At 36.8% G+C, this 71695-nt stretch overlaps 5 protein-coding genes and 1 long non-coding RNA gene across 6 annotated transcripts; 2 read left to right on the forward strand and 4 right to left on the reverse strand.

Moving 5' to 3' along the window:
• Positions 1-7980: 7980 nt before the first annotated feature.
• Positions 7981-12484, forward strand: LOC117932813. Its single transcript, XM_034854146.1, has 4 exons — positions 7981-8434; positions 11293-11451; positions 11591-11699; positions 12076-12484. The coding sequence occupies exons 1-4, from the start codon at positions 7991-7993 to the stop codon at positions 12279-12281; spliced, it is 918 nt and encodes a 305-aa protein (XP_034710037.1). The 5' UTR covers positions 7981-7990; the 3' UTR covers positions 12282-12484.
• Positions 12485-12630: 146 nt separating this feature from the next.
• On the reverse strand, positions 12631-14103 carry LOC117932812 (transcription factor DUO1). The gene is made up of 3 exons (XM_034854145.1): positions 13916-14103; positions 13348-13597; positions 12631-13258 (listed from the first exon to the last, which is right to left on the reverse strand). The coding sequence occupies exons 1-3, from the start codon at positions 14101-14103 to the stop codon at positions 12764-12766; spliced, it is 933 nt and encodes a 310-aa protein (XP_034710036.1). The 3' UTR covers positions 12631-12763.
• Positions 14104-14861: 758 nt separating this feature from the next.
• On the forward strand, positions 14862-16025 carry LOC117931928. The gene is made up of 2 exons (XM_034852999.1): positions 14862-15606; positions 15806-16025. Exons 1-2 carry the CDS (start codon positions 14912-14914, stop codon positions 16023-16025), a joined length of 915 nt encoding a protein of 304 aa, XP_034708890.1. The 5' UTR covers positions 14862-14911.
• A 781-nt stretch (positions 16026-16806) lies between these two features.
• Positions 16807-19006, reverse strand: LOC117931795. The gene is made up of 2 exons (XM_034852865.1): positions 18791-19006; positions 16807-17096 (listed from the first exon to the last, which is right to left on the reverse strand). The coding sequence occupies exons 1-2, from the start codon at positions 19004-19006 to the stop codon at positions 17025-17027; spliced, it is 288 nt and encodes a 95-aa protein (XP_034708756.1). The 3' UTR covers positions 16807-17024.
• A 12175-nt stretch (positions 19007-31181) lies between these two features.
• LOC117931677 lies at positions 31182-33982 on the reverse strand. Its single transcript, XR_004654081.1, has 3 exons — positions 33930-33982; positions 33649-33773; positions 31182-31297 (listed from the first exon to the last, which is right to left on the reverse strand). It is a non-coding gene; the product is annotated as an uncharacterized LOC117931677 (long non-coding RNA).
• A 33185-nt stretch (positions 33983-67167) lies between these two features.
• On the reverse strand, positions 67168-67886 carry LOC117932626 (protein TIC 20-I, chloroplastic-like). Its single transcript, XM_034853904.1, has one exon. It carries the CDS (start codon positions 67870-67872, stop codon positions 67240-67242), a length of 633 nt encoding a protein of 210 aa, XP_034709795.1. The 5' UTR covers positions 67873-67886; the 3' UTR covers positions 67168-67239.
• Positions 67887-71695: the final 3809 nt, after the last annotated feature.

Consider the following 71695-nt stretch of genomic DNA (forward strand, 5'->3'; position numbering starts at 1 on the left):
AGACATCACAAACACACCCCCCATGCAGACACAACGTCCTCGTTGTGTCCCACGGGATTGCGGGGTCAAACATACCAACACCCCTTACGGAGTCAAACAAACCCCCACATCGGGGTCGGGGATCGGCTCTGATACCATTTGTAACGACCCGCACCTAACCAGGTAGATATTGTCCGCTTTGGACCCAAGGGGGCCCTCACGGCTTTAAAACGCGTCTACTTGGTTAAGAGGAGTCTCTACATATATAACGCCAGGAACTTGCTCCCCTATCCGATGTGAGACATCACATTCTGGGTGTCATTCCTCACTCCATGAGGCATTTAAAAACAAAGATTCCCTCTCTAAGTACATTTCTGGGCTCTTTGATGGAGTATAGGGTGTGATTTTCAAGGATATTTTGGAAGAGAGAGGACTCAAGGCTGATAATAACACTTATGATGAAGCCCATGATATTGAAACTGCTGCAAAGGTTGAGAGAAAATGGATCCGACCATTAAAAGAGGGGACAAACCAGCAGGGTGGCGCTGCAGTCCCGCCAGGGCTTTCCCCAGTAAATGGGATGCCAGATGTGGCAATTAGGGCTGGATCCAAACTCAACCCTTTTGCGAAAGAATGGAATCCGTGGCAAGAGAGAGCACCCGAGGAAGATCGAAGCTTGTTCATCACCTTCTCCAATGGATATTCTCTGAGCAATTTCCAGATATGGCAGTTTTTTACTACGTAAGTATTGAAACCCCAGGCGAATTTTGCTTTTCCCCTCAGGAAGTACGTACGTATATAAGGAATATTCAACACATGCATGCACTAAAATTAGAAGGAATTTAACATACATACTATACATTTTCAAACTCAATCCAAAAGAAATGTATGTGATGAAGATGATAGAAATCTGAATGCGACTGATATATTAGACTGTTAACTAATAATGTTGCAAATGTTACAGGAAGTATGGAGAATGTGTAGAAAGGGTTGATGTGAACCGGCGGGAGATGGATTACGGACTACCGTTGTCCGGGATGGTGGTCTTCAGTACATCCACTGTGCGAGCCTTGATCCTCAACTGCAAAGACCAAGCCAAATTTTCGGTCCATGGAAGGCCACTCCTGCCCTTGAATTGTAAAACCAACCAAATAATATTCTACTATTATTGTTTTTTTTTTTCATAGTCAAATAAGGTTACATATTCTAGGGTTATTTGATTAAAAGGGATGGAATGATAATTTGTAAATCTAATTCTCCACTTTTTGGGTTTAAAAATACCTTTTTTTTTTTTTTTGTTTTGATAAAAATGCTCTAACTTTTTTCTTGTAAAAATATCTTTTTCTTTTAGAGTTTTATGTAAATAATTGAAATATTGAAAGGCATTTATGTTAAAAATGAGTTACTTAGACCTTAACTTCCTATTGTGCCTTTAAGAAAGCAAGATAATGATCAAATCAACTCATAATTACCTCATATAAGTGACAAGTGAAAACCTTTGCATCCTGCTCAAATGAAAATCATCCAGCATTGCTTCCGTCAAATCTTATGAAAATATAAAATTTCCTATTTTTGCTTCAATCTTAGTGGTTGGAGGTGAAGATCTCTCTAAAATTTCCTTTCTCTCATCTAAATGAAAAATTTTAAAATCTTTGTTGAAACTTTGAAGTGAAGGCCAGTAGTACATATATGTATTAAAGGATACCCGTAGATCATAGGTGCATGCATCTAACAATCTAGGAATACTAAATCTAATTGCAGTAGAATACAAAAGAAAAAAAAAAAGAAAAAAAGAACTTCAGATCTAGGGCTTAAAAAACTTTAGCTTTTGATCTAAATGTTCCTAGATCAAAACTCTGCTTGAAGAACATAATCTCAACTACCTGACAGTCTTCCACTTGGTCACTCCTTCTTTAGCCCTAAGCACTTATGTCTCAACTACCTGACAGTCTTCCACTCAGTTACTCTTTTTTTTGCCCTTAACACTTATGTAAAGTGGTTACACAATCTCCTTAAAGAGAAAATGATGGAAGCTCTCTAGAAGACAATAATTTGGAATTGTTAAACCTAAACCCTTAAAGGGTATTCTTTATGGGTTTAAGTGACCTGACCCTATCTTGTGTTTAGGTTACTTAATCTAGTTCATTATGTCCTAATTAATTAATTAGTCATATTGTACTCCAATTAATTAATTTGATATGCCAATTTTGAAGTGGACTCAAGTATATGCCACTAAAAAGAGTTAACTGTATTTCAATATTTTATGTAATTACATTGAGCTGAAATTTGATTAAATTTAATTAACTATCATCCTTGAGTCTTAGATTCTTATGTGATCTACTAATATACTCTAACTCTCAAAGAGCATATTTCAAATTTCCTTCAAGAATTACTATGATCACAAATTTCATAATCACATGTCCTTAGGATCGCCTAAAGGTCAGGGACATATTGTCTCAATCTTATGAGATATCTTGATGCCTATCTTTAGAATATTTATCTACTTTAATCAATACTAACTCCATCCATGATGAATACATGATCACCTTAAGGTTTCACCCATAGGTCACAACCATTGAAGACTTCAAAATTAGTTCAATATTCTCTCAAGGTTGAGACCTCATGCAACGTAACTTATTAAATCATGATTATTTGATAGTCAATATCATAATTCACTGTAGGTCTTGTCCAATGTGTAACCATACACACTAGTGTATTCATCATAAGAAAGTCATCTCGATGACCAAGATAAATCATCTCTCTAATTAAGTGGCACTATACTATAGTTTCTAATGAATTGCTTAATTCCATGAATTGATTGTGGATCATTTATTATATTGGAAGGAATTCATGACTTAGATATTTTGTGTAACTCCTAATGCATCCAAGTTATGTACAATACAAGTGATATAGGCATAAATCTAAGATACTAAATAATGCAATCAAGGATAAAAGGGGGAAAAAAATCATAACATATAAATCTATTAATGAAATCTTATTCTACTACATCATGTCATACTTTCAAAGACTTTATCCTAACAAACTCCTAGTAGCCCTCAAATCATATCAAGCATACATTTGACACCTATGTTATCCCTATGACCATAAAAAACTCTACTAGGTAAAGTATTAGTTAAGAGATCTATCAAGTTCTCCATAGTATCTTCTCCATTATAACATCACATCTCTAAACTATCTCATGTATAAAGTGATATTTCCTCTCTATGTATTTACCCTTTCTAATAGTTTCTTTGTTTTTTTAGGCTATGTCACTACCCTACTATTATCACAAAACAAGATCATGGGTGATACAACTAAGGGAACTACCTAAAGTCCCATAAGGAACTTCCTAAGCCAAATGACTTCCTTTACTATTTCAAAAACAACATATTAAATTTATATAGTAGAGCCAAAAATACAAGATTGTTTCATACTTCTCCAACTAATAGCCTTACCACTTAGAGTAAACACAAAACTAGAGGTAGACTTGTAAGATACCCTATTAGATTGAGAGTATGAATTCTTATACCTAAGGGGTACCAAATCATCACAATGATACATAAACATATAATCTCTCATTCTCCTAAGATACTTGAGTGTATGCTTAATTATTGTTCAATTCCCTAGTCTTGATTAGACTAATTTTGCTTACCATTTGTACAACAAAGAAAATATTTGGTTTAGTATATAGTAATGCTTATATAATTTTACCCACTATAAATGCATAGGGTACTACCATCATGTGATTTTTCTCCTCAGGTGTATTAGGACATTGATCCTAAGAAAAAAAGGCTCCATAATTTAAGGATAGCAAACCCTTCTTAAAGTCCAACATCACATACTTAACCAAAACCTTTTGTCAAAGTAGGTGGCTTAAGATAGTGTGATTTTCCTATTCTTGTGGTCCCTAAGGACATTAATCCTAATGATATATTGTGTTTTTCTCAAATCTTTCATCTAGAACTAATTAGATAACCAAATCTTGACTAATGACATTTACCTTACATCATTCTTAATGAGTAGAATGTCATCAACACACAAGATAAAAAACACCACCATTCTTCTTTGTGCCTTCTTGTACACCCAAGGCTCATTTTCACTTTGGTCAAAATTAAGAGTCTTGATTACTTGATCAAAACACTTGTCCCATGAGTAAGATGATTGTTTTTACTTTAATTCATAAATAGATTTATACAACTTGCATTTTCGATCTTTTCTATGAATCTGATTGATTACATCATATAGATGTTCTCATCAAGATAGTTGTTCAAGAACGTTGTCTTGATATTCATTTTTCATATCTCATAATTGATATTGTCTACAATAGATAGAAGTACTCTGATGAAGTTGAGCTTGTCTAATGATGAAAAAGATTCTTCATAGTTGAAACCAATTTTTTGACTATAACCTTTAGCTACAAGCCCAACCTTTCATCTACTTCTCTCTTCCTCTTATAGACCTACTTGTACCTTATGTGTTTTGTCTCCTTTATGTGCTTTTAAAAGTGCCTAAACATTGTTAGAATACATTGATTCTATCTCTACCTCCATAGTTCCTTGCCATAGATGAGCATCAACATGGCTTGTCATTTCATCATAATCTATGAGATCAATCTCATGTTCTTCTTGAATTGCCTCAAAAGACTAGCCCAAATACATAAACTTATTTGATTGTATAACAACCTTCCCGCTATGACAAGGCTCTCGTGTAATAGAGGTATCGAGAAGGATTAGTGATTGAACTTCTAGGTCCAAAGTTTTCTATGCTATTGTGGGAGTGTCTTCTAGTATTCTCCAATCTATATTACATTTTGCCTTATTACTTATCATATAGCCTTTTTTCCATAAATCTAGCATTTGTTGTTATAAATACCTTATGGTCAACTTGATTATAAAAGTAATGATTCCCTAGTTCCTTTTGGATATCCTACAGACTGACACACCTCTGACCTTGCTTCTTACTTTCCTACCTTTGATTTTAACACACGATTGTACACCTCATATGTGAATATGTTACAAATTGGGTCTACAGCTTATCCAAATTTTCAAATGAGTTAAAGATACTAACTTGGAAAACACTAGGTTAGGGAGGTAAGCCATAGTTTTCAAGGCATATCCCCAAAAGGATGTATAAAATGATAAGAAACTCATCATAGCTCTCATCCTGTCCATCAAAGTTTGATTTCTTCTTTTCACTATTCCATTTTGTTGTGGAGTTCTAGGTGTACTCAATTAAGATATAATCTCATGCTCCTTGAGGAAAGAGTGAATTGATTGGACTTATGTTAACTGACCACCTCAATCTTAACATGTTTATCTAATTGGTTTTTTTCGATTCCGCCTTAAATCCAATGAACTTATCTAAGACATCGAATCTCCTATGCATTAAGTAAATATATCTAAACATAGAGTAATTATTGATACAGGTGATAAAGTACTTATACCCTCCCATGCATGGGCATTAAAAGATCCATGTATTTCATTATGCTCCAACTCCAAACATTCTTTGGGTTTATATGATTTACCAATAAAGGTTCTCTTAGTCATTTTACCTCATATACAAGATTTGCAAATCAGAGAATCCTCATAAATCAAAGTGTCTAATGATCCAAACTTAATCAGTCTTTAAATCTTATTTAGATTAATATAATTTAGGCATAGGTGTCAAAAATAAGTTTGATTAGTGTTAGTTTCATTTCTTTTTAGTGAGATATGATTGTTTTCATTCCTTAACAATAATAATAACAAAGTAACATGATATAGATTTTCAACTAATGATCTTAAGCATATGAATGAATAATTCATTTTACGTAAACTAGAAATCAAAATCAAATTCTTTCCAAACTCAAAGGCATAAAGATGATCTTTGAGTTCTAGAAAACTTTTGTTCTCTAAGATAAGGATAATATCTCATACTATTTGCACAACTATCCTCACATCAAAAGCTAAAGTTAGATACATCTCCATATCTACCATTCAGTCTTTTCCTTAGCTAAAACATCTATAAAGAATCACAAATATAGTCAGTGGCCCTACACTATTCGCCAAGAATCAATAAAAATCAACCACTAAACATGATTCATCTACAAAAGAGAATGATGCATACCTTTTTATCTTCAAGAATTCAAGGCATTCTTTTTTTTTCCGATGACCCTCTTTTCACTAAGGAAACACTTGCCCTTAATTTCCTTTGCTCTTCTTTTCCCCGCCCTTGAACTCACCATTCTACTTCTTGTTTCCATTCTTGTTCTTCTTCTTCTTGATAGAAGAGCTTGAAGGACCCTTGACTATTATATGAACATCCTTTTCATATTTGAGATTCCCTTCAGCCATCTAAAATTCTCTCATATACTCCAACAAGTTCATTAACAATTTATTCATGTAATACTGGAGCTTGAACTACTTGAAGGGTTGATGTGTAAAAAGGGTAGATGTGAACTGGGTGGAGTTGAGAAAAGGATTGTCATTGATCAAGAAGGTGGTGTTCAAATCTTCAACTAACCACTTCAGAAATGATCAAATTAAGCATACAATCTAATGTAATAATATAGAATTTATATTAGATTGGATACTTAATTTGGTCATTTTTGTAAACTTGGAGGCTAGTATTATATATATGTATTGGAGGTAGTATATTCTTTCTTATTGTCTCATAAATGCTTCTACTGCAACCAATGCATTAATACATTTCATTACAGAATAGGACTTTCAGTACATATTCTATAATTAAATTGTACATTCTTTCTTATTAAAAGAATAGTATATTTAACCAAGAAGTATATAAAATCTTAATTATTTTTTAGATAAATATATTAAATTTGAAATTTCAAAACTTGCATGCTAATTTTATGTTTTTTTTTCCCAATAATATATATAAGAAAACACACTTTTCTTATAAATTTATATTTATCATATTTTTATAATAAATAAATAATATTATTAAATAATATTAATAATTGTTTTAAGATCCTTTTAGGTATAAAATGTTTATAAAGTATGTGTAGTATAATATAAATATGTATAGATAATTGTGCCAAAATGATAACATAATATTCAGAAAATAACCTTTATTTATTAATTTTTTTAAAATATAGTAAGGTTATATATATATATACATATATAAAAGATTCCATTTTCAAGCTACTTAAGGAGGCATGATTCTCATTTGTAAGCACGATTCATTTTTCGCTCTTCTTCTCATCTTAAGCTCCCCCTTCTTTCTTCTTTCTCTCTCATCATGTAAGCCTTTAAGCGCAAAACTTTCCTATCCTTATCCCTACCATTGTAAAGTATTTCGTTCCCTATTTCTCCTAATATGTATGTTTTTTAAGTTACATAATATAAAATTTTATGTTTCTTTTTTTTAAATTTCTTTGTTAAATATCTATATATTTTTCAATTTCTTTTAATTTATTTTGAATTTTGACATAATTTATATTTTCATTACATATATATATATATTTTTTAAAATATGAGGGTTATTTGTATATAAAAATAAAAATAAAAATAAAAATAAAACACACATTTATCTTTATACAGATTGTGGTGTGGTTGTGCATGGTAAAGGCCTACACCATCACACAGGGAATATTAGTTCCACGTGATTAACGCAATCAAGTGATTCACGTGTACAACATCAACTAGTTGTATCCAAAGGCCTCTCCTTTCCTCTTTCTCCTGATTCTATGAAATTTTAGTTAAATGATTTATATATTATTTAAAATTAGTTTAATGGTTTTTAAATTTATTAAATAATTAAATTATTTATAAATCATTTTATCTAATTTATCAAAATAAAGAAAATATTTATATTACATTCTCATTTTTTTAAAAAAAAAAAAATTCGTACGTGTTGTCCGGGTTTGAGAGTCAACAAATGAAAGAACAAGACTGAAAAAGGCACGTCATCACGTAACTTTCTCAGAAAATGAGAGGAAAATTAATAAAAATAAATAAATACATAAAATAAAGAATGACCAATAAGTCTTTGATTTTCCACGTCATCTCCCTCGATGTCGCATCTTCTAACCATATCCCTCTCTTCTGCAATTCTCGTTCCTTGCGTTCTCTCTCTAAGGCAACTCCCTCTTTCTCTCACTAAAGCCTTCCTCTCCTCCTCGCGAAATCTCAGCATGGACTCTTCAGATTCTCAACACTTCCAAAACGTCGTCGTAATGAGGCACGGAGACCGCCTCGACAACAGCGAGCCGCTCTGGGTGTCCACGGCGGCGAGGCCGTGGGACCCGCCGCTCGCCGACCCCGGCAAGGTCCGGGCTTTCTGCACAGGCCGGAAGCTCCGATCCCAGCTGGGTTTTCCGATCCACAGGGTTTTAGTGTCTCCGTTTCTCCGCTGTGTTCAGACTGCCTCCGAAGTGATCTCTGCTCTCTGCGCCATCGATGACGATCCCGTCAATATGACAGGCGAAGGTGTCGCCATCGATCCTTCCAAGCTCAAGGTCTGGTCTCTCTATCAATAGCTTTGTTTTATATCATTTGTTGACCTGGTTCTTATCAAATCTCGCGTATGTGTGCATGTGTGAAATTGGAGTTGATTGAATTATGTCTGCACTCTGTTTGGTCTCTGAGAAATAAGGGACTAGAAAATAATTTTTATTTAATAGGAAGGAGATGTATTAAGCTCAGTTTTGTGGAGGTTTTGTCTCACAGGATCGTGAATGGTAGACATGTGTATATTGTGAATTTGATTTGATTTTGATCGAATGATGTCAACACTCTGTTTGGTTGCTGAGAAACTAGAGGACAAGATAGCTTTGGATAGGAAAGAGAAGCGTTAGTTACAGTTAGTCGGAGATTTTTGTCTCAAAGGCTTGTGTAGAAAAATTTCCTGATATAGATTCATTCTTTAATAAACCTAGTCTTTTCAAACTTTGTGTATACATATATGTATGAAATTCAATTTGATTGAATGGATTTTACTCTGTTCCCTGCATAGAAGATTTCTTATAGGAAAGAGATGTTCTATGTTCAGCTGTGCGAAGGTTTTTGTCTCATGGGGTTGCCAAAAATTAGAAGATTTTAAGCATTTTTCGTTTTGTTGAAACATAAGAAAGAGGTGTTTCAGGCTCAGGCTGGTGGAGGTTTTTGTCTCATGGTCGAAATTTTTTTGTTCCAAATTTGTGCTTTCCTTTTGCTGTTTACTTTGTCTCAGGAGCCAAACATGGAAATTAGGTTGGTGGTGTCAGTGGTCTTTTCTTGACTTGGCGGAAACATCTGGGAAAATGGTTCACAACTTTGGTGGAAACATCTGGGAAAATGGTTCACAACTTTGGTGGAAACTTTGTTGAGTAAATAAAAATATCATGATTCTGGTTTGTTGAAATTAGATTGGTGGAAGCATCTGGGAAAAGGATGCACAAGTTAGGTCAAAGTTTTATTTAGAAAGTAAGAATATTATAATTTGGCTTGTTGGAAACGATATGTTGGAATTTGTGGCAGTCAAATACAGGCTGAGGAAATTTTTGACACCCAATTTGGAAATCAAAAGCTATGGGTGATTCAGATTGATTATAAAATCTAGTTCAAATCCTTTCATGCTGCAGTGATAAAACATTTTTGTTATCAGAACTAATTGATGAATGATTAAAACATTCTAGCTATTTTTGCAATTGCAGTTTTTCAGTGATATGACACTGAAGAGAGGTTGATAAGAATTTAAGTATTAATCTATGAAAGAAAACTAAAAAGTTACCGTCTTAAGGAGACAGTCTACAATTCCACACCCTTTGCGTTGCTTTGCTTATACGCTAGCTGTAAACTTGGTGAAGACAGTGTGAAAACAGCATGTAAGATTCACTAACAGCATATGCAATTCAGTGTTCAACCTTGGAAGTTTGAGTCTTAGAATAAAACCAAACAATAAACCCCAATCCACATGCACCAAAATTGAAAAAACTAGCAGTAACAAAAGACATAGCATTTGCCTATTATCATGGATGACATGCACTCTATCTTCCACTCTGCAAAGCTTATGGAAATTTTGATGTGGAAGAGCTTAGATGGTGAACCACATGGATTTCTTAGAAGTATCTGTACTTGGTTTTACTCATTAGGAGAACATATAGACTCTTAGCTTGTTGGCGTTATTTTGCACTTGAAAAGGCGGATCCTGGAAGGTCTACTGAAAATTCCTCTTAGAATTGTTCGTACTGGACTACATTTTTAGGTACCATGACAGTAACAACTCTGCACTTCTTCAAATAATGAAAATCGTTCATTGATATATCTTACTATTCTTACAATCTCAGAGATACAAAAAACTCATCCATGGGCTTGGAACACATTTTATTTCCTGATTATGTTGTGTCCTAAAACCAATTGAGCCCTCAGGTATATACCCATGTTCTAACAGGGAATTAAAATTTCCCTAAGAGATGGGAAAGATATGTGCAGATTGTCACACGGCTTTTTAACACATATTTCCCCACCAATGATGAAAACCTTGTTGATATGGGAAAGAGTATTACCTGGTTCTGTCAACAATGAGAAGCTTATTGGAAAAGGAACACGGTTAGTCTTCTGGAGATTCTCAAGTTTTGTGGGACATAAACGGAACAAACAAGACATTGATGCCCTCCTCCCTATAAATTTTTTCCTCTCTTTTTCACATCACACGCAGCTACAGCTAATTGGTGACTTTTATTTCCAACTAATGCCTCTACAGATATTGTATGTACATCCACCATATGACACAAGTGAAATTACTTCCTCTTCCTTTTGAGACTTAAGTTCCATCTGTTACTTCCTCTTCCTTTTGAGGCTTAAGTTCCATCTAGATTTACATGCTAGAATTTGGTGTACTTCAGAAGCTGATAAATTTTCTGCATGGGCTGTTAATAAATGGGATTTAATTGGTACCAAATCAACGTATATCCAGATGCACTCTGATGAAAAGAAATTATCTAACAGTTTTGATCTGGTATCTAACAGATGCAAATACATTTATTCCGAATTTGTCTTTCATTGTTCTCTGATTTGTTGATCTGATGCAATGAGCGGATAAGAAATGTTAAGGTATGCTCAGAATGCTCATGGATGAACTTCCTCCCCCTGTGGATGTTAACACTCAAACAAATTTTTTAGGGGCTTCTTAATACCCAAAAGATAAAAACAGAAAAATGGATGAAATTATTTATTCAAATGCCCACAGGATCTCACCATATCTTAAATTGATGTGATTTGCATTCCTGTAAGATGATTTGATCAGCATATGTCTCCAGATCAGAAAGTTAACCAGATCGATCCAGCCTTAACATTTACCTGCTTGAATTTTTTTTTTTTTATACTTATTTTTCAGGTATCAATTGAGTTTGGATTATGTGAGATGATGAGCAGGGAAGCCATAAGGCTTGAATTGGCTCCTAAAGATGGGAATTGGGGTTTCAACGTATCAGAGCTTGAAGCTATGTTACCGGCTGGTACAGTGGATACTACTGTGGAACGAGTGTACCAAGAAGTATGCATGACACTAACATATTTTCTTTTTTTTTTTTTGCTTTATAATTGAAATTTTCTTGGTTACCATAACCGTATATGCATTTGTCTCCCCAAACAATATTATATGTACTGAGATGGACTCTTTGCTTGAGGTATAGTTGCCACAGTATGAAGAGGGGGTGCCAGGTTCAAGGATCAGATACGAAAAGGTTATTCAGGCCCTTGCAGATAAATTCCCTTCAGAAAACTTGTTGCTGGTCACACACGGTATCTTCAATTTCTTTGTTCTGTATTTTAATTTCATTTTTAACGATATGATGTCTATCCTTTGAGACTATAACATACCTTGTCTTGCAACCCAGGGTCTGCAAGATGCATTTGTATCTGTTGCTCTATCCCTTAACTTGGTGTCTGAGCACCAACTGGGAACAAAATGATTTCTTTTTGCTTGTGCATTGCTCTCAATAGCATTTATTTTGCTTTCCCATGAGATTTATTCTATAAATCATACTATTCGTGCATTCAGAAAATATTCGGATACAACATAGGATTTTTACTCATGGCATTCAATGCCTTTGATATCCTTCCAATATGGTTTCTAAACACTCCTCTAAATTACTTGTGCCATGATTATCCTGTGCAGGGGAAGGTGTTGGGGTTTCAATTTCTGCATTCATGAAGGATGCTACAGTGTATGAAGTGGATTATTGTGCATTTTCACACTCAAGAAGACCCATCTTCTTTGGTAATAATGAGTCATTTACAGCAGGGAACTTTCAGGTACTCACAAAACACGGTCAAACTGGTATCAGTTACTACCCCTTGAGCCCTATTACCAATCCTGTGTAACATGTAATTTATTTAAGTTCCTCCATTTAAACTCCTCCAGTGGGAGGACACTCCTAAAGCCTGAAACTCATTGAATGTACAAGGCATCAAACTTGATATTGATCTTCCTTCAGGAAGAGATCAATTTATTTCTTTTAAGTGCTAATGATTGAGAAGAGCACAAACATTGGAGAAATGAAAGAAACTTCTTGTTGTATTTGTTATGTTGTTGCAGCACATAATTTTTATGCCTTTTTTTTCCTCATATTTTAGAGGAAAGCATATTTTCATTGCCCTAAAACTTATGTCTTGCATCATTTTTAAATTTGTCTTGTGAATTGTGCTATATTTATGGAATAAAATATTATGGTTATGGATATTTGGATTACTAATCTCAGAAAAGAGTCTTAGTACAAGAATAGCAGTCACTAGCGTATTTGAATGCCACTACAGAAACTAGTGTAGAAATGTTAACAGCCTTGTGATCTCTAAATTTACCTAAATCACCACTCTGACGGGCTCGGAAGGGGCTCCATATGATCAAACATGTCGGTTGGGAAGTCATCGAAGAAGCTGTCCGGAGTCATGGGGTTCTCCTTTCGTTTCCCACAGCTTTTGCAACTTTCCAGTTCAAAAAATGTTGGCTCAACAGGAAGTTGAGCTCCATTCCCCAGTTCCTGAGAAACATCTCGGTCTCCAAACACATCAAAAAAGTTGGGATCGTCAAGTCTAGCCACCAGTTCTTGGCTCTCTGGCGAGAGCATGAGGGCTGGTTGGGGTTGTGGGAGGTGAGGGAAGGGGAATTGTGCTTGGGACTCCAGGCATGGAGTCTTCTGATCAGCATGGTTGAACTGAAGTTGGAAAAGGTTGGTCTCCAAAGCCGGCAAGTTAGGCTCTACCATATCTGGTAAACCCACCAACTTGATCATTTCAGAGTTGTCAATATAGGATGATTTTGAGGATAAGTCTTCCTCCATTGAAGCACTGAAGTTGGGGACCTGAAAAATGAAGAAAAACCGACATCACAGACAAAGAGACGATGGAATTTCTGTTCCCCAGAGTGTTATGAGTTAATGTATTTGGTTACCTCTAGAGTTGGGAAATCATGAAGAAATGGGACTTCCCCAGGGTTTTTGTGTGATTGGGAAGAAGATGGTGAAGAAGATGGTGGAGTCTGCAAAATCCTGGCCAACCTCTTCTGCCTGCTGCTCCAAAAATTCTTCACATCATTATCAGTTCTCCCTGGCAAATACGTAGCGATTCTCGCCCATTTGTTCCCAAACTGTGCCTGCAACTCTATCACCAGCCTCTCCTCCTCTGATGAAAACTTGCACCCACTGGGAAAAATAAGAACAAAAAAAAAAAAAAAAAAAAAGAAAGAAAGAAAGGAAAATACCCCATCATCACCATCTCAATATGATAAAAATACTTCTAGTTTTATACAGCAGATGCCCCATATTATTAAATTCATCAGAATAGTAATTAAAAAATGCAGTTCGAGAAAATGCTTTCAAGATCATGGAAGTATTTTCAGAAACTGGATGCATTGCTTTATTTTCTTCTCAGAATAGACGCAGTGAACATATGACATGTTGGTTCGCCGTGTGTGTTACATAAGAAAAGAAAGGGCGAGAAAGAGCAGGAAAATGGAGTACTTCTTCAAGTTGGGTCTGAGTTTGTTGACCCAACGGAGGCGACAGGACTTGCCAGTGCGCTGCAAGAGCCCTTTGGAGCGAATGGAGCTCCAGTCTCTGGGGCCATACTTGTTCACATGGTTTATCAGCACCTCATCTTCCTCTGCCTTCCATGGCCCTTTCTTTATCTCGTCTCTCTCTCCTTCCATTCTTAATTTCACTCCTTTCCTTTCCAGTCTTCTCTGCAACTTTTCTTTCTCTCTTTTTTTCCTTGTTTGGTGACGGTTAAAGCGGTTACTGGCACCCCCCACTTCCCACTATTCACCCACATTTCCCCATTTTTTTCTCTATTTTCAAAATTTTCAAATTTACCATCATGCCCCCATGATTTTTCTTATTACCCCAAATACCACGCGAGCGGTAACAAAATTTTACCTGATTTTTTTTTCTCAAATTGTTTATGTGGATTTTGGTGGAGAATTCTTCGACAGGACACGTAGGATAATATTATCATTTTAAAATTATATATTTATTTTGTTTTGGGAGAAATTATGATTAGACATAATAGAATAAAAGTATTTGAAAAAAAATATGAAATTTTTTAGATTTTGAATATAAAAAAATTAAAATTTATTTTATTTAATATAAAAAAACTTGTTATTAAAAATTCTCTTATTATATAATAAAAATTTTATTTTACAAATTCATAAACCAAAATCCCACCTGCCAAACACCATGTTATCTTCAGACTGTCAATCGTTGCATCCGCTGCAAAATTACGTAAGACGCCTCTCTCTGTCTCTCTCAACAGTCACAACCCTTCTCAACTGTCCTAAACTGTCCCCAAGTGTCAGTATGAAATGAACCCTCAATCCCTCTTGTTTCTCACCAACCCAGTGTCTCTGTCTCTCTCCCCACGCGCACACACGAATTTTCTCTCTCTTGAGAGAGAGAAGCAAAGCTTGTTCCTCCACACAGGCACTCATTTTCATTCTCTCCACAGTTTATTTCATCTCCATGGATGCAGTTCAGGCCATTGTCGCCCTCCACCATCTGGAAAGGATTGTGTTTCGCAGAATTCTTGATATGGGGACCGACGTCCAACTCTCCATGAGGATTGTTTCCTTCTGGCTATGGCTTGAGGCAGAAGGGTACGAAGACATAGTGAAACGATTGTGCTGTCATGATGATGAACTCTTGGCCCATGCCTGTGCTGAAGCCAAGGTGGCCTTGGCTTCTCTCAACTCTGATTCGCTTCAGTCTGGTTCATTGGGTGTCATTCCGATCACTGCTAGGCTTTCTGGGTGCCGTTCCTCCCTCTTTAACATATCCAAAAACAAAGATTCCGTCTCCAAGGACATTTCTGGACTCTGTAATGGAGTATGCAGTGTGATTTTCAAGGATATTTTGGAGAAGAGAGGGCTCAAGGCTGATAATAATAACACTTGTGATGAATCCCATGATATTAAAACTACTGGACAGGTTGTGAGGAAATGGTTCCGACCAATGGGACAGGGGATGAACCAGCAGGGTGGCGCTGCAGTTCTGCCAGGGCTTTCCCCAATAAATGGGACGCCAAATGTGCGAACTAGGGCTCGATCCAAACTCAACCCTTTTGCGAAGGAATGGAACCCGTGGCAAGAGAGAGCACCCGAGGAAGATCGAAGCTTGTTCATCACCTTCTCCAATGGATATCCTCTGAGCAATTTCCAGTTATGGCAGTTTTTTACTACGTAAATATTGAAACCCTAGGCTAATTTTGCTTTTCTCCTTAGGACGTACGTATGTATGGAATATCCAACACTTGCATGCATGCTTGCATACACAATCACGAGGAAGTTTACGTGACAAATATGATAGAAATATGAATATATATTAGAATGTTCATTAATAATGGTGGAAATGTGACAGGATGTATGGAGATTGCGTAGAAAAGGTTGACGTGAACTGGGCGGAGACCAGAAGAGGACCGCCGTTGTTCGGGAGGGTGGTGTTCACTAAATCCAGCGTGCCAGCCTTGATCGTCAACAGCAAAGAGCATGCCAAATTTTTGGTCCATGGAAGGCCACTTTGGTGCAAGAAGTATCAACCCAAGAAGGAAGTATCAACCTCTCATTCTGAGCAGAATTAATTATTAAAGTTAACTTAATGTGTGATAAAAACCGCACGTGATTTTTTAAAAGACAATTAATTTATTTTTATTTTTTTAATTTCTCAAATAATTGTTCTTTTTTAGAAGGAAAAATACATTATATATAAAATGCTAGAATTATTATCATATTTATAGAAATAGATAGAATAAGAATGGAATGGAATGAAACAAGTCAAGAAGTTTTGATTCCGAGACTCAAAACTTAACTCAATGATAGGTCAGTACAAACAATGAACAGATTTCCATTGTGACAAAATGGGAGTCTTGATGGGGATAGCATTGGATCGATTTCTTTTTCTTCCCAAGGTTTTCTCAGCAGCTCCTTGTACTGAAGGAAAACCAGGAAATTTACTAATATGCAGAAAACAATGGAAAATTGGGATCCATATAGGATTCAGACATATATGCAGAAAACCAAGGTCAATATTCTCATTCCAAAACATGAGAAGGGACACCAAGGAAAATGCATCAGCAAGCAGATGGTACTGAAATCTAACATCAAAGTTTAGATAAGGTCATCCAAAGAAGCACTCCAATCCAAATGCGAGATATTTAACCAAATGATCCATCACTTAAACTGTTAAACCAATGCAGCAAAACTAACTATACAGTGAATAACCAAAACCATAGCCAGACCTCAATATTTGTACCAGCTGAGGCAAGGATTTAATTTCTTTTTGGAAACCTGACCTTTGTAAAGAGCTTAATTAAAGAATATTTTCCTTTCATTTTCCTTGGTTTTCTCAGCAACCAGAGGTAATCAGGAAAAAATGAGGAGAGCTTAGTTTAGTTAACTACATCATGCCTACAACTGAATGAAATAGGACTTTTCTAGCTAAAAAAGATGAAGAGTTCTTACAGGAATACAAAAGCAGAACACTCCAATTCTTTCCTCATAATCAGAATCCCAACTACAAAACTTGTTATGACATTCAAATTTACCATAAAAAAAGAAAAGAAAGTAAATAAAAAATTTATTTATCCCGTGCCTCGTGGACGAACTCCAAGTCCTGTCCTTATATTGGCACCCATTTCCTTGAGGTCTTCTACCTACAAATATCAGGCAGCCTGTCAGTGCATCACACAAATACTAGATCATACATACATGGTTTTTGTAATACAATGTTGTAAAAGATGTAAGCATGAGAATAATATTTAGGATATCATATTGCATTGTCCCCAAAAAGGAGCAAGGAATAGAGTTCAAATTTGAATCTTTCCACTTGATTGATATGTTTAACAATATCTTGAAGGCCAATACTCAAAATAGAGAATAAGGCTGATACAAGTGACCTAGGTTTTAGGTGCAAATTACATAGCATCAAAAGGGAAAGAGACCAAACTGGATATGATTTGGCTAGATTGTAACGGTAGATTGAGGAATGAAGGAGTAGGCTTTTAAAAGAAAGAAATGAAGAAAATGGGAGGAGCTTATCTATAATATTACATTGCCAATCCTTTTTCCAGTGTATCCAATATCACTCCGAAATGTTTATTATGATGATCACGCCTCTCCCTGTAACAATGACCCAATCCCATATTCTTCAATAGTGAGGAAATTGTAATCTCCTTTCATGTAGGTGCGCATTGAGCCATACAAGTATGTAGGGAGGTCCCAAAAGAAAATGACAAATTTGTAATTTCTATAATGCTTTCAACTATTCTCACTAACAAGTGCGGTTAATATGAGCTCATATTTAGTTAAAATTATCCACTGCAATGATCTCCACAAACTTTGCTCAAGTAGAAAACAATCGGGTTTTTTCATATCTAAGCCCTGTTGCCAAAATCATTAAAGCTCAAACATACAAACTTTTAATAAAACAAAGAACATATTGTAAAATCCTATTAAGTCTCGCAAAGTCTTAATCCCAAGTACTTGGGGGTGAGTTGCTTCTGCTAGTCTTGGATTATACACTTCAAACTAAATAAAGAAAATACCTAAAACAACCTCAAACTAAACATTAGACAGCCAGCAACTTTCAGCACCAAGAAAGCAGAATTCATACAAGTAGCTAACATATTCCAACTTTACTGAATTGTAATTCCTCCAAATGCAAACCCATTTCAACCACCTAAGGAGGCCAAAGGTACTACCAGAAACTGACAATGCCCTTGTGAGATGCGAAATACTCTGTCTCCATCCTAGGAGATTTGGGTGTTGAAAGGTTGCTTCTTCAAGTTAGCCAATTTTATTGCATCATAATCCTAATTTGAAAGAGTAATACTAGTCTCCAAATCAAGGGAAGTTATGCATTACAACTTTTTGAATGACCCAGTTGACGAATTAGACGAAATCCTTGACCTTAACAAGAAGAAGCCCTTAATCTTCTTGACAGTGGTTCTTCTCCTGTGCTTTCTTCCTCTAATCAACTATCTATCTCATTTCCCATTATGAATTCAAGTGAATTTCACTTCATCCAATGCCCAGTGATCTACCTCTCATTCCCCTCTGCACCCAAATAGCTTGGAATCAATTGTTCTATCCATTTGTACATCAGTTACCTGCAGCACATATTCATCTGCGCAAGTAATTTAAATTCAAATTGTGATATCATAGCTCACTCATTTAGGGTTTTTCTTTTTCCTTTTCTTTTTTAGGTATTTTAACTATCAGAAGGCACAAATTCATGATTCTTTCTTCCTTTTGTGATTGATTGGTGTGCAAACAAAAACTTCCACAATAAATGCTTCAATTTCAGATCTTGGAAAATATAATAAAGGGAGGGAGAAGATCCATAAACCTTGTGAATGCCGGAAGCATGGAGGACGCCAAAGGCGGCCGAGGCGGCAGCGCCGACGAAGAGGGAGGCGACGCCGAAGGCTTTGACTGGCATGAGGCGAGAGTCGCCGACCCCGCCTCTCCGGTACGAGAATACGCCCCACCCTAATTGGGCGGCGCTTGCCAGAGCCCACCACCAATGACTACCATCGCCACTGCCGTGGCCATTTTCCTCCATTTGCCTTCTCTTTTCTCCTTGTTTTGGTCCTTTGTCTATATGGGCTATTATGCTCTGGTTTGGGCTTTTCCCTAATGGGCTTCCCTTTTGTTTTGGGCCTCACATTTTCTGCTTCAGCTCATTGGGGTTAGCTTTTCAAAACCATCTTTTCTAATCTCATTAAAAGGTTATGTATGAATTTATATAATTTTAGGAAAATACTAGGGTACACATTCAATACCTATTGAACCCATAATCTTAAACGTTAAGGTTATGTTTGGTTCCCGAAAAATTTGAGGGAAAATGTAATGGAAATAAAATATAAAGAAAAAGTAGAAGAAAAGAAAAAGTAAAAGAAAAGAAAAAGTGAAAGAAAATAAAAAATAGATTAAAAATCAATAAATTATTTTTATTTGCTACTTCAAACTCATTTTATTTATTTTAACTTATTAACATGAAAATTAAATAATGTAAAAATATATAAAAATTTAATTATATTTTATTTTCTTTGATATTTTTTATAGTATAACCAAACATAAAAAAAATCATTTTCTTTTGCATATTTTTTTTCTTTCCTTATTATTTTCCGAGAACCAAATATAACCTAAAAGTATATAATAGAATATAGGTTGTTGCACGATGATACAAATATATGAGATCAGATACAAACAAATGAGACCTAAATATAAAAGAACATGACCGAGTTACAAACAAAATGAGACACAATTGAAGTACAAAGCAATGAGATAAAATTATTTACCTTTTGATAAATATCAATTCAAAAGTGTAATGAGACCTTAATTTTATTACGAGAGATTACTAGCTCTAAAAAGAGTTTAAAGTGAAAATAAGAATCATACTACTTTTTTCACTTTCTTGGATCTCTTCTTTGGTTTTTGAGATGGTTTGATTCCGATCATGGCAAGATGTCCTCTTCAATTTCTTTGGGTGAAAGCATGATCGAGAACTTCGGTCTTGGGACTCTTGCTTCGTCTTTGACGTTTTTGTTTCCAGTGTGTTTTCTGCTGAAGAATTTCTTGTTCCATCTTTTCTCGGCCCTTGATTCCATCGTTTGGGCGCTGTCACTTCTGTTTTTTCTTGTACTATTTCCTCAGTTTCTTCTTCAATTGTTCCCTCTGTTTCTTTTTCAACATCATCTGTTTCCTCAGTTTCTTCTTCTTCTTCTTCTTCTTCAACTGTTTCGTCTGTTTCTTCTTCTTCAACCGTTTCTTATGTTTCTTCTTCTTCGTCATCTGTTTCCTCAGTTCCTTCTTCTTCTTCAACTCTTTCGTCTGTTTCTTCTTCTTCGTCATCTGTTTCCTCAGTTCCTTCTTCTTCTTCAACTGTTTCGTCCGATGCTTCTTCTTCTTCCTCTTCAACTGTTTCCTCAGTTTCGTCTTCTTCTTTTTCAAATGTTCCCTTAGTTTCTTCTTCTTCTTCTTCTTCTTCTTCTTCTTCAAATATTTCCTCAGTTCTTCTTTCTTCTCCAAATATTTCCTCAGTTTGCTCTTCTTCTTCAAACATTTCCTCAGTTTCTTCTTCTTCAACTGTTTCTTCAGTTTCTTCTTCTTCTTCCTCTGTTTCTTCCTCTTTCTTCTGGTTCCATTTCTTTGCGTTTCAGATCTTTAGGATTCCAGGATTCCGTTACTTGGTGAAGCTTGGAACCACTCCTCATTCGATTTTCTTCGTTTCCCAGCTCAGGCGAGACATTTGATTCCAGGATTCTTCTGTTTCTTCCTCTTCTTCCTCTTCTTCTTCTTCTTCTTCTTCTGATCCTTTTTCTTTGCGTTTCAGGTCTTTGGGATTCCAAGATTCCGTCATTTGGCGAAGCTGGGCCTTCGATTCCGGGTTTCTTCTTCTTTTTCATCTTTTTCTCCTCCATTCCCCAAGTGGGAATTATCATGAGTTGGGGGCGTTTCTCCGGCCATTAAGGTCTGGAAATTGCATCACAAGTGGGGAGACTTTCAGTGAGAGAGAGAGAGAGAGAATTGAGAGTTGAAGTTGAGGTGGTTTAGAGAGAAAATAGTACAAGAAATGGGGTTGTTAACACCTTTTAACTTTAAATTTACAAATTAACATGTTATAAATGGGGTTGGGCTGTAAACATGTTAAACGGGTTAGACCGATTGAACAGTCAAATACAAATGAGTTGTGAAACAACTACCCCTAATTTCATCTTGCCTCACCAAAGTCTCGACCTAAAATCATAAAGTGCTTGATGGGAGGATTTATTTATTAGGTAAGCTACCATTTCATTTGGAATAGTCCAATCCTTCCAAAGTTTCAAATTAGTTTCTAGCAATTTCTTTAGCATCTTCTTTACGATAACTAAATATGAGAAAAATAATTTTGTATTAACAATTTGATATTCTGATGATGCTTGGTTAATTTAATAATAATAGTACACCGGACACTATTTTTATTTAAAGTAGAAGTGTTTTTGAAAGAATCACTTTTAATAATAAGTGATTCTTAATTAAGCCTTATAAATGATTTTTTTAATATTTTAAAAATGTTTTATTAAACTTAATTTTGTAAAATGTTTTTTTGAAATTTACTCTAGTATTGATATTTAGAGCATTTTAGGAAGTTTTTTTTAATATTTATAATATTTGAAAATTTTTATAATTCAAGTGTTAGAAATGTTAAAAATGTTTTCTAAAATCTTAAACATAATCTTAATAAGAAAATGCTGCAAACTCCAAACTTGATTGAAGTTATTATAGCTTAATACTAATGACAACAATCGACCCTCCTACCAATGTTCTTAAGATTGCACCTTTAAAGTGATCATGTTTCTCTGCAATCCCATTCAATCTGCAAGCACCACAATTGGGCTCGATCAGTCCGTAAGGATATGCGTGCCCCCGTTTGGCGACTAAGAAAAGGGAGGAAAAAGAGAACGCAACCTACCATGTTTTTCATTACTCAAGTTCCAAAATATGATCAATCAAGTGTAACGCTGTTCATGAAAACCCTAAAATCCAGACATTAAGAAAGAAATGAAATTGACCCACGACAAAGCTAATGATCGAACATCAATGTCTTACATCTACAAATCTTTTTGCATTCTGGTTCTCTTCTTTGGTCTTGTAAGTGCTCTAGACTCCGTCATGGCGCGTAAATCCTCATCAATGTCTGACGTTTTTTGTTTCCGGTGTGTTTTCTGCTGAAGAAAGAATTTCTTGATCCATCTTTTTCTTGGCCTTTGATTCCATGGTTTGGGCTCGGTCACTTCTGTTTTTTCTTCTACTGTTTTTTCACTTTCTTCTTCTTCTTCAACTGTTTCCTTTGTTTCTTCTGTTTATTCTTCTTCTTCAACTGTTTCTTCTGCTTCTTCTTCTCCAAGTACTGTTTCTTCTTCTCCTTCAACTGTTTTCTTCTTCTTCTTCTGCTTCTTCTTCAACTGTTTCTTCCGTTTCTTGCACTTCTTCTGTTTCTCCCTCTTCAACTGTTTCTTAGGATTGCGGGATCCCGTTATTTGGTAATGTTAGAAATACTGAAAGATTGTATTGTATTTCCTAGGAGAAAGAATATACATCAGTGCCTTTATATAGGAGGCATATGTGTGCGGTACAAGTAACCTAACTGGGCCTAAAGCCCATAACATAATATACCCATATAATATACCCATAATATACATTAACAGCCCCCCTCAAACTCAAGGTGGATGTGAGACCAACTTGAGGTTGTCAATTAAATCACGAGTGCGTCTTGTAGGAAGTGACTTGGTGAAGATATCTGCAAGCTGATCTTTGGAGGAGACGGAGAAAAGCTTAAGAGCACCATGGACAAGATGATAACGGATAAAATGACAATCAATCTCGATGTGTTTAGTCCGTTCATGAAAGACATCATTGTGAGCAATATGAATGGCACTCTTGTTGTCACAATAAAGGGGAGTAGCAGAGGAGGTGGACACACCCAAATCCTTAAGAAGCCATCTTAGCCAAATGAGCTCAGATGTGGTATCAGCAAGAGCACGATATTCTGCTTCAATACTGGAGCGGGCCACAAAAGTTTGTTTCTTACTTCTCCAAGAAATCAAAGAAGAACCAAGAAGGAAGCAGTAAGCTGTAGTGGACCTGCGATCAGTAGGATCTCCTGCCCAATCAGCATCAGAGAATGCACGGAGTACAAGAGGAGATTGAGCTGAGTAGAAAAGGCCATGAAAAATGGTACCCTTCAGGTATCGAAGAATGCGCAGAATAGCAGCATAGTGAGTTGATCGTGGAGCAGACAAATACTGGCTCACCTGATGAACAACATAGGAGATGTCTGGATGAGTAACTGTGAGATAAACTAAGCTGCCAACCAATCGTCTGTAAAGAGAAGGATTGGACAATGGTTTCCCCCTGGAGGGTGTCAGATGCGCATTAAGTTCGACTGGAGTGTCAACATTCTTACTGTCAGTGAGTCCGGCTTGAGACAGCAGATCAGAAGCATACTTGGCTTGAGTAATATAAAGACCATCTGTGGAATGAGTAATTTCAAGACCCAGGAAATAACTGAGATGTTCAAGATCTTTCATCTCAAACTGCTGACTGAGAAAATCCTTGAGTTCTTGAATGCCACTAAGGTCATTACCAGTTATGATCATATCATCCACATATAAAAGAAGCAAAATAGTGCCTTTATCAATACGACGAAGAAATAAGGCAGAATCATACGGACTGGTAGTGTAACCCAAGCGAAAAATAGTGGAGCTGAACTTGACAAACCAAGCTCGTGGGGCTTGTTTAAGACCATAAAGTGCACGTCGAAGATGACAAACCTTGTTTGATTCAACAGAGAGACCAGGAGGAGGTTGCATATAGATTGCTTCACTCAGATCCCCATTAAGGAAGACATTTTTAACATCCATCTGAAAAAGGTCCCATTGACGAGCAGCAGCAACAGCTAAGAGAGCACGAACAGATGAGATACGAGCAACTGGAGCAAAAGTCTCTTCATAATCAATCCCATATTCCTGTGTAAAGCCTTTGGCAACAAGACGAGCCTTGTAGCGCTCAACGGATCCATCAGAGCGAGTCTTGATCTTATAGATCCACTTACAACCAACCACAGACTGTCCAGGAGGGAGAGGAACCAGGTCCCAAGTATGGTTTTTGGTTAATGCATCAAGTTCCTCTTTCATAGCAATCTGCCATAAAGGGTCAGTAGAGGCCTCACGATAGGTTTGAGGCTCGTGAAGTGTAGCAAGGGCAGTGTAACAATGATAGTCAAGTAGGTGTGGAGGAATGGATCTTACCCGGGTTGAGTGGCGAGGTGGTATGTCTTGTGGAGGATCTTCAGGCAGAGTAGGAGCAGGGGACCCAGTCTCAAAGTGGGGTAGCTCGTCATCAATCTGTTCATCTGCAACCTGTCTAGGAGAAGCATCAAAAATATCTGGAGAGAAGTCCAAAGGAGGATCAAAAGTATTTGTAGAAGGAATAAGAGATTCATCTGGAAAGATTTCTAAAACAGAGGAGTTAGTCAAGGAAGAATGAAAGTGAGAGAGTTCAACAAACAATCGATGTTCCCAAAAGACAACATTACGAGAAACACGAAGACGATGAGAGACAGGATCATAACACCTATACCCCTTTTGAGTTTCACCATAACCAAGGAAACAACAGAGTCTAGAGCGAGGCTCAAGTTTGTTGTGCTCATGAGACTGAAGAAGAACAAAACAAGCAGATCCAAATGAGCGAAGGTGATGATAGATAGGGGGTGACCCAAAGAGACGCTCATACGGAGTCTGATTATGGATGACAACACTTGGAATACGGTTAATTGCATGAACAACATGAAGATCCGCTTCACCCCAAAATGGGGCAGGAATTTTGGCAGAAAGAAGCAGAGCATTACCAGTGTCAAGAATATGACGAAGTTTTCTTTCGGCTCGACCATTTTGCTAAGAGGTACCTGGACAAGTTAGATGATGTACAGTGCCATAGGAATGCAACAGAGCTTGAAACGCATGTTGAGTATATTCAAGAGCATTATCAGATCGAAAAGTTTTGATACGTTTGGAGAATTGTGTTTCAATCATTTTTGCAAAATTGTTATATATTGATAAAATTTCGGAACGAGATTTCATAGGGAAAATCCAACTATAACAAGAATAATCATCAATAAAAACAACAAAGTATCGAGATCCACCAATACTAGCAATAGGAGAAGGTCCCCAAACATCAGAATGAATTAACTCAAAAATACTATTAGAAATAGATTCACTGTTATTAAAAGGCAAAGCTGGCTGTTTTCCTAACTGACAAGAAGTACAATAAAAAATGTCTTTAGACACAGAACCCAACAGACCCTTAGACACTAACTGTTGTACCCGAGAAGATGATGCATGACCAAGACGAGAATGCCAAAGTGCAAGAGAAGGTAAGGAAGAAACTGCAGCAGCTGCAGTAGCAATAGAAACAGGAGCAACAGGTGGAAGATGAAGATTGCTCACGGGAAACATACGCCCAACTCTAGGACCGGTCCCAAGCTCCTGCCCTGTCCTCGAATCCTGCACAATACACCCATAATAGTAAAAAATAAGGCGATAACCTAGTTCAGCTAATTGTCCCACAGAGCACAAATTATAGGATAGGTCAGGAACATGGAAGACTCCAGGAACAAAAAGATTAGAGGTTGAAACAAAACCTAGACTATTCCCATGCATGGTGGAACCATCAACTATATGAATATTTAGAGGATGTGGTGCAGGGTCAAGTTTGGAGAATAGGGATGAGTGAGGTGTCATGTGATTGCAGCAGGCAGAATCAAAAGCCAAGTTTGAGACTTACCAGTTAGAACAGATAAGGCAGTGGAAAGAGATGCATTACCAGCCATACGAACAGCCTGAGCTATGATCTCCTGTAGTTCAGTGGAGGAGAGGTTGATAGTAGATCCAGAAGACTTGGACTCAACTGAGGTGGAAGCCATTGGCGAAGTAGGCTCAATATTAGCAACAGCAGCAGTAGATTTGTTACGACGGTAACAAGTCTCAATGGTGTGGCCAGGACACTTGCAATAGTTGCAGAACTTTTTGTTGGTCTGCTTGCGACGATTGCTAGAGCCATAAGAATCACCTGATTGTTGGGGTTGCTCTATGAGTGGAGTAGATGGAGTAATAGCCAAAACATTGAGCTTATTCTGGGCTTGAAGGGTTGCAAGACGAGCTTCTTCTCTAACCAACTCATTTACAGCAGTATCAAGAGAGGGAGCAGGACTACGATTGAGTATTTCCTCAGTTTCTTCTTCAATTGTTCCCTCTGTTTCTTTTTCAACATCATCTGTTTCCTCAGTTTCTTCTTCTTCTTCTTCTTCTTCAACTGTTTCGTCTGTTTCTTCTTCTTCAACCGTTTCTTATGTTTCTTCTTCTTCGTCATCTGTTTCCTCAGTTCCTTCTTCTTCTTCAACTCTTTCGTCTGTTTCTTCTTCTTCGTCATCTGTTTCCTCAGTTCCTTCTTCTTCTTCAACTGTTTCGTCCGATGCTTCTTCTTCTTCCTCTTCAACTGTTTCCTCAGTTTCGTCTTCTTCTTTTTCAAATGTTCCCTTAGTTTCTTCTTCTTCTTCTTCTTCTTCTTCTTCTTCAAATATTTCCTCAGTTCTTCTTTCTTCTCCAAATATTTCCTCAGTTTGCTCTTCTTCTTCAAACATTTCCTCAGTTTCTTCTTCTTCAACTGTTTCTTCAGTTTCTTCTTCTTCTTCCTCTGTTTCTTCCTCTTTCTTCTGGTTCCATTTCTTTGCGTTTCAGATCTTTAGGATTCCAGGATTCCGTTACTTGGTGAAGCTTGGAACCACTCCTCATTCGATTTTCTTCGTTTCCCAGCTCAGGCGAGACATTTGATTCCAGGATTCTTCTGTTTCTTCCTCTTCTTCCTCTTCTTCTTCTTCTTCTTCTTCTGATCCTTTTTCTTTGCGTTTCAGGTCTTTGGGATTCCAAGATTCCGTCATTTGGCGAAGCTGGGCCTTCGATTCCGGGTTTCTTCTTCTTTTTCATCTTTTTCTCCTCCATTCCCCAAGTGGGAATTATCATGAGTTGGGGGCGTTTCTCCGGCCATTAAGGTCTGGAAATTGCATCACAAGTGGGGAGACTTTCAGTGAGAGAGAGAGAGAGAGAATTGAGAGTTGAAGTTGAGGTGGTTTAGAGAGAAAATAGTACAAGAAATGGGGTTGTTAACACCTTTTAACTTTAAATTTACAAATTAACATGTTATAAATGGGGTTGGGCTGTAAACATGTTAAACGGGTTAGACCGATTGAACAGTCATATACAAATGAGTTGTGAAACAACTACCCCTAATTTCATCTTGCCTCACCAAAGTCTCGACCTAAAATCATAAAGTGCTTGATGGGAGGATTTATTTATTAGGTAAGCTGCCATTTCATTTGGAATAGTCCAATCCTTCCAAAGTTTCAAATTAGTTTCTAGCAATTTCTTTAGCATCTTCTATAGGATAACTAAATATGAGAAAAATAATTTTGTATTAACAATTTGATATTCTGATGCTTGGTTAATTTAATAATAATAGTACACCTGACACTATTTTTATTTAAAGTAGAAGTGTTTTTGAAAGAATCACTTTTAATAATAAGTGATTCTTAATTAAGCATTATAAATAATTTTTTAATATTTTAAAAATATTTTATAAAACTTAATTTTGTAAAATGTTTTTTTGAAATGGACTCTAGTATTGATATTTAGAGCATTTTAGGAAGTTTTTTTTAATATTTATAATATTTGAAAATTTTTATAATTCAAGTGTTAAAAATGTTAAAAAGGTTTTCTAAAATCTTAAACGTAATCTTAATAAGAAAATGCTGCAAACTCCAAACTTGATTGAAGTTATTATAGCTTAATACTATTGACAACAATCGACCCTCCTACCAATGTTCTTAAGATTGCACCTTTAAAGTGATCATGTTTCTCTGCAATCCCATTCAATCTGCCAGCACCACAATTGGGCTCGATCAGTCCGTAAGGATATGCGTGCCCCCGTTTGGCGACTAAGAAAAGGGAGGAAAAAGAGAACGCAACCTACCATGTTTTTCATTACTCAAGTTCCAAAATATGATCAATCGAGTGTAACGCTGTTCATGAAAACCCTAAAATCCAGACATTAAGAAAGAAATGAAATTGACCCACGACAAAGCTAATGATCGAACATCAATGTCTTACATCTACAAATCTTTTTGCATTCTGGTTCTCTTCTTTGGTCTTGTAAGTGCTCTAGACTCCGTCATGGCGCGTAAATCCTCATCAATGTCTGACGTTTTTTGTTTCCGGTGTGTTTTCTGCTGAAGAAAGAATTTCTTGATCCATCTTTTTCTTGGCCTTTGATTCCATGGTTTGGGCTCGGTCACTTCTGTTTTTTCTTCTACTGTTTTTTCACTTTCTTCTTCTTCTTCAACTGTTTCCTTTGTTTCTTCTGTTTCTTCTGTTTATTCTTCTTCTTCTTCTGCTTCTTCTTCTCCAAGTACTGTTTCTTCTGTTTCTTCTTCTTCTTCAACTGTTTCTTTCTTCTTCTTCTGCTTCTTCTTCAACTGTTTCTTCCGTTTCTTGCACTTCTTCTGTTTCTCCCTCTTCAACTGTTTCTTAGGATTCCGAGATCCCGTTATTTGGTAAAGCTTGGTACCTTTCCATGTTCGTTTTTTCTTCGGTTTCCAGCTGCTCAGGCCAAACATTCGAATCCAGGTTTCTTCTTCTTCCTCTTCCTCTGTTTCTTCCTTTTCTTCTGATTCTCTTTCTTCGCGATTCAGGTATCTGGGATACCAAGATTCCGTCATTTGGAGAAGCCTGGTACTGGGGCTGGGCCTTCGATTCCGGGTTTCTTCTTCTACTCCATTCCCCAAGTGGGAGTTATCTTGAGTTGTGGGCGTTTCTCCGGTCATTGAGATGGCGAAATTGCATCAAGAACAATCGAGCTTTTCAAACTGGGGAGACTTTAGAGAGAGAGAGAGAGAGAGAGAGAATTGAGAGTTGGAGTTGAGGTGGTTTTGAGAGAAAATACCAGAGTTCACAATTTATACCAATCATGAAGTTTGTTACATTTAGTTATTTACTCAATACGGGAAGAAAAAGGAAAATTTTAAAAATAATAATAAAATAAAAGTTTTATTAATTTTATTACATTTTATTAGGTTTTCTGTGAAAAATTAGATAAGAAAATTTCAAAGTAATTTCTAATTTATTTATTTATTTATTTAATATGCTTCAAGATGCATGGAGACAAAGCATAAGATTTGTTTGTTGGTGATTAGAATAAGAAAGATATGCCTTGGCCTAAAATCATCAAGATGTGGGTTATCATTTCTCTTTGGCAACAAATAAGGTAAGCTACAATCTCATTTGGAGCAGCCCGTCATTCCAAAGTCCAATTGAGGCCTTCCTTCCTTTCAATTTATGTTCTACTTTCACTCTCTAATTCTTTGTTAATCATCAATCCAAGATATGTTGAGGAGAGTGAAGAAATATTTTTACTTTTTAATTTGAATAAACATAATAGTTTCTTACGATGCTTTGTGAATTGTAAGTGTGTAGAATTTCAGATAATGAAAATAATAAGAATAAATGGAGTATGGTATGCCTCGATTGTGCTAAAAAATGAGTAGTCGACCTAACTTGATACAACATTGCCTTGAGACGTTTAAGCATAATTGAGTAAAATGCATGAAATTGTCTAATTTATTGAATTAGGGATGTAAATGAGACGGGTTTAGAACAAGGAATGTCATTCTCATCATTTTTCTCATGGAGAAAATCTTTTACCCATTTTGGAACCACATTTGAGGTAAAATATGACTCATAATAACATTCTAAATTTGAATCGGGCAAATAAATTTTGGAAATTGATTTATTTTTCTTTCTTGGTGTTCTTGATTTGCTTATATGTTATCATTTTTTAAAAATAAAATAAAAGGAAATGGAGTTTCAAGATTTTGCAAATTTAATTAAAATAAAATAAATCTTTAAAACAAAGTTCTATGATATCTCAACATACCTCATATCAAGAGTCCAAATTTATTTCTCCATTTTTTTTTCATTATTACAAAGCTTTCCAACATTTAAAACACCTATACTACAAAAATACAACATCTCAAATCCCTTAGATATAACACCATAAGTCAACTTCTTCTTCCTCTTGCTCCCCTGTAACTTGGTTTGTAGAAAATAATTTTACAAAAAAGGGGTTTGCTATGGTTGAGTAGAGAAGAGTTCAAATGTCAAAAAGAGTTTGAAAAATAGTTGTGTAAAATATTTTGCACATCCCATAATAACAATTCATTAAATCACCGAATTTCACCTTATATGTACAATTCTATCATATCCAGCAATAGTTATCAACTATATACCTTTCTCAAACAAGTTCTTTCTATAACCGATAATACTTATAACAATACAAATGGCCTCACCTAAGGACAAGCATTCATGCATTGATCTTTTCGGGGATGTTTTAAGTCTTTCACCCTAGGGTACTTTACCCTTCTTCCTTTAAGGACTCCCATGTAAGGATCATCCCCCTATTGCTTTTTACCCTTGTTTCAAGCCACCCACCATGGTGGGTTGCAACAAAATATATCAATGCTTTAAACACTGTTCATGTTTCTCAATCAAAAAATTAGTTGCAACAAAATAGAGTACATCTCATTATAGTAGAGTATACCATATTTAGTCCATTTGATTTTTATCGATTACCCAACTTCTTTGAGATTTAATGATTTAGTGGGATTTTTATTTGCCGAAAAGAAATATGTAATTACTTTGTAGTTCTCATTAAAAATATCCACGAAGTTAATAAGAAACAGGGTATCTTGACATGGTGGCAGAAAAACACCAAACCGATCATTTTAATCCGACACGCTTGTAAAGAGAAATGAAAAATTACCACTACCTGTGGTCTTTCAATTACTTTCAACAAGTGAATATGCAGGAAAGACTTTTGATCCCCTCGCAATTTCCAACAAGAGGGTAGCATGTCTTATATGTGTCAAATATGAGAGACTAGAGATTACATTCTCCAATGCTGGTGGCAGTTGCTAAAGAGACCTCTATACATGTTCAAGATATAGGTAGGCTTTATAATCTCGTAAGTGGAGAAAGATTAGAAATCACACTCCGTTACTTATTGCAGGGCAATGTAGAAACAAAGCCAACAACATATAAAACTTATAAATTGGAATTTATTAATAGTTCAAGATGATGCATATAAAACTTGCCTTGACGCAAAAAATCCGGTTCAGCAGTATACACTTTTAATCTCCAAAATGAATGGCCATTAACATCCAAGGGAATAGGCTCCATTCTAACAGCATCAGATCTCAGTTTCACTAGAGACATTATTTTCAGAGGTCAGAATATACCATTTAAAATACATATCTCATAAGAGGCTCATGAAGATACAAAACTTGAATGACTAGAGAAGAAAAACTAAAACATGGAGTTCTGGTCCAGAAATATTAAAGTAATGCATTCAATCGATGCATTCTTGAGGCATTCAGTTACTTCAAATGAGGCAATCCACTGAACCTTTTAGTGTCATTTTAATACCAAGAGTCTGCACCAGATGTTTCCTATTATTGTCATACGCCAACCCATGTCATTTTCCTCTCCATACAGCTCCTAAGTTAATCAATTATAGCAAATGGGAAACGTGAACCAGATTTGCATGATTATTATTGTGTAAATGATTGATGTATAAAAGTTTCCACATCCGTATCGATTGAAAAAAATTAAGAAAGGAACTAAAATATACTTGAACAGACTGCTATCAGCTTTTAGTCAAGCCAAGCAGTAATCGGTATTTGGTAGGCTATGAGAGAGAGAAAAAAGAAAGAAAGAAAACAAGAACCAGTATGAACTAGCAGGTTTTACTGTCTACAAATGAACCTATATCATTTACCCCTTGAGCTTATACGATCTGCAACATGGTGAACATCTCTAATTACTGTCTCCGTTCCATTTCTTGGAAAAGAAATACAAATGAAAAGACCTCAGTCAAAACTAGATGATACAAGCCACTTCAGATCACAAAACTTCATGCTAGAAAGCTTCTAAGTTTCAATTTTCTTGAAGCCAAGGCAGGAGTTGAAATCCACAAGAAAGGCTGAAGTGGGTGTGCAGAAAATTTAAGTTTTTGAAGTTCTTAATGATCGTATCTTTTCTCAAGAGAGGCCTTTTAGCTTCATCTAAATTTTCAGTTTGTTTTCAGCATAAATAGTTTTGTTCGATCGGTTGGGTTTGTGTGATGTCCACCTCACATACTAATTAAGTTTTCCTGGATCACCCTTCAAGTTTTCTTGGGTTCTTGAGGCATAAGGTTTGCATTTGACTTTTGATAGGCTGTGGTCTGAAATTATGGTGGAGATGGATTTTAATGCCTTTTTCATTGTGATAGGATGATGCATCTACACTGACTAGCAAACTGTTGTTTTTGAACCCTCTGCAATTAAATGACTTTGTTTGCAGAAATCCAAGAGATTCTTTACTTGCATTGCAGGGGAATAACAGTAAATACTCATGTTAAGTATAAAGGTACTTGGGGCGAAGCTTTCTTCAGGATTTAGGGCTGTGCAACCAAGAAAGAGAAGCTTTGGAGGATAAAAAATCTATTGAAATTTTAGAAGTTTTCTTAACCTTGATAGCTATGCTCTTTTTTACTAGTATTCCTCAAACCTTCTTCTGTACATGGACATAGGGTCTTAAATTGGGATTTCTGATGAGCCTGAACTAGAACTTGTTTGCTTATCATTTGTAGCAACAGAAGCCATAGCAATGGAGAACTCCATCTGATCAAATATGCTTTAAATGCTAATATGAGGGAATGAAAACATTCATGAAAACTATAGAGCAACCCTGAGAAGTGAAAAGAAGAGAAATAAACGCAAGGATGGGAACCCTTGATCAAAACGAATTTAAGGTGAAGTCTCTAGTCTTCATTCTATTCAGCTTGATATTATCTTAAGGTATTCAGAACTATGGGGGATAGGAGTTCACATCAAGTCAAAACAAGGCTACAATCCATCAATATAAAAACAAAATCATTTACCCCATAAAGATTTTTAGTATGCTTAATGCTAAATGCCTTTACAGTTATGCAGTAGCAGCACATTTGAATGCAACATACATAAAAAATACTAGCAGATATAAATATACAGGCAACCAATTTGGACTCTCAGGTATTTTCACAGTAGTCATTTCCCCTCCAGCTCTGTTGCCGTTTGATTAAGACAGTGCACACTTCTTTGATCATTTATTCCAACTAAAAAAGAATCATGAAATATTGTTAAACTATAACATGTACCAGTTCAATTGCACAGTTCCTAAATACTTTTAATATGAATCCAAATTACAACACAAACTATCTTCTGATTTCACAAATGCATCACACACAAGGAACAAAACCTGATTATTATACCATGAAAATTCACATAAATACAGATTTAAGTGACTTCAAGTACTATTAAATCAGAACCAATTTCTACCTCAAGCCAATTCTCTTAAAGCATTACATGAGCATTTGTCCTACAAGTTGTTTGAGTATTTTTACTCTAGGGGTAAAAATTCAAATCTCATCAGACTAGGAAAAAATTGAAGGTGAATTTGCAATGCAATAAACTCTTGAGAAAGAGAGGGAAAATAATGAATTTCTAATGCAAATTGAAGGAAAAAAGTAGCATACCAAGAATGGGATCCAGGACCATAGGTCTTGGGATGCGAGTCCTAGATATTTTGAATGCCCCATTTTTTTTCTTCAATCCAACAAAGATGAGGCAAACTTCAACATCTTTGTAAGACCTCTATGCCCTAAAATGCAGAAAAACGCCAAAACATACTCAGCCTTTTCGGTGAGGTGGTGCATCAATTAGAGTCCATTAGAGTTTTAAACCAATTTCAATCTAAAAAGTATGAAAAAGGAAATAAATAAATAAAAAAAGCGAGAGAGAGATGGGGAAGTCATACCTGAAAAAACCTCCAAATCCTCCAACAAAAGCTATGGCAAGTGGAAATCCAAAACAATCAGAAGGTGAACGCAGTTAAAAAGACTCAACTCAACTATGAAAAATCATTGAAAGTGTCAAAAGGTCAAGGTAAACTGCTGATGATTCCTACCTGGAATGATGAATTAAGGAAATGGGTCTCAATGGCTTTGGCTTTTATATATGGGTTTTATAGTAGCGATTGAAGCCCATGTGGCTTTAAACCCCATATGGCAGCGGCTTGAAGACATCTGTGTCTATTAGACCATCTTTGGAAGTAGCCAATTTTTTTGTTGCAGCTATGTAGGAATATAAAAATGGGCCACTTAAGTCCTGTATGTACAAGGAAAATGAGATTTACGCCGCCAACAAAACAATGGTTGGAATAGGGTGTGAGGTATGTGATCGCTAGGTGTGGAATTTGTTGACCATATCATATCTTTCTTGGAGTACATCAAGCACTTCTAGATGATTTTAGGTCGAGACTTTGCAGAGGTAAGATGAAATTAGGGGTAGATGTTTTAACACCATACAAAACGTGCCTTGAAAATGATAAGAATTTTATTGGGCTTAAGTTAAGTGTTATCGTGTTAACCTATATAACTTGTTCTTAACTTGTTTACCGAATCATGTTAAATCGATCCGTTTAAATCATATAGATTTATTGATTTTATGTATTTAAAAATTTAAAAATAAAAAAAATGCCTTTATACTTATAAATATACATCATATAATTAAATAATAAAATAATTTATAATATTTTATAATCGAAGTTAAAGAATGAAATTAATTAAAATTTTAAAAATTCAATTTAAAAGTTAAAAAGCACCAAGCTCTAAAATGGAAACATGCCAAAAAATAACATTATGATAACATAATTGTTTTTAAGAATTCATTAATCATATAGAACCAGTGGCTATTCTCCTCCCTTTGTGGATCTTATATATGACTCCGATTTATCTGCATGCAAATGAGCCTTCTGAAATTATGAGAGAAAGAAAAGGAAGGAACAGAAGAAGAGGAAGAAGAGGATCAGAAGAAAAGGAAGAAGAAGAAAAACCCTGGAATCAAATGTCTCGCCTGAGCTGGAAAACCAAGAATAACCGAATAAGGAATAGTACCAAGCTTCGCCAAATAACGGAATCCTGAAACGCAAAGAAATAGAATCAGAAGAAGGGAAGAAACATAAGAAAAAGAAGAAGAAGAAAACGGAAGAAACAGTTGAAGAAGAAGAAGAAATTGAGGGAACAGTAGAAGAAAAAACAGTGGTGGCAGCACCCAAACGATGGAATCAAAGGAAAAGATGGATCAAGAAATTCTTCAGCAGAAGACACACCGGAAACAAAAATGTCAGAGAAGAAGCGAGAGTCCCAAGAAAAGCCTATGACTAGAAATACTAAGAAGAAAGAGAAACCCCGGAACTTCTCGACGTCGCTTTCACAGGAACAAATCGAAGAGGATTTACGTGCCATGCAGGGGTCTAGAGCACCTACAAGACCAAAGAAGATGTAAGACATTGATGTAAGGATATGTGTGCCCCCGTTTGATGACTAAGAAAAGGTGGGAAAAAGAGAACATACCATATTTTTCATTACTCAGGTTCCAAGAAAATAAGATACGTGGTCAAGATTTTATTTCTTAAACATCCAAAGGAAAAAAGAGAGAGAGAAAATGAACCTTTCACGTTGTATAATTCACGTGGAACTCTGTTCAATCTGGAACCCGGATTAAGCCTCTGAAAAGCATCAAATGAGAAGGCATTAGGCATAGTTAATAAAAACCCTAAAATCTGGACAATGAGAAACAAATGAAATAGACCCACGACAAAGCTAATGATTGAACATCAATGTCTTACATCTACAATTCTTTGTACATTCTTGGGTCTCTTCTTTGGTCTTGTAGGTGGTCTACAGCCCGTCATGGCACGGAAATTCTCATTGATTTCTTCCTGTGAAAGCGTGGCCTTGAACTTCTGGGGTTTCTCTGTCTTGTCAGTACTTCTGGTCATGGGCCTTTTTTGGGACTCTTGCTTCTTTTATGACGTTTTGGTTTCCGGTGTGTTTTCTGCTAGAGAATTTCTTGATCCATCTTCTCCTGGTCTGCTTTTTCTTCTACTGTTTCCTCATTTTCTTCCAACTGTTTCTTCTTCTTCTTCCCCCGTCTTTCTCCGCTGTTTCATCTACTTCTTCCTTTTTCTTCTGCTTCTTTTTCTTTGCGTTTCAGATCTTGGGAGTCTTACTAGGCTCTTTATTCATTCTATTGCTCTCGCTCGGATCTAGATTCCAATTTCCGATCACTTGGCGAGGATTGGTACCTTTGCTTATTCGGTTTTTCTTCGTTGTCCAGCTCAGGCGAGTCCTTTGATTCCGGGTTTCTTCTTCTTCTTTTTCCTTTTCTTTTATTTATTCCGCTTCTTCTTCATCGTCGTCTGTTTCTTCCTTCTCTTCTGATTCTTTTTCTTCGCTTGCCACCATTCTTCAATCGGGTTTTCTTCGTTTTCCTGCTGGGGCTAGGTCTTCCACTCCGTGTTTCTTCTTCTTTTACTTCTTCTACTCCATCCCCAAGCGATAGTTATCAACGGAGTTGTCGACACTAATTTAATTTACTCTAATTTATTATTTTATTTAATATTTTAATTTATTATAATGAAATATATAAAGTTTTACTTAGTTAATTATACATATATTTTTAATATATGATATCTATAATTAAAAAAAACTAATTTTATTTTAAATTAGTTAATTTGCATGGATAAATGGACCAATTTGGCATAATTGGTTAAACATGTCTAAATGGATTTGAGCATATTCGGGTTATTTTGATATGATTAAATAAACTGGGTGCTAACATAATTATATTTGATCTAAACCTATTAAAATTTGTATCATTTTCGAGTACGTATTTATCAAAACTCATCAAGAAGTGCTTGATGATGGGAGGATTAGCTAGGTGACTAATAGATGCACCAAGACTATATGTTGACTCGTTATTAGAGTTATGATTATCTATCTAGTTATATGTGATAAGAAAAGAAATGTAATTTGTTTAATTGATGGAACAAACTTTATGATCAGTGATCTTACTAATACAAAATCTCATGATCGGTGAGAAGGAAAGTAAAAATTTTGTTGAATCTAAACTTGCTTCCTATTGGATTTGTAAGTATACATTAAATTTATGTATGCTTCTTTAAATATTTTTATTTTATTTTCTCTCATGCACAAAAGAATGAAGATTTTAAAAATGTATAAGTAAGAATTCAATAAATTTTAATTCCTTAAAAGCTTCTCTAAATTTAATTTTTTATTTATTTTTTATACAAAGAATAAAAAATTATAAAATATATGAAGTTTTAAATAATTCTTTTAATATTTAATTTTCTTAGTACTTTGGAGTAAATATTTTTTTTTCTTTTTCTTTTTTTTTATTTAAAAAAAGATGGATGAAGTTGTGGTATATTCATTCGTTGATCAATAGATCTTAATATACATAGTATATATTTATACACATAAAAGTGTGTATTTTACATAATAGGAAATATAATTGTAGCCAGATTGGAGGAGATTTTTTTCTCTTGAGATGTAGCTTGATCTTTGGAGATTTTAGTCTCTTAGGCTATAGCTTGACCAGATAAGATTATTATAGGATTCTCTTGAGTTGTAACTTGACCAAAAAAGATTATTATGTGATCTCTATCTTTGACAAGCCCCCTCAAACCGGTGTGTTGTTAAGGATAAACACGTAGTTTATCCTCGAGTACTTGAAAGGTAGCCTTAAGTAATGACTTGGTGAAGATATCGGTAGGTTGAGATGATGAAGGAATGTGTTGTGTGGTAAGACTACTCATTGCAACTTTTTTTCAAACGAAGTGAAAGTCGAGCTCAATGTGTTTCGATCTTACATGAAACATAGGGTTAACAAATAAGTGAAGTGCACTAATGTTGTCACAAAATAATTGTGGTGTTTGTGCTAAGGGAATATTAAGATCACGAGCAAGGCATGTGATCCAAGTTATCTTAGTTATTGTGGAGGCTATAAATTAGTATTTGACTTTAGTATTGGAACAAGACCATTATTAACTATAGATATAAAGATATAGTACTTATATTTGGATTTGGATGTTCATAAATCAATTCCTCATAGTAAAGAACATCTTTGAATAGTCTAAAGGTTCCGTTCACCTAAGATTTTCCGTCCGATCCATGGCTAAAGGTACTGTTGTCAGTGTCCAAAGCAATATTGCTACCATTCCCACCACCAACCAAGTCATCTAAGGGGTAAATCTAATCTCCTTTAATGTGGTTGCACAATTACCCCTTCAAATTTCCTTTCATGACATGCTCAATTTATCTTGTTGCAGTTAGGTTATGATCTGATGGGGTTCATTGATGGAACCTCCATGTGCCCTTCTTCAACCCTTAATTGGGATGGCCAAGTAGTGCCAAACCTTGCCTATACCTCTTGGATTTGCCAAAGATCAATTGTTGTGTCATGCAATCTCCACCTCTCTCTCTCTTTTTCTCTTTGTAAAGCAGTTATGTCATTAGTTGCATCCACTTGAGCATCATATGAGGCATCGCAGAAACTCACCAGATTATATAATCTTCAAATTACGAATCATGCATTTGAAGAGCAAGTTATCCTTTCTCAGCATGGAACAAAGTCTATTTCTGAATATCTTCAAGCCATCAAATGCACTGCTAATGAGCTTGCACTGATTAATTCTCTAATTTTATTGATGACCTCATTATCTATGCCCTTAAAGGGCTTGGGATTGACTACTAGGAGATCGTGGCTATTATTCGAGCATATGAAAATTTGATCAAATTTGAGGAGCTTTGTGAAAAACTCATTGAGCATGAAATGTTCTTGAAGTGTTCATATTTGCAGAGTTTAGTACCCATTACTTCCACTCTCTCTCATAAACCTACCTTAAATCGTACTCACAACAAGAACCACAATAGGAGAAATAATAAACATAGTGGCAATAATGCATGTGGCATTATCAATCTAGCCTTCACTTATAATGGGTGTCCATCCTCAAAAGCTTCTCCATTTGTATACCAATTCTATAATAAGTTAGGCCATACTATAATTTTTGCGCATTAATTTTTGCTTTAATCTTTTCTATTTATCTAGTTGTACTCCTTTAGAATTAGTTTACACTAAAATTTGGGGCCTTACCCTTATTTTCTTTTCTAAAGGGTTTTGCTATTATGTGATCTCTATTGATCATTTTCCTAAATACAAATGGCTATGTCTAATGAATAACAAGTTTGATCACTTCACTAATTTTCCAAAATTTTATGCCATTGTTGAAAAACATTTCGAAACTCCTTTAGTTACTATTTATTTTGATGGTGGGGGTGAATATAAAGGCTTATAATCAATTTTTGAAACATTGGGCATTCAAAACCTTACTACGCTACTATAGACACTTAAACACAATAGCACTAATGAGAGCCATCATAGACACATTGTTGAAATTGGTCTTACCTAACTACATCAAGCATCCCTTACTTTGATCTATTAGACCTTTGCTTTTCAAACTGCCACCTATCTCATTAATTGCCTTCCCATGCTACTTTTGCAATTGCAAACTCATCCATTTGAAAAATTGTTTCACCACTCTCTGAATTATGCAAAATTGTGAGTATTTGGTTGCTTGTGTTTTCCTTGGCTCAAGGCTTATACACAACATAAGCTTGAGCCTAAATCTAAGCCTTGCATCTTTTTAGGCTACTCCTCTATTCAAAGTGCTTATAAATGCCTTGATCCTACCACAAACAAAATTTTGCCTTAGCATGTTATGTTTGTTGAGAATATTTTTTCATCTCAACAATTATTTTTCTCCCACCCTCGTGTCACCTCTATTGATGTTTCCACATGGGTTGCTTCTTTATCCATTTTTACTCCACCAATGAATCCTCACTTTATAGTTCCAACCTCTCAATCCCTCATGCCCTTTGTGTCTCCTCCATCACTTGCTATACACCATGCCCTAGATAGTCCATCATGGACTAAGTCCTCGACTATAGCCCTTATGGCTAGTGAAGCCTCTATCTCAACTCCTTCCATAGATGGTGATGCCTCTACTTCATGTTCGATTGTCCTTCCCATGAGAACACATCCAATGATAACTAGATCACAAAATAATATCGACAAGTCGAAGCAACTATTTCAAGCCACTGAGAATCCTAGCCAAAATCAATGGAACCACATTTGCTACCTAAGCCTTTAAGCAATCTCATTGGCATGTAGTAATGTACAATGAACTCAATGCACTTTTATGCAATAGAACTTGGACAATAGTTCCTGCACATGCTTCTCAACATGTCATAGGCTACAAAGGGGTGTTTCGCATGAAACAAAATCTTGATGGCTCCATTGCTCACTATAAGGCTTGTTTTGTAGCTTAAGGCTTCCACTAACCTCCTGGTATTGACTTTCATGACACCTTCAGTTTAGTGGTCAAACTCGTTGCCATTCTCCTTGTCCTATCAATTTCCTTGCTCATAATCCACTAACTTAATGTAAACAATGTGTTCCTACATGGAGCCTTATTTGAGGATGTCTACATGCATGTCACAACTGCCTGGTTTAAAAGACTTTAATATATATGCTTAACCATGTATGTAAATTGGGCAAAGCTTTGTATGGACTTTGATAGGCATCTTGAGCATCATAAGCTTCATCAGTTCCTTCTCTCTTTTGGCTTCCATAATTCTAAGGTTAGTACATCACTCTTCATATATTCTAAAGGCGCTACTCTTATGTATCTTTGAGTGTATGTCAATAATATCATTATCATTGGTAAGACAAACTTTATTCTTAAGTCTTTTCCACAAAATTTTCCCATCAAAGACTTGGGTGCATTACACTTTTTTCTCATTGTGAAGGTCATTTCAACTCCAACAATCATGTCCTAGCCTCAACATACCTACATGTGTGACTTGCTCAAAAGGACTAACATGAGTGAAGCTAAAGATGTTACCACTTCTATATCATCTACAACATCACTTTCTCTTCATGATAGTTCTATTCTCATAGATTCCAAGCTTTATCAAATTATTGTGGGAACTTTGCAATATCTCTCACTTATACACCCCAATATATCCTTTGTTGTTAATAAACTACCATAATTTATGCACCAACTCTCCACTCTCCATCGAGTTACTACTAAGCATCTACTTTGCTATTTGAAAGGAAGACTCCACTATTATTTGTTTTCACATCAAAATACTCTAATTTCCTTACATGCTTATTCTGATGTTGATTATGTTAGTGACATGGATGATCAAACTTCAATTACTACCTACGTAGTTTATTTAGGTGCTAATCCCATATCATCGAGCTCCAAAAAGTAGTGAATGGTAGCTCACTCCTCTACCGAAGCTCAATATCATGCAACAACCACTACAACTATGGAACTAAATTGGGTCCAAGGCTTACTTTTAGAGATTCATGTCTCTTTTCTCACCTCTCTTACCATCTATTGTGATACCTGTTTGAGAACCTAATTTTTCATTCCCACATGAAGCACATTGCATTGGATTTTCACTTTGTTAGAGATCAAGTTTTCCAAGGCTCTTCATGTCTCTTATGTTGGCACAACTTATCAACTTGTTGATTGTCTTATTAAACCACTGTCGATTGGTTTTCTTAATGGATAACCATCATCTTCCAAGTGCATGATGGAGCAAATTATGGGCTCACAAAAAAATCATTGAGTACTAGATCATTCACTCATCGGAAATTGTGGAGCAATCATGGTGAAAAATCTGAAACCTAATACTATGTACAATTGGATTGCCTTATTGTCTTGTAAAAGGTTCCATTATGTGTACAAATAGATGCATAGTCAACATAGCAGTTATTGTCTTATCAAAGGTTCCATTATGTGTATAAATAGATGCATAGTCAACAAAGCAGTACACAACTATTTTTTACATATATATCTTCAGTTATTCTTTAGATACTGGTCTCCTAGTGAAAATTTGGCATGAAGTTAAAGTTGATCCATTCTCTGAATCAGAACCTATGTCTCCATAGACTCTTCACACAAAGAGAGAGAGAATCAATATTAAACATGAGATGAAACCCTTGAGTGAGGAGGTGTAGGGAAATGTAAGAAAATGATACTTCTACATAATTCATCTAGGGCTAAGACATACTTGTAAGGTAGTTATTACACCAATAACACATCATTGTTTACTAGGTGAATTTAATGCTTGTCAATAGAAAATAGTTTACTTCACCTTATTATGGAAAAATATGTTGCCTAGTGTTTTTCCTTTTTTTTTTCTTCTTCCTTTTCTTTTCTTTATTTTTTTCTTCTTATGGAAAAAGAATCTTAAGTTTGTTTTGTTAGATGTTTCATTTCATGAAATTTTAAGTAGAGAAACCTTGAAATTAATGAACATGTTACCTTCTTAAAGTGGCCTCAGAGGAAAAGACAGTTGAATGAGAGGCAAAAGATTGAGCTTATAAAAAATGATAGTTTTTAAAGTGGCCTTGACAAAAAGGATAGCCAAATGATGCAGATGCAAGAGAATGAGGTTACAAAAAAAAAAATGTAGACTATAAAATATGATGTAGATGTAGAATGATGTAAGTGCGATTTTTAAGTAAAAAAAAGCTTCACATTATTTATGTGTACACTTTTGGAATCGAAGAAAACAACTTGTGCACTCCGGAATTCAAGAAACAATTTGAGCATTCATTCTTTCTTAACTTGTTTTAGAACTTTTATAAGTATTTTGAACAAATAATTTCCAATAGTTTTCATATGCTGGCATAAAAGCTTTTAGCCTCGCATGTATTATATAAAGGGTTGATGTGTCTTAAATAACTTTCATCCTTTGATGTTCCCATTCTAACAAAATGGACTAATTATGTGTGTCATCTTACCCGAATGAGGTCCATAGAATTTGTATAAACTCATTGAAACCCAAACCATTCCAAAATGAACCATAGTGCATCCAAACCTATATCAATAAAATATCTTGAGCCTTACGTAGACTTGTAGAGTCATATCATATTGATACTGGGTTATTGTGCTTAGGTTGTTATCTAGCTTGAAGGAAATGTCAAAGATTAATGATAGGAAACCTTTTCGAGGTACGTTGATCATCATCCCAAGCAAGCAAAGTAATTATCTCATTTGATCTACATGTATGTATCACCTTCACTAAAAATTGAAGTGAGAAAATCCTTTCATGGGCTCTAAGTTATCATATCATGTGGGCGTGGACCTGTACCTAAATACTATGATACCTTGGTCTAATGGAATTTTATCACCATGACACTGATCACACATGGTCTTCAAACGGTCATGTTTTTTTGTATAAAGCCTATTTGTTATAGCACAAGATGCAATGCACAATATTAATTGGACCATGTAGTGTTTATGATACCAATATTAATGTTGTTATAACTGATAATGTTGCTAATTTTCAGTTTAGAGTCACCATCAATTTCTATAAACAACTTGTTTATCACAAGTTTATTATAATTAAATAATAAATACACTGGAACTAACTTAATTAACTAAATTCAGAAGCTTTTGAATAAAAAATTAAAATGTTATACATACTTGACATTTAAATATAAAACAATGTCCCATGAAATAGGTAAGATAGTTTTCTGGTGCAACCAGTTCTATAGCCCTGAAACCATAATGTAATGTCTAGGATCCAAATCTTGCAAGGTCTCTGAAATGCATGACTTTTAGTCAATGCACGATATCTTGCAAGGTTAGTAAATTATGCATTATTAGGCTGAAATTGGATTAATTAACCTTTTAGAAAAACAAACCACATATGTGAGATATGTGTTTGATACACCATCAAAAGAGTAACAATTCACTAGCAGAGATCCCATCTACCTGCAAGCAGCATATATAATCAAATTGGCTCCATTTGTCAAAACATAAAAACTAAGAACTCCAAAGAAAAGCTTCAATCATGCTGATTTTTTAATATTTAGTTATCAGTATGGCGAATATAACTACTGCACAGTCAAAGGTCAGTGCTCCATTGTTTCAAAAACTGGAAAGAAAAAAAAAGATATTAAGAATAATACGGGAAGAAAAAAGGAAAATTTTAAAAATAATAATAAAATAAAAGTTTTATTAATTTTTATTACATTTTATTAGGTTTTCTGTGAAAAATTAGATAAGGAAATCTTCTAGTTTTCTTTTGTTTTTGTTGTCTTTGTTTTGTTTTCAGGGAAGTTGTAACTTGTGCATGCCCTATTGGATTCGGGACCAAGAGGAAAGACTAGTAAGGATAGAGAATCCTCAAGACACAGAGTTAGATATCTATGTAAACATCATGGACCCTCCACAAGAGGATCAGAATTCTCAACACGGTCAAGGGGATAATCCAAATGCATATCTATCCATGAGGGATAGAATGCACCCACCAAGGATGAGTGCACCCTCATGCATTATACCTCCTCTTGAGCAGCTGATTATGAGGCCCCATATTGTGCCCCTCCTACCAAATTTCCATGGAATGGAGAGTGAGAACCCATATGCCCACATCAAGGAGTTTGAGGAGGTGTGAAATACTTTTAGAGAGGGAGGAGCTTCAATAGACTTGATGAGACTCAAGCTATTCCCTTTTACTCTGAAGGATAAGGCAAAAATATGGCTTAACTTTTTAAGGCTAAGGAGCATAAGGAATTGGGTGGATCTTCAGGCGGATTTTTGAAGAAAATTTTGCCCACTCATAGGACCAATGGGTTGAAGAGACAAATCTCAAACTTTTCTGCACAAGAAAATGAGAAGTTTTATGAATGTTGGGAAAGGTATATGGAGGCCATCAATGCTTGTCCTCATCATGGCTTTGATACATGGCTCTTGGTGAGCTATTTTTATGATGGGATGTCTTCCTCCATGAAGCAAATTCTTGAAACCATGTGTGGGGGAGATTTTATGAGTAAGAATCCGGAAGAAGCCATAGACTTTTTAAGTTATGTATCTGAGGTATCAAGAGGATGGGATGAGCCTAACTCAAGAGAAATGGGAAGGATGAAAGCTCCTATAAATCCAAAGGGTGGAATGTACATGTTAAGTGAAGACATGGACATGAAAGCTAAGGTGACAACAATGGCAAGGAGGTTGGAAGAACTTGAGTTGAAAAAAATGTATGAAGTCCAAGCCATTTCCAAGACACAAGCCCATGTCATGCCATGCACCATTTGCCAATCATGTGATCATGTGGTAGATGAGTGCCCAACCATCCCAGCTGTGAGGGAGATGTTAGGTGATCAAGCCAATGTTGTGGGGCAATTTAGGCCCAACAACAATGCACCTTATGGAAACACCTATATATCAAGCTGGAGAAACCATCCAAATTTTTCTTGGAAACCAAGGCCACCTCCATACCAACCACAAGCCCAAACCCAAGCACCTCAACAAACCTCTTCAGTGGAGCAAGCCATTGTGAACCTAAGTAAAGTCATGGGTGACTTTATGGGTGAACAAAAGGAAATCAACTCCCAATTGCACCAAAAGATTGAAAATGTTGAGAGTTCTCAAATTAAGAGAATGGATGGGATGCAAAATGACCTATCTCAGAAGATAGATAATATTCAATACTCCATCTCTAGGCTTACCAACCTCAACACAGTGAATGAGAAAGGAAAGTTTCCTTCTCAACCAAGCCAAAATCCAAAGGGTGTTCATAAAGTTGAAACCCAAGATGGGAAGTCTTCAAAGTTGAGGGAGGTCAAAGCTGTGATCACCTTGAGGAGTGGAAAGGAGGTTGATCAACCCTTGCCTAAGGTGAGGCAAGATGAAGAACTCATGTCAAGGAGAACCTTGGTTAAAGAGAGCAATAACCAAGAAGAGAAGAGTGAGAAGAAGAATGCATCTAATTCAAGCATTGAAGAGGAGCCAAGGACAGTGATTAAAGAGGATATGATGAAGAAACATAGGCCTCCCCCTTTTCCTCAAGCTTTACATGGAAAGAAGGGAATCAAGAATTCATCAGAAATTCTTGAAGTTTTGAGACAAGTGAAGGTGAATATACCCTTACTTGATATGATCAAGCAAGTCCCCACATATGCAAAATTTTTAAAGGACTTGTGCACGGTCAAGAGAGGGTTAATTGTGACAAAGAAGGCATTCCTCATTGAGCAAGTAAGTGCCATAATTCAATGTAAGTCTCCAGTTAAGTACAAAGATCCGGGATGTCCCACCATTTCAGTCAACATTGGAGGGACACATATGGAGAAGGCTTTACTAGACTTGGGGGCAAATGTGAATTTGCTCCCATACTCTGTGTATAAGCAACTGGGACTTGGAGAATTGAAGCCCACAACCATCACTCTCTCCTTAGCTGATAGGTCAGTCAAAATCCCAAGGGGGGTGATAGAGGATGTTCTAGTTCAAGTAGACAAATTCTACTATCCCGTGGATTCTATGGTGCTTGATACTGATCCCACTGTTAAGGAAGCACATTATGTGCCAATCATCCTTGGGAGACCTTTCCTAGCTACCTCCAATGCCATCATCAATTGTAGGAATGGGGTGATGCAACTCACATTTGGAAACATGACCTTGGAACTAAACATATTCCACCTATGCAGAAGCATCTTCACCCCGAAGAGGAGGAAGGATTGGAGGAGGTGTGCTTGATCAACACTTTGGTTGAAGAGCATTGTGATAAGAATTTAGAAGAGAGCTTGAATGAAAGCCTTGGAGTGCTTGAAGAAGGGTTACCTGAACCCTCTGATGTGTTAGCCATCATGTCTCCTTAGAGGAGAAGGAAAGAGATCTTACCCTTGTTCAATAAGGAGGACTCACAAGGAGCAGCTAGGAAGGACCTTCCAAAGCTAGTTTTGAAGCCACTTCCTGTTGATTTGAAGTATGCATATTTGGAGGAAGATGAGAAATGTCCAGTGGTGGTTTCTTCAACTCTCACAAGTGATCAAGAGGATAGTCTTTTGTGAGTCCTCAGAAAATGCAAAAAGGCCATTAGATGGCAAATTTCTTATCTGAAAGGGATTAGCCCTCTGTTATGCACCCACCATATCTACATGGAGGAAGATGCAAAACCAGTGAGGCAGCCCCAAAGGAGGTTGAATCCTTACATGCAAGAGGTGGTAAGGGGTGAAGTTCTGAAGCTACTTCAAGCAGGGATCATATATCCCATTTCAGATAGCTAGTGGGTGAGCCCAACCCAAGTAGTCCCAAAGAAATCTGGAATTACTGTGATTCAGAATGAGAAAGGGGAGGAAGTCTCTACACGTCTTACCTCAGGATGGAGGGTGTGTATAGACTATAGGAGGTTGAATTCAGTGACTAGGAAGGACCATTTCCCATTGTCTTTCATGGACCAAGTCCTTGAGAGAGTCTCAGGGCATCCTTTCTACTGTTTTTTGGATGGTTACTCGGGGTACTTCCAAATAGAGATTGATTTGGAAGATCAAGAAAAGACAACCTTCACTTGCCTTTTTGATACTTTTGCCTATAGGAGGATGCCCTTTGGTCTATGTAATGCACCTGCAACTTTCCAAAGATGTATGCTAAGTATCTTCAGTGATATGGTGGAGCACATCATGGAAGTCTTCATGGATGACATCACTGTATATGGAGGTTCTTATAAGGAGTGTTTGTTGCATTTAGAAGCTGTTCTCCAAAGATGTATTGAGAAAGACCTAGTGCTAAATTGGGAGAAGTGCCATTTTATGGTACAACAAGGAATTGTCTTAGGACATATAATCTCCAAGAATGGCATTGAGGTAGATAAGGTAAAGGTGGAGCTAATTGTTAAGTTGCCATCTCCCACAAATGTTAAAGGAATTAGGCAATTCCTAGGACATGCCGGGTTCTATAGGAGGTTCATTAAGGATTTCTTAAAAATCTCAAAACCTCTTTGTGAACTCTTGGTAAAGGATGCCAAGTTTGTGTGGGATGAGAAATGTCAGGAGAGTTTTGAGGAACTGAAGCAATTCCTCACAACTGCACCAATAGTGAGAGCCCCAAATTGGAAATTACCTTTTGAGGTAATGTGTGATGCAAGTGATCTTGCTATGGGGGCTGTTTTGGGGCAAAGAGAAGATGGAAAACCCTATGTGATTTATTATGCAAGCAAAACTTTGAATGAGGCTCAAAGGAACTACACAACTACTGAGAAGGAGTTGTTGGCAGTAGTTTTTGCCTTGGATAAGTTTCTTGCCTATTTGGTAGGGTCCTTTATAGTGGTGTTCACTGACCATTCTGCTTTGAAGTACTTGCTAACCAAGTAAGATGCCAAGGCAAGATTGATAAGATGGATCCTTTTGCTTTAAGAATTCAATCTCTAAATCCGGGATAAAAAGGGAGTAGAAAATGTGGTAGCTGACCACTTGTCAAGACTTGTGATAGCACATGACTCACATGGTCTACCTATCAATGATGACTTCCCTGAGGAGTCTCTCATGTCAATAGAGGTAGCTCCATGGTATTCTCACATTGCAAATTACTTGGTTACTGGAGAAGTTCCAAGTGAGTGGAGTGCCCAAGACAAGAAGCATTTCTTTGTTAAGATCCATGCCTATTATTGGGAGGAGTCTTTTCTCTTTAAATATTGTGCGGATCAAATCATAAGGAAATGTGTTCCTGAACAAGAGCAATCAGGAATTCTATCCCATTGTCATGATAATGCATGTGGAGGTCATTTTGCTTCCCAGAAAACAGCCATGAGAGTGGTCTAATCAGGTTTTTTGGTGGCCCTCTCTTTTCAAGGATGCCCACTCTATGTGCAAGGGATGTGATCGGTGTCAAAGGCTTGGGATGCTAACACGCCGGAATATGATGCCCTTGAACCCCATCTTGATAGTGGATGTCTTTGATGTTTGGGGGATAGACTTCATGGGACCATTTCCAATGTCATTTGGACACTCCTACATTTTGGTGGGAGTGGATTATGTCTCTAAGTGGGTAGAAGCAATCCCATGTAAGAGCAATGATCATAAGGTGGTTCTTAAATTCCTCAAGGAGAATATCTTTTCAAGATTTGGAGTACCTAAGGCCATTATCAGTGATGGAGGAACCCACTTATGCAATAAGCTTCTTGAGACTCTTCTAGCCAAATATGGGGTCAAGCACAAGGTAGCTACACCTTATCACCCTCAAACAAGTGGCCAAGTTGAGTTAGCCAACCTGTAAATCAAGAATATACTGATGAAGGTGGTGAATGTGAATAGGAAGGATTGGTCTATTAAGTTTCTGGATTCCTTATGGACTTATAGGACCGCTTACAAGACCATTCTTGGAATGTCTCCTTATCGCCTTGTTTATGGCAAAGCGTGTCATCTTCTAGTGGAGGTTGAATATAAAGCATGGTGGGCAATTAAGAAGCTCAACATGGATTTGACAAGAGCCGGGTTGAAGAGATGTTTGGATTTGAATGAATTGGAGGAAATGAGGAATGATGCTTACCTCAATTCAAAAATTGCAAAAGAGAGGTTGAAGAAATGACATGATCAGTTGGTAAATCAGAAGAATTTTGCCAAGGGGCAAAGAGTCTTGCTTTATGACTCTAAGCTTCATTTTTTTCCAGGAAAATTGAAATCAAGGTGGACGGGTCCTTTCATAATTCATGATGTGCAATCAAATGGAGTAGTGGAACTACTCAACTTCAATAGCACTCGAACTTTCAAAGTGAATGGGCATCGTCTCAAACCCTATATGGATTCATTTTCCCGAGACAAGGAGGAATTCATTCTCCTTGATCCACCTCCAACATGAAAACACTTGGTTCATGGTTAAACTTAGTCTCTTCAAAGACTAAAAAGTTCATCCTCTTTTTTGTTTTCTTTTAAGTTGATTTTAGTTTAATCTAGTGTTTTTCTTGTGTTTATGCATGTTTTGATTTTTATTTTTGACTTTAATTTCATTCTAATGTGGTTTGAATTGTTTTTTTTTGTGTTAACATGCAGGTAGGAAAGCTTGAAGAATGAAAACAAGGCAAAACAGGGAAGAAAAGTGAAAATTCGCACCACCCATTCCTCTTGTGCGAAATTTTCGCACAACACATCCCCTTGTGCGAATTCTCTTTTGTGGCCAATTTTCAAAAAGCATGCTCTCGGTCCCTCCAAAAATCTCAGTGCGAAAATGCACAGGAATGCGAACCTTGTGCGAATTCGTTTTTGTGACCAATTTTAAAAAAATATGCTCTCTGTCTTGGAGAACCACAGGAATGCGAAATTTTCGCACTACCCATCACCTTGTGCGAAATTCGCACTTCTTCTTTAAAAGCCATTTGTTCTCTTCAATTCTCTCAACACCTCTCTTCCGATCACCCCTTTCCATCCATAAGGTCCTCTCCTTCATCATTTCCCGTCCCTAACCCCACCATGGCAGCCCATCCCCATAGCTTCACTCCATAGCCACGGCCTTCACTATACACAACAGTCCACACATTCCATTTTCAGCTCTTTCTCCTCTTTCCACCATAAAAAACCCTTCAATTCTTCACTCAACACTCTAAATCCATCCCTAAACCAATCCCAACCTTGATTTTACCAAACCAAAGCCGCAAGCTAAGGATTCAAGCCACGGTTTCTTCATAAGAAACCCATTGCCGCCGGCTAGAGGAGCTTTCAAATTCTAAATTCTCTTCTTGAAAAGCTCTAAATTCCAAGCTTAGCCACCATGAAAAACTCCTTTCCTACCTCAGCCAGCATTTCCCGCCCTCAAAAGCCAAGAATTTTCACCATTTGAAGGAGCCACAAATTCGCATTTGGACGGATGAATAGTGCCTTGTGCGAATTTCACACAACACATCCCCTTGTGCGAAATTTTCGCACCACATTCCCCTTGTGCGAAATTTTCGCACAACACCCCCCTTGTGCGAATTTTTGAGCTTCCTCATTTCTACCATCCCAAATCCCAAGCCTCTGAGCCTCATATCTTTGTTCCCTCATGCCTAAGACCTGAAGAGGTTATGCCTCGACTCCCTAGAGCAGTCAAAGAGCCGTCCCTGTGCGGGCCCCACTAGATCCACCCCCACATTTACCTGATTCTGCCCTTTAGCGCAGATACCATACGAGGAGAGCAGTTGCCATGCTTGTGGCCCCTACTCAGATTCCACCTAGGAGTCCTCCTACAAAGAAGACCAAGACTTCAGAGCCAGGAGAGTCCTCTAGAGCACCTCGAGATTCCCAGTCTCAGCCTCCTCCCACCAGACGCCCTATCCTCGCTAGCTCGCCCATTGAGGGCAACTCCGATTGCCGATCGAGAGCATTCCATGTCGAGGCATATTTTGATCACTCTATTATGCAACAGCAGCCTGACTTGGGGGATTCATATCGCCTACTTGAAAGGTACCATCTTATACCCTTTATGACGCCTCCACAGTTCTTTTATCCTAGAGTAGCTTTAGACTTTTACCAGTCTATGACTACTCGTGGCGTCCCGGTACCCGCCTCGATCCTTTTTACCATCGATGGACGCAAGGGTATTTTGGGGGCTAGACAGATTGTCGAGGCTTTCCATATCCCTTTTGCACCGGCAAATCCAGCTGCCTTTAGATGCTGGGTCCCACTTTCTGAGTGGGACATGGTTCGTATACTATCTCGAGAGACATCTTCAGCAAGGATCATTATGAGGAGGGAGCTTCCCCCAAGGATGCTCCTAGTTGATGTGGTGCTTTGCGCCAATCTTTTTCCTCTTCAGCATAGAGTGAAGAGGCGAGGGGCCATTCTCGAGGCGTTATTTCGTATCTCTGAGGGCTACTACTTTGGCCCCCATCATTTGATTATGGCTAACCTCCTCCATTTTGAGGAGAAGGTGCATACGCGGCGTCTTACGAGGGCAGACTCCATTCTTTTACTTTTCCCTTGACTGCTATGCCATGTTCTGGCACATATGGGTTTTCCTACAGACCCTCATTCTGAGCCCCGCCGCCATTGTCGAGAGAGTTTCTCTCTTGACCAATGGAATCAGGTACTTCTCCATCAGCATTCCCCAGAGTCTAGATACGTGCCATCCACTTCAGCTCCCTCGGAGCCAGTACCAGAGGTCGCATCGTCTGATGCCCCACTTGTTGTTCCTCCTACCTCAAAGCCGCCCATTACCATCCCTGGTGCAAAGTATCATGATTTGCTCGCTTCTTTCCAGACTTTGACCACTACTCAGACGGCTACTATGGCGTAGATGGACCACTTCCAGCTTCAGCAAGACCAGCAGACTCTCATTCTCCGTGAGATTCAGCAGCACCTTGGTCTTTTGCCACCAGCTCCACCTGTTGCTCCTGTGCCCTCAAAGCCTTCTGCTCCAGCTGATGATGCCACACCTGTACTGGTACCTTCCACAGTTGCAGTGGAAGACCCCTCATATCCACCAGAGGAGCCTACTACTTGATCATACGATCACTCCTCTCCCTTTTTGTATCTATATTCTACGTTTTTGGATGTCTTATATATTTTGGACCACTGTTATACTGGGATTGGATGTATTCCATGTTTATCTTGTATATTGTACTCTCTCAGTTTATATAGACATCTTCTTTTTTGTGTATATTAACTATTCCTTTTTATTTCCTCTACTCATCATTCTTATGATTTCTTTTTCTTTTGCAACATGTGGTTTCTCCTGTTCATTCAGAGTCCCTTACTATCAGGAGGTATCACTTCCTCCCTTTTATTATCACTTGCTTTTGGAACATTGGGGACAATGTTTATTCTAGTTGGGGGAAGAGTTGAGGAAGTAATTTGTTGGATTTTTGGTTAAGTTATTTTGCTAACAATTTTTTTGCAAACTCTCTTGGTTTCTCAAAGATAAATTCTCAAAAGTAAATGGAAGAAATTAAATTCTTATCTTATTGCCATAGTCTTAGAGTTTGTATTATGCTTATTAAAGTTGATAAATTGTTGAAACTCCTTTTGATTTCAATCTTAAGTCTTCCACTCTAATCTTTTCACACACTGAACACATTAGATTCCAGTTATAAGATGGAAAACTTTCTCACCCCCTAAACTTAGGAAATTTTCGACTTGGTGCCATTGACCTCATTCTATCAGTGTTGGGACACCTTATAAAAGGCTAATGTGTCTTATAAAATTTTTTTTTGCTTCACTTGCTTTGAAACCCGAGCAAGGTTCGAGGGGTATATGGTGAAAATCTTTAAAGCCTGGTGCCCTAAGTCTTTACTGGTTGGGAGTCACCGACCTCACTGCTCGTTACATGGGTGGATGGGTGGAGTTTAAATAAATAATTAAAAAAAAAAAAAAAGAGGTGTGTTCTTAGCCTTTTATATGGGGGTTAGTGTTGTTAAAGTTAGAGAAAAACCTTAGTTGTGGGGAGAAAATAGTTTGACATACTATAATTGGAAACTAAGCACCTTAACACTTAGATTTTTGTGGAAGATTAAGAGTTGGTCCTTTGGGAGTGGAAATTATTTTGATACTCAAATTTGCATAATGCCCACTCTTTGCATGTTGTGATAGGTAAGTTATTTGATGACTCTTGTTGATGATTGAGTTTTATATCTTTAACTTGCCATGTGAGAGTTTGATTCAATCATGCCACTTGATTATTTTTTGGAGTGATCAGCATGATTTTATAAATTATTATATTATCTATTTTTCTTTCTTTTTCTTTCCTTCATTGCTCAGGGACTAGCAATGTGTCAGTTGGGGGGAGTGATTACTACCCAAAAAGTGCTATTTTGCATCTTTATTCATTATGTTTTAAGCACTTTTGTGTAGTAGTTCTCCATTCTTATTCCAATTGGCATGTTAAGGACCTAGCAATGACCTCTAATCATATTTGTGGCTAGTTTTAGTATTTTGACATCTTTTTGGATCATTAAGACAAGCCAAGCAAAGGAGAGAAGCAAAGAGAAGCAAAGAGAGAGTGAAGAAAACAGAGGACAGCAGCTGCAGTCTTCCTTCGCACTTTTGGAGCACTTCCCGAAGTCCATTTTCTACATGCTATATACCATTTCAAAGATCAGGAAGTCAAGAATCCAACGCTTCAAACCGTGTACGATTTGGAGCTGAAATGAGGAAGATATGGCCTTTGGAAGATAACTGCTCCAAGCATGTGCGAAATTCGCACAACACCTTCCTGTTGTGCGAAACTCGCACAACACCTTCTCCTTGTGCGAAATTCGCACAGCAGCCCATGCAAGTGCGAAATCTCCTCTGTTTTTTCCGACTCCACATGAGATTTTTTCCTATGTATTTTTTGATGTAAATCCTTTCTTATCCTTGTAACTAGCCAATCAAAGGCTTTGCTTTTGTAAAGACTATAAGAGGGGTGGAAATCATCTCTCGACCAGATGTGTTATGTTTTACACTTAGTGAAATACAGGGCTCTCGTGTTTTCCTTTTCTCTCTACTATTTTCTTTTTCTTGGAAGCCAAACAACCTCTGAGGATGTTTTCCCAGAGGATGAGAGGCTAAACTTTTGGTTTCTTGGAGTGAAGGAAGCTAGGTGAAAAGTCCAGATGCAAAGGTGGAAAACTCTCGTGCATTAAATACAGGTAGTTGGAGTTCATAAATGGCTTTTAAATCTAAAGTTTTGCTTTAAATCCCTTAGAATCACTTTGAATGACCAATACATGGTAAGCTTCAGGTCTCTGTGGATGCTTATTGCTAGATCCATATCAGTCCATTAGTTATCATGTACGAGCCATTGGAAAGTGACTCAAGGTGAAGACCCATAGTGTTTAAAGCCATTAATGGAACTTGACTACCATCTCTATTGACTTTTTATGGATTAAATCTTCATTGTTAAACCTATACCGGTTCGGGAAACAACCATCCTTTATGTTGTTGTCCCCAATGCGAGAAGAAAAATCCGGAATTTCCACTTTGCATTTTGAACTTGATCCTAGCAACCCTTAGCTCCGGGAAACTTTCTTTCTTCCATTTTTATCTAGTTCTATATTAGTTTAGTTTCAAACACCACTTTCAAAACAAATTTTATTTTCTTTTAAACTTTAAGTTTTTGACAAAGGAACTCATCAGACTCAGTTTCTAATCTTGAGTATATCACTGGTAGAATGAAAACCCATCCCAGAGTTCGACCCTAGAGCTGCTATACTATAGTAGTTTTGCTACGCTAGTATGAGGTCATAGGATTTATAAATTTTTTTGATTAAAATACCCGACTGAGTACGAATCATATATCAAAACTAAAACTTCAAATACTTTTTAATATTTAGCATAACAATAATCGTAACAAAAATTATATGATCAATTTTAGACATGTTTTAGGCTTAGTTTGATTAAGGAAAATATATATGCATAGAACTGATCTATGGAAGATGAGTCCCATGGATATTCAAAGGAAGAAAAATTACAACCCCAAGAAGTTTCATCATCTATAAAAGATGATGTAAAGTTTCTTTGCAAATTACAACCTCATTAGAATTTTCAAGAAAATAGTTAAACAAAGAAAGTTAGTTGCATGAAACTGAAAAAAAAAAAAAAAAAAAAAACGTTTCCATTGTTCATCTCTTTTGATGTAAAACAAGACTTTCAAAATTTTATTAATGAATTAAACAATTATAGATCTCGCTTTTAAATTACTTTTACCTTCCTTATCCTCACTCAACTTTAGTATTTTAGCTAATCTCTAATACTTGTTCCCAAATCTTCATTAAGCTCCACTAGTTTATCTAATATTCACTAACAATTACTTATTCTTTGAACATTTTACATTCTTCAAGCCTAAATTTAAAAGAAAAGCAACTCTAGATGAAAGGTTTGACCAATGCCCATCCTTCAAGAAAATGCCAAACGCATTTCTTTTTCCTTGCAGTTTTTTTTTTTTTTGTTCAATTTTCTTATGTTGTAAGATGTTTCTTCATTTTCATGGTAGAAATATGTTAGAGATTCATGAATACTCATCACTTCTACATTATTTATTCTAGATAATTTCTCAACGTCATCTTATATTTTAGAGGCACATATGCATGTAACACCAATCCTAAGATAGGGTGACACATTGTTCTTGTTAGGATTTTTTCTTCTTAGATCTTTATTTGTTTTGATTATTGGATTTTTGGAATCAAGGCTAGACATAGAAATCATGATTGCTTCATTTTGAATTTCATGCATAGATTGTCTTCCATGCATTTAAAAGTCTCACTTTGAATAATTTACAATCCTATAATCTAATCTTCTTGTTTTTTGCCATGCTATTTAAATCTTTATCTTATAAAGTTTGATTAGTTTTAATATTATTTTATTTACTTGTTTATTTATTCATTGTTCATAGTTTATAGTTATTAGAATACTTTATCCAATTTTTCATCTTACAAAGTTTAATAGATTTAGTATTTACTTGTTTTTGTCATGCTTAGTTTCATGTCATTAGGATGGTCTCCATGCTATTAAAAATTTTATCTTGCAAAGGTTGATGATGGTATTTAATTTGTTTTAGGTTTTTTGTATTAGTTTATTTCCCATGCCATTAAAAAAAAAATCTTATCTTGTAAAAGTTTGATAGTTTTAACATCTTCCTTTTTATCGATTTTTTTGGCCTATTTGCCTTAGGAATTTTAGTTATTATCTTGAGATCCCATGATATTTAATTTATGTTTGATAGTTGATTCATGCCCAGTTGGTGTATCAGCTGATTCATGTCCAGCTGGTGCTCCTTGTTTGAGGTAGTAATCAACAAAATTTATAACCTATTACACCATGAACTAGGGTAGCAAAGACAAAGCTACTATAGCATAGTGGCTCTAGGATCGTTCACTGGGAAGGGTTTTCAACTCTCAACTGATACGAATTCAAAGCTGAGTTGGTGCATTTTCATTTCAAGGTTAGCTTTAAAAGAAAACATAAAGTTGTTTGAGTGAAAAGGGTTTGGTCTTAAACTAACCAAAAAGAAAGTAAAGGAAATTACTTATGAAGAAAAACATTCTTTTGAGGTTTAGGTTCACAGGGGAGGTTCCTTATGCAAAAACAGAGCTCCGGTCATTTGGTTCATTTCCTCGCATTAGAGAATTAACATATAGTCAATTCTCTAACCGGTGTTGTACAGATGCTTCCCTTTAATGGGTTCAAACACTAAATCCCTCTCACTGATGCAACTTGCAATGGCTCGTGCCTCTCACCTAGTATTTGCCATTCAAGGTGATCTTTAACCTTGGACTTCCCTTCTCAAGCTCGCAAGAGATAACTAATGGACGTCTCCTTGGAGTCCAAAAGCTTACCAAGTGTTGGCAATTCTAGAAAATCCTACTTCCAAGTCACTTCCCAAAAGCTCGCAATAGATAAACAAGTACATCTCCATGGACGGAGATCACGTGCCTTACCAAGTGTTGGCCCAAGTGACTTGGAGGTGTTTTAAGTTAACTAAAAACATAGAAATCATTAAAGGATCACACTTTCTCTTCATTAATGGCTGAAACCACAAAGCTATTAATTCTTGCACTTGGAACCTTTCCTGGCAACCTTAACTCCAAGGAATTAAAAGTCTAGCCACTCATTCTCTGAGGAAACTTCCTCAGAGCTTGTTTGGCTAGTAAGAAAACTAACGAGAAAACAAATATATGAAAGAAAAACAGAGCAAGTGCTCTGCGAATTATATTTCTTTCTTTCCTTTGATTACATAATAGATCTCCCATTTTGTAAAGAAAATTACAAACTATATATATGAGGTTATTCACCCTTTTTACTTACTTAAAGACTAAGGAATCCTATGATAGGTGGATTACAAGGAGAGTTTGGGGGATTTAGACAACAAATATCTAAAGCAAAATATCCTAAAATATCTCAAAATGTCGGTCGGATCAGGAAGGTTCAGGAAAACACCGTTGCACTGTATACTGAGAAAAAAACTCTGCAGGTAAGCGTTATCAAAAGGTCCAGATATGTCTATTCAGAGAAGTCGAAGCGTTCTTCTCTCCCATCCGGCTGTGAGATATCCGGATGTAAAATGTCGGCGCACGGAATTCCTCCCCGGGTGGACTGAGCTATGCTGCGCAAGGGGGACCGTCTTCGTGTGTAAGGTGTAGGGATCCATCCGGCTCAACTCCATCCGGATTCCCCAAGAGGACATGCGTCGCCATGCTATCCGGCACTCGTGAACATCACACTCCGGATGATAGCATATCCTATCCGGATATGTTGTCCGGATCATTGATTACAGTGAGCAAGCCTTCCTATAGTCCACGTTCCGCCGCTCTCCAATGGTGTGTCCGGACTCCCTGTCCGGACATCTTTTGCCATGGATTCCAAAGACTCTCCTCAATTTTGGATTGCTTTGGTGATAAAAAAGTTATCAAAACACCAAAACTTAACACAATTTGATTAGAATTGATTGCAAGGGTCCTTAATATGTTAATTGGGTTAAAAGGTAATAACTACTACTCAAAAGTGTTTAAAAGAGTTATTTACAAGCTATGAAATAGCACTTTTTGAGTAGTAATCACTCCCCCAACCGACATATTGCTAGTCCCTTAGCAATCAACGAGAAAAAAATAAAAAAATAAAAATAAACAATACTAATATTTACAACATCATGCTGATAAAAAAAAAAAACAATTTTCAAGTGGCATGATGATCTAACTCTCTCATGGAACATTTAAAGAAATAAAACTCAAACTTCAACAAGAGATATCAAATAAATTGTCTAATCATAATTCTTAAAGAGAATGCATTATGCAAATTTAAGCTTTAAAAGAGTTTCCACTCCCAAATGGTCAAACCTTACTCTTCCACAAAAATCTAAGTGTTACTTGTTAGTTTCCGAATATAGTATGTTGAACTAATCTCTCCCCCCAACCTAGCTCTTTTTCACAGCTTAGCAAACTTGTCAACCTCCAATAGGCTAAGAACGCACTTTTTTTTTTTTTTTCATTGTAGGAGTTCAAGGCTTAAAGGTATTTTTTTTTTTCTAAATTGTCCATGTAACGGGGGTCCATCGATGACTCCCAACCAATTAAGGTTTAGGGCATCAAGCTTTAAGGAATTTTCAATCACTAACTCCTCGGATTTTACCCCGGACTTTTGAGAATGAATTTTAATACCCCAGCACCTACAGTATGTTAAACTCCACCTATCCACCCTTGTAACGAGCATTGAGGTCGGTGACTCCCAACTAATTAAGGCTTAGGGCACTAGGTTTTAAAGATTTTCACCATATACCCCTCAGACCTTACTCGGGTTTCAAGGCAAGTAAACATTTTTTTTTTTCCAAAGGCTCATTGGCCTTTTATAAGGTGTCCCAACACTATTAAATGAGGTCAAATGTACCAAGTCTAAAATTTTCCTCAGTCAAGAGGGAAATAGTTTTTCATCTTATAATCGGAACCTATTGTGCACAGTGTGTGGATAGCTTAAAGTGGAAGAACTAAAGTTGAATTCAATAGAAGTTTCAATAATTCATCAACTTTAGTAAGCATAATACAAACTCTAAGTTAAGAAAAAAGACAAAAATTCAATTTCTCCCATTTCATTTTGAAAATTTCTCCTTAATAACCATGGAGAGTAGAATAAAAACTTAAAATTTTTTAAACTTAACAAAAAACAACTAAATTACCAAAATATCTTAGCATTAAGAACAAAAACTTCCTTTCTCAACTCTTCCCCCAACCAAGCGGAACATTGTCCTCAATGGGACAAAGTGATTGAAAAATAGGGAGGAAGTGGTACCTCCTGAGTGACTCGGAATGATGGCTTAGTGGCCTCTTCTGTAGGAGGCTCCGGATGAGGTGGGAATGGTATGCTGAGGAGCTGATGTACTGTCAAGATGATGCTGAATCTGCCTCAGGATAATGGGCCTGAGTGGCAAGAATCTGCTCCTGCTCCTGCTGATTTTAATCATTCAAAAAGATTAATTTCAAGACCAAAATTACAATCCAATAATTCACAAAACTTAAAAATTAACATATTTAACAAAATTATGGACTTTGGTGAAACCAAGTCCATCTAACCCTTCTCTGATCAGGATTTTTGTGGCTCAAGGAGGTTGATTTCCTCATTTTCTGGCTTGAACGACTCAATGAATGGCTTGAGGCGATGACCATTGACTCTAAAAGTGTCTATGCCATTGGAATGTAGTAATTCCACCACTCCATTGATATGTACTTGGTGAATAATGAAAGGGCCTATCCACCTTGACTTGAGCTTTCCGAGAAAGATATGGAGCCTTGAGTCATAGAGTAGGACTCTTTGTCATTTCCTCAATTCTTTGTTGGAGATTAGTTGATCATGCCACTTCTTCATCCTCGGTTTTGCAACTTTGGAATTGATGTAAGCATCATTTCTTAATTCCTCCATCTCATTAAGGTCTAAGCACCTCTTTTTCTCAGCTCTGATCAAGTCCATGTTTAACCTCTTGATTGCCCACCAAGCTTTATATTCAACTTCCACAGGGAGATGGCATGCTTTTCCATAAAAAAGGCGATAAGGAGACATTCCAAGAATGGTCTTATAAGCGGTCCTATAAGCCCATAATGAATCCAGGAGCTTAATAGACCAATCCTTCCTATTCACATTCACCACCTTCATCAGTATATTCTTGATTTCCCGGTTGGCTAACTCAACTTGGCCACTTGTTTGAGGGTGATAAGGTGTAGCTACCTTGTACTTAACCCCGTATTTGGCTAGAAGAGTCTGAAAAGGCTTGTTGCAAAAGTGGGTTCCTCCATCACTGATAATGGCCTTAGGCACTCCAAACCTTGAAAAGATATTCTCCTTGAGAAATTTGAGGACCACCTTATGATCATTGCTCCTACATGGGATTGCTTCTACCCACTTAGAGACATAATCCACTCCCACCAAAATGTAGGAGTGTCCAAATGACATTGGAAATGGTCCCATGAAGTCTACCCCTCAAACATCAAAGACATCCACTATTAGGATGGGGTTCAAGGGCATCATATTCCGACGTGTTAGCTTCCCAAGCCTTTGACACTGATCACATCCCTTGCACATAGAGTGGGCATCCTTGAAAAGAAAGGGCCACCAAAAACCTGATTGGACCATTCTCATGGCTGTTTTCTGGGAAGCAAAATGACCTCCACATGCACTATCATGACAATGGGATAGAATTCCTGATTGCTCTTGTTCAGGAACACATTTTCTTATGATTTGATCTGCACAATATTTGAAGAGAAAAGGCTCCTCTCAATAATAGGCATGGATCTTAGCAAAGAAATGCTTCTTGTCTTGGCCACTCCACTCACTTGGAACTTCTCCAGTAAACAAGTAATTTGCAATGTGAGAATACCATGGAGCTACCTCTATTGACATGAGAGACTCCTCAGGGAAGTCATCATTGATAGGTAGACCATGTGATTCATGTGTTATCACAAGTCTTGACAAGTGGTAAGCTACCACATTTTCTACTCCATTTTTATCCTGGATTTGGAGATTGAATTCTTGAAGCAAAAGGATCCATCTTATTAATCTTGCATTGGCATCTTGCTTGGTTAGCAAGTACTTCAAAGCATAATGGTCAGTGAACACCACTATAAAGGACCCTACCAAATAGGCACAAAACTTATCCAAGGCAAAAACTACTACCAACAACTCCTTCTCAGTAGTTGTGTAGTTCCTTTGAGCCTCATTCAAAGTTTTGCTTGCATAATAAATCACATAGGGCTTTCCATATTCTCTTTGCCCCAAAACAACCCCTATAGCAAGATCACTTGCATCACACATTACCTTAAAGGGTAATTTCCAATTTGGGGCTCTCACTATTGGTGCAGTTGTGAGGAATTACTTCAGTTCCTCAAAACTCTTCTGACATTTCTCATCCCACACAAATTTGGCATCCTTGACCAAGAGTTCACAAAGAGGTTTTGAGATTTTTGAGAAATCCTTAATGAACTTCCTATAGAACCCGGCATGTCCTAGGAATTGCTTAATTTCTTTAACATTTGTGGGAGGTGGCAACTTAACAATTAGCTCCACCTTTGCCTTATCTACCTCAATGCCATTCTTGGAGATTATATATCCTAAGACAATTCCTTGTTGTACCATAAAATGACACTTCTCCCAATTTAGCACTAGGTCTTTCTCAATACATCTTTGGAGAACAACTTCTAAATGCAATAAACACTCCTTATAAGAACCTCCATATACAGTGATGTCATCCATGAAGACTTCCATGAAGACTTCCATGATGCGCTCCACCATATCACTGAAGATGCTTAGCATATATCTTTGGAAAGTTGCAGGTGCATTACATAGACCAAAGGGCATCCTCCTATAGGCAAAAGTACCAAAGGGGCAAGTGAAGGTTGTCTTTTCTTGATCTTCCAAATCAATCTCTATTTGGAAGTACCCCGAGTAACCATCCAAAAAACAGTATAAAGGATGCCCTCAGACTCTCTCAAGGACTTGGTCCATGAAAGGCAATGGGAAATGGTCCTTCCTAGTCACTGAATTCAACCTCCTGTAGTCTATACACACCCTCCATCCTGAGGTAAGACGTGTAGAGACTTCCTCCCCTTTTTCATTCTGGATCACAGTAATTCCAGATTTCTTTGGGACTACTTGGGTTAGACTCACCTACAAGCTATCTGAAATGGGATATATGATCCCTGCTTGAAGTAGCTTCAGAACTTCACCCCTTACCACCTCTTGCATGTGAGGATTCAACCTCCTTTGGGGCTGCCTCACTGGTTTTGCATCTTCCTCCATGTAGATATGGTGGGTGCATACTAGAGGGCTAATCCATTTCAGATTAGAAATTTGTCATCCAATGGTCTTTTTGCATTTTCTGAGGACTCCCAAAAAACTATCCTCTTGATCACTTGTGAGAGTTGAAGAAACCACCACTGGACATTTCTCATCTTCCTCCAAATATGCATACTTCAAATCAACAGGAAGTGGCTTCAAAACTAGCTTTGGAGGGTCCTCCCTAGCTGCTGGTTGTGAGTCCTCCTTATTGAACAAGGGTACGATCTCTTCCCTTCTTCTCCAAGGAGACATGATGGCTAACACGTCAGAGGGTTCAGGTAACCCTTCTTCAAGCACTCCAAGGCTTTCGTTCAAGCTCTCTTCTAAATTCTTGTCACAATGCTTTTCAACCAAAGTGTTGATCAAGCACACCTCCTCCCATCCTTCCTCCTCTTCAGGGTGAAGATGCTTCTGCATAGGTGGAATATGTTTAGTTCCAAGGTCATGTTTCCAAATGTGAGCTGCATCACCCCATTCTTACAATTGATGATGACATTTGAGGTAGCTAGGAAAGGTCTCCCAAGGATGATTGGCACATAATTTGCTTCCTTAACAGTGGGATCAGTATCAAGCACCAAAAAATCCAGGGGATAGTAGAATTTGTCCACTTGAACTAGAACATCCTCTATCACCCCCCTTGGGATTTTGACTGACCTATCAGCTAAAGAGGGAGTGATGGTTGTGGGCTTCAATTCTCCAAGTCCTAGTTGCTTATACACAGAGTATGGGAGCAAATTCACACTTGCTCCCAAGTCTAGTAAAGCCTTCTCCACATGTGTCCCTCCAATGTTGACTAAAATGGTGGGACATCCCGGATCTTTGTACTTAACTGGAGACTTACACTGAATGATGGCACTTACTTGCTCAGTCAGGAATGCCTTCTTTGTCACATTCAACCCTCTCTTGACCGTGCACAAGTCCTTTAAAATTTTTACATATGTGGGGACTTGCTTGATCATATCAAGTAAGGGTATATTCACCTTCACTTATCTCGAAACTTCAAGAATTTCTGATGAATTCTTGATTCCCTTCTTTCCATGTAAAGCTTGAGGAAAAGGGGGAGGCATATGTTTCTTCATCATATCCTCTTTAATCACTATCCCCGGCAACGACGCCATTTGATTCATGCCCAGTCGGTGTATCAGCTGATTCATGTCCAGTTGGTGCTCCTTGTTTGAGGTAGTAATCAACAAAATTTATAACCTATTACACCATGAACTAGGGTAGCAAAGACAAAGCTACTATAGCATAGTGGCTCTAGGATCGTTCACTGGGAAGGGTTTTCAACTCTCAACTGATACCAATTCAAAGCTGAGTTGGTGCTTTTTCGTTTCAAGGTTAGCTTTAAAGAAAACATAAAGTTGTTTGAGTGAAAAGGGTTTGGTCTTAAACTAACTAAAAAGAAAGTAAAGGAAATTACTTATGAAGAAAAACATTCCTTGGAGGTTTAGGTTCACAGGGGAGGTTCCTTATGCAAAAACAGAGCTTCGGTCATTTGGTTCATTTCCTCGCATTAGAGAATTAACATGTAGTCAATTCTCTAACCGGTGTTGTACAGATGCTTCCCTTTAATGAGTTCAAACACTAAATCCCTCTCACTGATGCAACTTGCAATGGCTTGTGCCTCTCACCTAGCATTTTCCATTCAAGGTGATCTTTAACCTTGGACTTCCCTTCTCAAGCTCGCAAGAGATAACTAATGGACGTCTCCTTGGAGTCCAAAAGCTTACCAAGTGTTGGCAATTCTAGAAAATCCTACTTCCAAGTCACTTCCCAAAAGCTCGCAATAGATAAACAAGTACATCTCCATGGACGGAGATCACGTGCCTTACCAAGTGTTGGCCCAAGTGACTTGGAGGTGTTTTAAGTTAACTAAAAACATAGAAATCATTAAAGGATCACACTTTCTTTTCATTAATGGCTAAAACCACAAAGCTATTAATTCTTGCACTTGGAACCTTTCTCGGCAACCTTAACTCCAAGGAATTAAAAGTCTAGCCACTCATTCTCTGAGGAAACTTCCTCAGAGCTTGTTTGGCTAGTAAGAAAACTAACGAGAAAACAAATATATGAAAGAAAAACAGAGCAAGTGCTTTGCGAATTATATTTCTTTCTTTCCTTTGATTACATAATAGATTCCCCCTTTTGTAAAGAAAATTACAAACTATATATATGAGGTAATTCACCCTTTTTACTTACTTAAAGACTAAGGAATCCTATGATAGGTGGATTACAAGGAGAGTTTGGGGATTTAGACAACAAATATCTAAAGCAAAATATCCCAAAATATCTCAAAATGTCGGTCGGAAATATCAGGAAGGTTCAGGAGAACACCGCTGCACTGTATACTAAGAGAAAACTCTGCAGGTAAGCGTTATCAAAAGGTCTGGATATGTCTATTCGGAGAATTCGAAGTGTTCTTCTCTCCTATCCGACTGTGAGATATCCGGATGTAAAATGTTGGCGCACAGAATTTCTCCCCGGGTGGACTGAGCTATGCTGCGTAAGGGGGACCATCTGCGTGTGTAAAGTGTAGGGATCCATCTGGCTCAACTCCATTCGGATTCCCCAAGAGGACATGCGCCGCATGCTATCCGGCACTCGTGAACATCACACTCCGGATGATAGCATATCCTATCCGGATATGTTGTCCGGATCATTGATTACAGTGAGCAAGCCTTCCTACAGCCCACGTTCCGCCGCTCTCCAATGGTGTGTCCGGACTCCCTGTCCGAACATCTTTTGCCATGGATTCCAAAGACTTTCCTCAATCTTGGATTGCTTTGGTGATAAAAAAGTTATCAAAACACCAAAACTTAACACAATTTGATTAGAATTGATTGCAAGGGTCCTTAATATGTTAATTGGGTTAAAAGGTAATAACTACTACTCAAAAGTGTTTAAAAGAGTTATTTACAAGCTATGAAATAACACTTTTTGAGTAGTAATCAATAGTTTTAACATCTACCCCTTTATTGATCTTAGCCTCATTCCCTTAGAAATTTTTAGTTATTACAAAATGCCATGCTTAGTATTAATTATTTTAGGTCAACTTGTATTGTTTAATTTATGTAGGTTAGTTCCCTTTAATTTGTGTTGTTTTATGCTTTCGCAACCCCATGTTGTAGTTTTATAAACTCAGGTTAGCTTGTATTCTTAGTTTTCTATATTTAGGTTCCTTTGTTAATATTGTTTTATATACTGTTTGTTAGTTTATTAATTAGAGATTAGTAAATTTTTTTAGGCTTAGTTTCCATTAGTTTGTCGAGATAATTTTATGCTTTCAAAATCCAATGTTTAGTTTTATGAATTTAGTAGTTTGTTATGTTAATTTTATACTTTCAAAAATCCCATGTTTTAGTTCTGTAGTTTTAGTATAAGCCTGTTGTGGACCCCGCATTTCGTGCTCATGCGTTTCCCACTCGATGGCGAGCTCGATTTTCATTTGAAAAATTGATTTTTGTTTATTGTTTGAAAATGACTTGGAGTCGCCACTTATTTTTGTTTTATTTTTAAAGGGTAAACAAAATAAGAAAGAAAAACCCTAAGTGTGACTCCTTGTTTTGGAAAAGGTGGTCTGTGAAAAACCGGATCGGGTTCGGGGGTCAGGTTACTTATCGAGAAGGTACGGTAAAGACCATAACACCCCTCTAAGTCCCTAAAAATGGGTCTCTACTAATAAAATGAAGTAATCGTGGCAGTCAACAAGAAAATCAATGAATACTCAAATCGGTCATGCACAATATGAGAAGCAAAGCATGTATAAAGAATGAGTGAAATATGAATAGATGCGTACCTAGGCGGCAATCACGAACGCGCTATCATGAAACATGGTTAGTGAACAATGAACAGATATAATTAAGCGCATATCAAGGAATAGAGTAAATCAATCGTGCATGTCAAATAAATCAATCAATCAGGCAATCAATCGAAAAATCAGATATGTCGGGCCCTCACCAAAGCCCGTTTATTTTGTATGAATTAATTCCATAAATTCCATTATTCGAAATTACGGAATTTAATTCATACTTATTTTAAAACATTTTAAAATCATGGAAGTAATGAAAAATGTACGCCAAAGAAAAATGGCGACGAATTTTATTGAAAACGGGACTCTTGGATGATTCTAAAAAATCCTAAAGATGAAAATTAAAAGCGAATAGATGAATAAATAAATTATCTAATAAAAAGGGAGTTTGGAAAATTAAAAAAAAGAAAACTAGGATCGGGAAATTATACGGAAAATGGGAGTTTTAAGACCTAAAAATAAATCTAAGGATGAAAATTTGAAAAACAAAAATTGTTTGAAGGATTTGGAAATTGGAAAATTATTTAAGAAAATAAGAATTTAAAAAAAAAAGTATTTGAGAACTGTGAATGTGAGAAGTTAAAATTATTTGGAAATCTAGAAATTGGAAAACTGGGAATTGGGAAATTATTTTAAAATCAAAGATGATTAAAATAAATATATAAAAGAAAAATAGGACAAGTGGCCCAAAGGTGTCCATGCGAAAGGCGTTAAAAGAAAAAAAAAGAAAAGAAAAGAAAATGGGAGGTGGCCATGCAAGATCCTCGTCAAATGAAGATTTGATGAAGTTGGGAATGCTACTGCAGCTGCCCTAGTAGTGTCCATTCTGCCCAAATTCTCACCAGTAAACTGCCAGAGGCATCCACCGACTAATGGTGCCTGTCACCTGCAAAGCAATCTCTAGTAACATGCCCATCACTACATGGAACCTGAAGAAGTGAGGCCATTCCTTTTTCCTTACTACCCCAAGATATGCAATAAAGAAGTACGCCATCAAGGACCAGCTGGGCAACCTCCCAATGAATTCAAGAAAAGGATATGTCACAAATTCAAAGTCTTCCAAGAAAGGGTGTAGGTGATAGGCGGTTTCAGCATACATCCATGTCTCATGGAGGGGCATTAAATAAGGGAGGCATGCTAAAGTCCTCCACCACCATTGTGTTTTTTTGGTCATTGGAAGGTAGCGGAAGCTGTATGGAACATCCTTGGAAGCTCTAAGGGGAGTTGGAGATCTTGGCTGTCTTGGTAGCATGGGGAGTGCGTGTGACAGGCCACCTTGATCCCCACTTAAAAGTGGGGTTGATGCAGTAGAGAGGTGTGAAAGTGGCATTCCTCCAAAAGACCAGGATTTCAGCTCCTGACAAGGTCTCCATGAACTCCTGATGCTTAAAGAAGCAGTCCTGGCAGGCAAATGAGGAAAGCATGCAAAAACCTGGTGACTAGTAACAGGCTTACATGCCCTGGAATCCATCAAAGCACACCCAGAGGTCATAAACAAAGAATTCCCCTTAACCGACCTTGATAACCAATCAATCCTTTCAATAATATCTCTGGAATGAGAATGCTCTGGCAACTCTAGGTCTTCCAGGATCTCTTTTATTCTCAGAAGTATAAAATATGCCTTTGAATAAATCTTCGTTTTCACTTCAACCTCATGCAGTCTAGCGTCTTTAAACTGTAACTCCTATGAGCATCTCCCTTAAAGACATCACGACCAAGATGGTCAACCCAAATACGATACTCAACACTCTAAAGAACGTCAAAAACAGGGGAGAAAATGAAGAAAAACAAGGTGAGTTTGGGAGAAAATAGTTCCATTAAACCCAACCCCATTTTATGGAAATCAAGGAGCTTAAGAAAACTAGTGGGAACGTCTGTGTGTTCTCAAACATAGAAAACAAATAATATAATCGCCAAGCAATTCATACAGGGGAAACAGAGACCAATCAAACAAAGAAAAAAAAATGAGAAGCAAGTTTAACACGTTATATAGCCCAAGCAAACATCCAAATATCAGCAATGAAGCGTAGAGTGACTATAAAAATGGAGAACCTCAGGTGTGAGATTGTTAAACCTGAGCGATTCTCCTCGAGCAAAAGGTTGCTTGACCTCCAGCCACCTGCAGTCTTCCTCCTATGTTCCTTTCTGTAACCAAAACAAGGATCTCCTCACTTTCCTTCTGGCTCCCTAGCTACAGAATACCTCTAAAAAGAAATCTCACTCTCCAGTCACCAGCAAAACTAGCAAAGCTTGCCCCCACCCCCCCTCAGAAAACAATCTGCTCTATTCTTCTAATATTTCTCCCCCCTTGCCGCAGCTTCTTCCTGAGCTCTCATGAAAAGCTCCCCCCCTACAGCTCCAGGAATCTCCTCCTACAGAAACGTGCTTGCCTCACTCACCCAAAATATCCCTCAACTGTAACCAGCCTGATACCCCTTTTTTCCAAGCAAAGGATCTCCTCTCCAGAAAAATCTCTCTCTTTCTCTAAAGCTCTCTCCCCCCTCTTCTCTCAGTTTTCTTTTCTCTGTTGTCTCTATCTCCGTTCTCTTTTCTCTGTTGTCTCTCTCTCCCTTTCCTCTCCCCTTCCCAAAATATCTCTAACCGTAGCACTCAAGACCTCCAGCAGCTGCCTCTCTCCACTACCCTGCCACTGCATCCTCAACGGTTTTCAACTTTTTTCTGCTGAAAGAAATCTCCACGTGTCCAGCTTTCATGGGCTAACAAAGCCATTAGCTTGATACCTTATCAACCAGTCCTGGAGTGACACGTGCCCATCCTAGATGATGACACTTGTCATAATCGGGCTGTAGAGATGTCTCCCCAAAATGGGGGTCTACACCTGTGTTCTAGCTTCTTATGTTTAAGTGCCTTTGAATTTGCTATTTTATGATATTTAGATTATAGAAAATAATGAAGTATTTCTTGATTATTGTAATTTAGTTCATGTGCCGTGAAAAATTTCTTAGATTTTAGAAAATAATTAAGTATTTCTTGATTGTTGTAATTTAGTTCATGTGCCTTGAAAATTTTCATTTGTTAAATTTGATTATTATTATTTTTTTATGATATTTAGGTTTTAGAAAATAGTAGATATTTCATGATCGATAAGTAATGAGGTTAGTTTTTAATACCTTGATTTATAGTTTGTAATCTTTCAAATTATTTAATTTTTTTTTAGTTAACCTATTACATGTTAGTTTATTCAATATTTCATGTTTATTAATTTATTTGATGCAAGTTTGCCAAGTTTTCTTTGTTAATTAATTCTTTAAAAATATATTGGTTGATAGTGTGTACTTTCTCAAGTTAATTAGTTTTATTAGTCAATGTATTGCATATTAGTTTATTAAAATACTTCAAGTTAGTTAATTTATTAGATAATTTTCCTTTTTAATTATTTTTTTAAAAATGGAATTGAAAAACTACCAAAAGTTTAATAGGGAATACCCAGATAAGGTAAATGGGGTGATTAAAAAATTTAAATAAATATTTATATATTATACCAAATTCTTTTAACCTATTAGATATTAGGAGTATCCCAAATAACTAAATGAGTTATACCTAAAATATTTAGATATATAAAAAACTGATTTTTACCTTTTAGAAATGTCATGTGATTAGTTAAAGATAAAATAATATAATTATTAACGTTCAAAATATATGCCAGGAGATGTTAGGGATGATAATAGTTACCAAAATGACCACTCTAATCTCAATAACAACCTAACAAATCAATCAAAGGAATTCAATATAATCAATCAGAATATAAGTAGGAGTATAAAGATATTTAATGAGACAAAAGATTTTTGCGTGGAAAACCCCAACAAACAATGGACATAAAAAATCATGAGGTTTAAGACCTACTAATCTAAATCCACTATTTGAAATCAAGTTACACATATTTACTTGACCACGTTACCCTAATGACTTACTTTATAGAACCTACAACTCGATTCACATCTGCGATGCAGTAACTTCCTATTGCTCCTTAGTAGATCCTTCAGCCACTTCGAATGGATGATAATCTTCAACCTAATAATCAAATATCAAATCTTTGAATGAGATATCAATAATGAAATGTCATGTTAGGGTTTCTCTCTAGGATCTCTAAAAAGATCTTCTTAATGAAACCCTCTCAACTAAAGCAAAATCTCTAACCTTTAATGGGTTATCAGGGAGGTATTTATAAGCATAAGCCTAAACAATTTCAATATCTTAAGTTTTCAAATTAGAGTTTGAGTGAAATTCATCCAAAATCTGTTTCTAAACTTGATAAGATGTTCATGACCGCTTAAGCAAACTTCAAACTGGTTGAGCGAACTCAAAACCACTTGAGCAGGATTAATTGCTTGAGTAGTCCTTGTTTCTTTTGAAAAGTCATTTTAAAATATTTAGTAGGTAGAGAGCATCTCAGATTAACCTCTTTGCCTTAAACTATTAGGATAGAGCCCTTAAAAGCATGACATGATGTAACAAAATTTGGATTCATTATTTATTTATTAATATTATAGTTTCACTTTTATCTATCCTTATTCCATGTATTACACTTTATGAGCATTCTTGCCTACATCTTTTGCATTGTACGTGATTTGGGTGCAGTAGGAGTTGCATGGAAGATCCAAGTTATAGGTTCCTTGCAAATAGATGACTTTTTCACAATTGGTTCATAAGTCTAGGAAATCCATTAGAGGCTATAGTGCACCACCTCCTAATTGGAGGGATGATTGGTCTTGGCTATTGGAATGGATTTCCCATAGTGAGTGCACTAGTGTGTATGGCACTAGTGTGTATGGTTACACTTTGGATTGGATCTATGGTAAGTCATGACTTAAGGCTATCAAGTAGTCTTGACCTCACTAAGTTGCCTCATTGTGTCATCTCTCAATCTTGAGAGAATATTAAACTCGTGTTAAAGTTAGCAGTGGTTTTGACCTACAAATGAGATTGTAAGCTAATCATATATTCCTTATGGATTGGGCCACTGTTGTTGGAAACCGGTAGCAATAGGTATTCTCAATGGAGGCACCATGATATCTCATGGGATTGAGACAATGTGTCCCTGTGGGTGATCAAAAGGAGGTGTTTTCACGGAAACTATTGTCATAGTAGTTCCTTAAGTGGAACTTGACATAAGCTCTTTGAGAGCTAAGATATGTCAATTGAACACACAATATGAGGATCTATAACTCAAGAATAGTAAAAGTAGCCTTGAAAGGCTGATACCTTTCACCTTGCTAAACTATGGACACTAGTTCATGGGGAGACTAAACACAATGGATAGTAGGTCACGAACC

The sequence above is a fragment of the Vitis riparia genome, chromosome 15 (assembly GCF_004353265.1).
Source record: "Vitis riparia cultivar Riparia Gloire de Montpellier isolate 1030 chromosome 15, EGFV_Vit.rip_1.0, whole genome shotgun sequence".
Taxonomy (NCBI): domain Eukaryota; kingdom Viridiplantae; phylum Streptophyta; class Magnoliopsida; order Vitales; family Vitaceae; genus Vitis; species Vitis riparia.

What these genes read in the sequence shown, in the direction of transcription:
- LOC117932813 (XM_034854146.1), top strand. Translation starts at nt 7,991, where the DNA reads ATGTCGCATCTTCTAACCATATCCCTCTCTTCTGCAATTCTCGTTCCT. An exon ending in TGGAACGAGTGTACCAAGAA is followed by an intron (nt 11,452 to 11,590) that starts GTATGCATGACA and finishes CTTGAGGTATAG; the next exon opens with TTGCCACAGTATGAAGAGGG. An exon ending in CTTGTTGCTGGTCACACACG is followed by an intron (nt 11,700 to 12,075) that starts GTATCTTCAATT and finishes TATCCTGTGCAG; the next exon opens with GGGAAGGTGTTGGGGTTTCA.
- LOC117932812 (XM_034854145.1), bottom strand. Translation starts at nt 14,103, where the DNA reads ATGGAAGGAGAGAGAGACGAGATAAAGAAAGGGCCATGGAAGGCAGAG. An exon ending in CTCAGACCCAACTTGAAGAA is followed by an intron (nt 13,598 to 13,915) that starts GTACTCCATTTT and finishes TATTTTTCCCAG; the next exon opens with TGGGTGCAAGTTTTCATCAG. An exon ending in ATGATTTCCCAACTCTAGAG is followed by an intron (nt 13,259 to 13,347) that starts GTAACCAAATAC and finishes TTCATTTTTCAG; the next exon opens with GTCCCCAACTTCAGTGCTTC.
- LOC117931928 (XM_034852999.1), top strand. Translation starts at nt 14,912, where the DNA reads ATGGATGCAGTTCAGGCCATTGTCGCCCTCCACCATCTGGAAAGGATT. An exon ending in TATCCTCTGAGCAATTTCCA is followed by an intron (nt 15,607 to 15,805) that starts GTTATGGCAGTT and finishes GAAATGTGACAG; the next exon opens with GATGTATGGAGATTGCGTAG.
- LOC117931795 (XM_034852865.1), bottom strand. Translation starts at nt 19,006, where the DNA reads ATGGAGGAAAATGGCCACGGCAGTGGCGATGGTAGTCATTGGTGGTGG. An exon ending in ATGCTTCCGGCATTCACAAG is followed by an intron (nt 17,097 to 18,790) that starts GTTTATGGATCT and finishes TGATATTTGTAG; the next exon opens with GTAGAAGACCTCAAGGAAAT.
- LOC117932626 (XM_034853904.1), bottom strand. Translation starts at nt 67,872, where the DNA reads ATGGATTCCAGGGCATGTAAGCCTGTTACTAGTCACCAGGTTTTTGCA.